Genomic DNA, 70892 nt, shown 5'->3' with positions numbered 1-70892 from the left:
CTATAGTCTAAGTTCTATTCTCGATATAGCGATCCTAGAGGCGTAAGGCCTCTTTAATTGCTAAAAGTTCCTTCTCGTAAACGGGATAATTTAACTTAGCCCCTATTAGCTTTCTTCTATTAAACGTAATAGGGTAAAGTTTTCTGTTAGGGCTAATCTATAGGAGAACTATACTAATTACCTATTTAGAGGCGTCCGTTTCGATAATAAATAGCTTAGTATAGTCGGGTTATAATAGTACTAGAGCGGCCGTTAGTAATTCTTTAATCTTACGAAAAGCGCTCTTGTAAGCTACTATCTAATAAATCGGGTAAAACTTCTACTTCTATAAGTCTATATCCGACTCCTTAAAAAGTTTATAGAGAGAGATACAGATCTTCGAGAAGCCGCGAATAAACCGTCTATAATATATAGCAAGGCTAACGAACTAGTATACCTCGTAGACGTTCTTCGGCCTTAGCTAATTCTTAATAATATCGACCTTAGCTAGTATCAGGCGGATTTACCTGTTTCTAATAATATACCTATAGAAGTCTAATTCCGTCGTCGTAAATATATATTTATTAGGTTGTATAATTAGTTTTTCTCTTTCTAATACTTCGAGTACCTAGCAGAGATAATCGTAATACTCCTCCTTAGTTTTAGAAAAAATTAGAATATCGTCGAGGTAAATAACTACGAATTTACCTAGAAAGGGTCTTAGGGCCTTATTTATAATCGTTTAGAAGATCGCGGGCGTATTATAGAGGCCGAATAGTATAGTAAGCTACTTATACTTATCCTATATTATGTTAAACGCCGTTTTCGGAATCGAGTATTTATTTATATAAACCTACTAGAACCTAGACGCTAGGTCGATTTTCGAAAGGACCCGAGCGTCTCCGATATAATCTAGAAGCTCCTCCTAAATCCTTAGTAAAGACTAACCGTTCTTAGTAGTTAACTAGTTTAACGTACGATAATTAATATATATTTACTACTTCCTACTCGGCTTCTTAACAAAAATAACTAGAAATCCCTATAGGCTAGCTAATAGACGGATTAGGCCTTTCTTAAGGAGAAGATTAACCTAAACTATCTACTCGCGAAGCTTCTCGTCTAAAAGAGGGTAGGAGTTAATATTAATAGGACGAGCGTCTCCGGTATCAATATTATATTCGATATTTCTCTCTAGAGAGAGGCTTTCGGGTAATTCGTCCTTAAAAATATTACTATAACGTTATAAAATCCTACGAATCTTTAGATTATCGTAGTAAGGTAGTACTACTACCGGCTTAGATCTAGGGCTCTTAGGTTCTCTAATAGCTAACAAAAAACCTAAAGCTCCCTTTTTCTTTAGTATACGGCGAATATTCCTTCTACTTAAAAGGTTAACCTAAGCTTCCTCTAGCTCTTTATCTTTTAATAGGCTTAGGGGTTCTACCCGATACAAGTATTTATAGTCTTATAGGCTTAGTACTAATATTACCTAGTTAATATAGGGGTTTTTAGTAGTAAGGAAATCTTTACCTAGAACGAATTCGAACTCTAGAAGGTTAAGGATCTAGACTTACGTATAACCCCTCTAAGTTCTAATACTAATTAGCAGCCGCATAGACGAATTCGTAAAGATTATACGTCCGTCTAGTATTCTAATACGGAGAATAGAAGACCTCTAAGGAGCTAGGAGCTTCGACTCGAATTTCTTTATAGTAGTAGTAGAAATAAAAGTATAGGAGATACTATAATCTAAGAGGGCCCGAATATTTATATTCTTATCTAGATACCTAATAGAGAGCTTATAGAATAATAGTAAGCTTCCTATTATATAAAGAGAAGCCTCGATCACTCTTAGTTCCCCTTATATCGGGTCTAGAGGATTAAGATCGAGTAACCGTAGTACCTCTAATACTATCTTTATATAGTCGACGAGCGTATCTAGTTCGTCCGACTATCTCCGTTTTTTGACTTCTGATTATTTCTATTCTTTCTCGGATCTCCTCGTCTATTACCCTTCTAGTAATAATCCCTATAGATATAACCGAAACGGCTATATCCGAAGTACCTTAGACCTTTTCTATTATTACCTTACTAGCTATCGCACTTTCGGAAGCTAGGTTTCTAGCCCGGTATAGTACTTAAGTCTATATTCGTATCGCTATCTTAGTCTTTCGCTTAGCGTTCGACGTACCTAGCGATTATCGCTCTACGCTTATATTAGATAAAGTATATAATAGTTTCGTTAAGGATAGTAGGTTATCGGGGATCCTTCGCCTATTCCTTCTAAAGTTTAACCTTAGCGCTCTTCCGGAGATATTTTAGGGTGACGCTGTTGGCACCTCCCCTGAAAACTTGCGGCACACCCCGGGGCCTGATTTCGGCCTGATTTCGGCCTGATTTCTGCCGTATCGCCTGATTTCTGCCAAGGCCGTCAGAACGGTTTAATACGAATTCAACCACGTATCTCTTTTTATTCACACACTCCGTAAATCCCCCCCTTCCCTATCTTCTACCTACTAGGCTAGTCACATGACCTATCAAGCCTTAGGTTTCTGGCCAAATCGCCACTTACTAATCGCCCTTGCCCGTCTCTCTAATTCCTTTTCTTCCATCATCAATCTCTTTGCCTTGCGACCGCGAGCCCCACGCCCTTGCCGAAGTTTCTTCTCCCAGTTAGAAGGCATTCGCCTTGTCGATGTGTTAGGCCTCTTTGAAGGCAGTGGTACCACGATTCCTATGGTTTTATCCATGGAAACGTAGGTATTTCTGCTTCTCTTTACCCTAGAGTTCCGACCGGTGATATGCTTTCCCCCCTATCTTTGAAAACGCTTAACAGTCTCTAGCAACTTCGGCCGGCCAATACCCTTGACCCGATTCGGTTCCTTAATACGAAGCCTTCCTCCTGCTCTTCCTCTTACCCTTACGATTGCCTGATTAGTCCTTGTGATTGCCTGATTGGTCCTTGTGATTGCCTGATTGGTCCTTGTGATTGCCTGATTGGTCCTTGTGATTGCCTAATTGGTCCTTGTGATTGCCTGATTGGTCCTTACGATTGCCTGATTATGCCGAAGATTTGGTAGGCGTAGCCAGTGTTGTTGGTCGAAATAAGATTGGAGAAGAGGATTGCCCTTTTCGAAGAGATCTTTGATCATATGATTGCATGGAAGACCAAGTGAGCGCGATTGGTATTGGGTGCAAGGGGGTAGTGGCTTATCTGCTCGAAGATATTCACCCCAGGCGTTATATACCTTTCGAATTGCGCTAGTTGAAACCTGGCCAAGGATATCGTGGAATAATGGGACTTGAAGAGAGACAGGCTTGCGATAGATTTGGGACTGAATTGAGTGAAAAGCCTGCGAATTTGTATGAGAAACGACTCGAGAGACTCCCTCCATTACTACAAGAATGTCGCCGGTTGAGCTCTGAAGTTCCTTCTTAATCTTTGCATGGGCACCTTCCACGCGTGAAGAAGTAAGCTCATCGTAATAGAGAATTCCATCAAGATAACAGCGCATAAAGCGCTTTGCCCTCTCTCCAAACTACTGCTTTTCGATATATTCAATAGCCGATTAGTAGATAGGATCGCTTAGGTCTTCTAGAAAAGAGGCCTTCCTAGCTTCCATCCTATCTTCTGTCCCTTCTAGGACAATCTGCATAAATTTAGCCTTCGCATTTCGCCATGATTGGATAGTTTTCGTCTGAACTTCCTGATTAGGAAGGCCCTGTAGGAGTAATTCCTTTGAAATCAACGGCCGAACTCGAGTCTCAATATTCTTCATAATATGCCAGAGACAAAGTAGGCCCTGACTATCCTTGAAGACTCGCCCACATACATTTAAAAGAGAGTCTGCGTCATCCGAAATAACGACACGTGGGGCTTGAATCTTTGCCTGTATAAGCTATGTTTAAAGAGTCTGAAGTGTCCAAAAGTAGGAGGCTTCTTGCTCATTACTCATAAAGCAAAGGGCCACATAGAAGTTCTTTCTAGTAGAGACTTGTCCGATAATATCGACTAATGGCATATTATACCTAACTAGGAAGTTAGCCTAATTAACTAATTAACTAGTTAATCTCTCTCTTACCGATTAGTCTTATATGTAGCATCTATCCATAGGACGTTCGGGTAAATGCGTAGGAAGTCAAGGCCTTGCCTTAAGATAAAAAGGATTCTAATTAGTCGTCGCTAGTCATCTAATTCGTATTGTATAATCCAATCAGGTAGGCTCTCTATCACAGTTTCAATTGATAAGCGCCCGCGGAGAAAAATCCGTCTTGCCCGGTCGCGGAGGTTTTAGAGATCTTTCAAGTTTAGAAGACTCTTCTCAGCCTTTAAAATCATCGAAATCCCCATAGGTTTCAGGCCCTGACAGAAGTAATCAAGGAGTCGCTCCTCCTTCTCAGCTCTCTCCTTTTGCCTTAGGGTCACAAGGAGATTTTGTAGTGTAGGCCTATAGTTATGTGTAGGGTTAATAATCTTGACTATATGGTAGTCAGGATCAACCTTCTTCCTATCTTTCCGAAGACGGATTTGGATGTGGAATAGGCAATTTGTCCTAATCTTGTTGACCTCTCGCGATTTAGCCTTACTAGCGACCGAGGGACCCCGCACTGTAGGGTCTGGCCAGAGAGAACAAGATAGATCAACCTTCTTGGTATCCGACCTCTTTGTTACTAGGGTATAACCGTGTTTAGCGGCAAATCCTAGTAGATCCTTCTTCGCAATCTCACGCGAGGTATAGGTCTTGCCCTCGGTAGGCGGTGGAAGAGGAGGATTGGTAGGAGGATTGGCAGGAGGATTGGCAGGAGGATTGGCAGGAGGATTAGCAGGAGGATTGGCAGGAGGATTAGCAGGAGGATTGGTAGGTTGAACGGAATCTACTATCAAAGGATAAGTAATCTCGGCCTCCATGATGGGTGATGGGGGGTAGGCAGAGGATTAGTATGTAATGAAATTGCCTTAGTAAGGAGGAGGAAGGGCCTAGGTATTATGTCATGTGATCTCTTATAGGTGAATAGCCGAAGGAACTAGGTCATGTGACTAGCCTAGTAGGTAGAAGATAGGGAAGGGGGGGATTTACGGAGTGTGTGAATAAAAAGAGATACGTGGTTGAATTCGTATTAAACCGTTCTGACGGCCTTGGCAGAAATCAGGCGATACGGCAGAAATCAGGCCGAAATCAGGCCGAAATCAGGCCCCGGGGTGTGCCGCAAGTTTTCAGGGGAGGTGCCAACAGCGTCACCCATATTTTATTAGAATTTCTTTAGAAAGTTTAGTTTCGGTATCGATCGCGGCCTACTAGAGATTCGTAGTATACTCCGTAAAGGTTTAATAGATACCCTATTTAGCTTCGAAAAACTTGTCCTAGCGCTTTTCGCTACCTAAATATTCCGAAAACTTATAGTTAATCTAATTCTAGTACTTCTACTAGGTCTTAATAGGTTCTATATTACTAACTTATACTCTCTATTTATATATAAGCTATTTCCTTTAGGCTTTATTAGTAAGGGCTCTACAAGCTAATAAGACCTTAGTTCGTTTGTCTATAGGCGTAAGCAAGAGATTAGTAATATCTTTAAAAAATCGTTCGTAATTACGTAGATACTCTCGAGCTATATTATCCTTAATTTAGCTAGAGTATTCGCGGATCTCTCGGACTTTCTTTAGAAGGGTTCTTCTAAGATATTTAGCCCCGAAATCCTTCCTTCTCTAGGCCGTCCGGTTACTTTCGGGCGTAGAGAGGAACGAGGTTAATAGGGTCTAGATATTTAGAGGTATCGAGATATTATCCTACTACTACGACTAATAGAGGATTCTAGTCGGCTATAGAACTTCCTAGTACTAGTTTCGCGCGTTCTACTCTATAAGGGAACTTATATATTATTTAACTATCTAGATAAGCGGAATTAGCTCCGTCGTAGACTAGATAGCCGCGCGTATTTTGTTAGCTTAGGGTCCTAGGAAAGTTAGGGCACGTTTAGTCTTAGGCGTAATAGTACGCGGGGGGAGCTTACGTAGGCTAAGGATCCGGATTTAGACCTACTAGTCCTTATAAAGGCTCCGACTACTCGTCTATTAGTTAGTTTTCTATAGTAGAGGTTATTAGAAAGAGATAAGTTATTACGATTAAGGCGTATTTCCGACTTCTTAGTTAAAATAAGTTGCCGAATAGTAGAAGCTCGTTCTTATCGTGAATTTCGACGGCCTTTTAAGCTTCTAATCGCTTCTATTCGCTACTAGATTTTTACTTCCGCCGACTAGAGATAATATATAGTCGTATATACGCGTTTCTCGGCCTTTCTAGCTAGAAGGATACCCTGTAGGTCTAACTACTTTATTAGTAGTCTACGAGAGTCGGCGATCGGTGTCTTCCTATTAGATTCTAAGGAGATAGGATAATCTCTATCTATAGACACGAAGTGTAGATATAATAGAGAAAGGTTCCCCTCTTCCGAGATCGTAGTATAGCTATAGCGGTTTCTTAGGGTTAAACCTGTCTCCTACTTCTTATAGAGGTTTTCCGAGAGCTTTCGCGAGCTCTATATACGAGATCTCTTCGCTTTTCGTAGCGTATATAGATTAAAAGGGCGCTTCTAGGTATCCTTAGATTAGAAGGGGGAAGGCTGGGGATACTACCTTAAAAGGCTGGCGGCACTACCTAGGGCCTGATTCCTGCCTGAATTCTGCTAAGGCTTTCACGCCTGTTAATTACGAATTTAACCACCCCCTTCCTTCTTATATACACGTATCCTTTCTACCTTCTCTTCTATCTTCTACTACTACTAGGCCTATCATATAACCTATACACTAATTTAATTTAATTTAACTTCTCTCTTCTAGTACTAGTCCTACTACCCCTCTACCCCTACTAACTATAGATTCTTCATAGTCTATTTTACTACCTACACTACTACCAGACCTACTACAATTCTATAAAACCCGTGACCTTGCGAAGAAGGGCCTCTAGGAATCTGCTACTAAACAGGGTTTTGCCCTAGTAGTAAAGAGATCTGATAAAAAGAGGGTTGACCTATACTATTCTCTTTAGCCAGATCCTACTAAGAAAGGTCCTTCGGTCTTATCTAAGGCTAAATCTCGCGAGGTTATCAAGATTAGGACTAATTGCCTACACAAGATTTAAATCTGGCTACGGAAGGATAGGAAAAACGTTATTCCAGACTATTATAAGGTTATGGTTAAATATAGTAACCATAATTATAGCCTAATTCTACTAAATCTTCTAGTTAAACTTCGGTAAGAAGAGAGGGGAGAAAAGGAAGAGCGACTCCTCGATTACTTTGAAAAAGGCCTAAAACCTATAGCAATTTCGATGCTTTTAGAGTCTAAGAAGAGTCTGCTTAACTTGAAAGATCTCAAAAACGTCCGCGCCCGGACTAGATCAATTTTCCTTGGTAGGCGTATATCGATTGAAGTAGTGATAGAGAGCCTACCTAGGTAGATTATATAACACGAATTAGACGATACGCAGCGGCTAATTAGAATTATGTTTATCTTAAGGATAGGCCTTTAATTTCTTCGTGTTTATCTAAATCTTCTATAGATAGATACTATATATAAGACTAATCGGTAAGATAAGTAAGATAAGAGAAAGATAAGAGATTACTAATTTACTTAGGTTAGGTATAACATACTAATGGTCAATATCGTCGGATAAACTTCAATAAGGAAAACCTTCTACGTAGCCTATTACTTTATTAGTAATAAGCAAGAATCGTCGTATCTTTAGATATTTCAAGCTCTTCAAACATAGCTTATACAGGCAAAGATTCAAGCTCTAGGTATTATCTTCTCCGACGACGTAGATGCTCTTCTTAATATATACGGGGAGATCTTTAAGGATTCAATTAGCCTACTCTGTCTCTAGTATATTATAAAGAATATTGAGACCTACGTTCGGCTAATTATTTCGAAGCAAATAAAGGACCTTCCTAATCTAGAAGGTTAATAGAAAACTATTAACGAATAGCGATCTATAAAGGCTAAATTTATATAAATTATCCTCGAGCCTACCGAAGATAGGATAGAAGCAAGAAAAGCCTTATTTCTAGAAGCCCTTAGCGATCCGATCTACTAATTAGCAATCGATTATATCGAAAAGTAGTGGTTTAGTGATAGGGCAAAGCGATTTATACGCTGCTATCTCACCGGAATTCTCTATTATGATAAGCTTACTTCCTCTCGCGTGGAAGGTGCGTATTATCAGATCAAGAAGGAACTCCGAAGCTCAACTAGCGATATCCTTGTAACTATACAAGTCGTCTCTCGAGTCGTTTCCTATACAAATTTGCAGGCGTTTAACTTAATTCAAGACGAAATTTATCGTCACCCCGTCGATCTTTAAGTCCTACTTTTCCGCAATATCCTTAATCAGATCTCAAGAAACGTAATCCGAAGGGTTTATAATACTTGGCAGGAATACCTCCGATCAGAGAAGCAGAAGCCACTACCCTCTTGTACACAATACTATATAAAATCTCTTGGTCTCCTATACAATTATGTGATTAAAGACCTTATAGATAGTAGTAAATCCCTTCTCCTATCCTATTTTAACTAATAACACTAGCTTCGCCTGCCGAATCTAATTTAGACTAATCGGCGGCGAATTAGAAGGATAGGAAGGGTAGGAAGGCTTCGAATTAATAAACCGAATCGGGTAAAGGGGGTTAGACGGCCGAAGTTGCTAGAGACTGTGAAGCGTTAGCGAAGATAGGGGGGAGGAATTTCACCGGTCGGGATTATAGGCTTGAGCGAAGGAAAAGTACTTACGTTTCTATAGATAAAACTATAGGAATTGTAGTACTACCGCCTTCAAAGAGAACCAACACATCGACAAGGCGAATACTATCAAACTAGGAGACGAAACTTCGGCAAGGGCGGGGGGTTGGCCGCGGTCGCAAGGCTAAGAAATTAGTGATGGTAGAGAAGGAATTGAAGAGAAGGGCAAGGCAGATGAGTAAGAGGCGAATTGGCCAAGGGCGAATTGGCTAGGCCTAGTAGATAGATTTCAATTTGAATTAGTGTGTGTGGGTTATGTGATGGGCCTAGTAGTAGTAGAAGATAGAAGAGAAGGTAGAAAGGATACGTGTATATAAGAAGGAAGGGGGTGGTTAAATTCGTAATTAACAGGCGTGAAAGCCTTGGCAGAATTCAGGCAGGAATCAGGCCCCAGGTGGTGCCGCCAGCCTTTTGAGGTGGTGCCCCCAGCCTTCCCCATTAGAAGGGATCGTTCGTAGCGTCAGGGGAGGATTAGATTGTATTAATAAATCGACTCCCCTAGTAGGTAGCCGTAAAAGGTCACCTTTTAGAGGGTTTACTACTAGATATAATCCTAAGAGTAGATAGGGTATGCCCTTCTAAGTATAGTAAAGGAGAGACTATATATATATACGCGGCCGGATAGGGCCTTACGTGACCTAGACCGGACGGGGCCTCACGTGACCGAAAGTGGCCGGAAGGAGACAGTGGGTCTGACCCACTAGAAAGGGAGCCTAAGGCAGAAAAAGCTCCCAGGATCTCACTAATATAGGAACCGACCCTACCGCGACTATCGCGATCTATAATAAATACGTTCTAATCGATCAGATTCGGACTTATATTAGGAATTAGCGGCGGAATTCCGTCGAAGGTTAATCTAGGTAGATATAGTAGCTAGCTAACCGGTTATAATAGGGAGGCTAGAATAGAGTAGGTAGTTTATCTATACGGGCTTGCTAAACTAAGCTTAAACGCCGGATTATCTACCCTGATTGTAGATACTAACGATACCACAGTCGTTAATAGGATTTCAAGATTATATCTATAATAGCGGACCCTTAAGACTATATATAACGCCCTGATATCTACCCGTAAGACGTTAACCCCGAGGTATAGCTTTAAAACTAGTAAAGTATACCGACTGTTATCTAACCGCTACTCGAGGACCCCTAAGGCATAGAGCGGACGTTAAATTCCCGACGCTTACCGCTATCGATACGCCCTTCTATAGTACCCGTTCGCTAATCGCGTCGCGACCGTCGTCGGCCTTAACGCCTTAGCTTCCTATAAATTATGAATCTATATTATTTCGCGTGTTTTCCTATATGAATTCTTAGGAAGTATTAAATTTGACTAGCACGTAGAGCCTATAGATATTATAGTCTTGCCTATCGGGTAAAAGTAGCTACTACGTGAATTAATGAAAATAGTTATTAGCTATTGCGTATTTATCTTTAGTTTTCCCTATCTTGTAAGAAGGTCTTAAGATCTATAATAGATTAAATTAGACCATGGGGAGCTTTATTGATTCGAACTTGAACAAAGGAGGTTTCCTTAAGACTAGGTTTAGTACCGGTTGCGCTTTACTACTATCTGTTAGATCTTCTGTTAGGCTATCGCCTACGTAGATTAATAACGATAAATTATAGTCCACGATAATCGTCGAGAATATCGTATAATATCCCGCGTATACTCGATGCCGTAGCTCTGTAATGTTTAGCTAGCTTAGGTAAAATATTACTCCTCTATATAGCCCGTTCGATCTAATCGATAACGGTCAAAAATTGAACTGCTTTAGTAGGAGCCTTAGAGACTGTTAACTAGAATGATATAGGAGGAAGGGAGTAAGGGGCAACGTATAGGAATATAACGTCTAAGACGTTTGTTGTATAGTACGTAGGCACTAAGGGTGCGATCATCTAGGAATTTATATACTATATCTAGTAAGTTTAATCCCTCTGCGTCGTCGGCCCGGCGCCGTATATAATTTAGGTATAATCTATGCCTAAGGGCTTCGACGGTAGGAGGGCTCTATACCTAAGTAGAAGCTTGCTAAAGAGTCGAGGTATTTATTGTTAGGTATTCGGGGGCTAGAACGACGTTAGCTATAGTGTAGAGAGGAGAAGTAGACGCAGAATCCCGAGTGATATAGTACCTGTCGGCATGTATGGCCTATGGGCCAGATATGCATCTTGAATCCTGTCTGCTTATTAAGCATTCCTATCTTGCTTACCGCTAGGAAAACCCAATCTTGTTTACCCCTAGATTCTGATCCTAGATTCTGATCTTCAACGATCGTGTCAACATTGCCCGACTAGGCAAAGGAATGTTCAACACTCCAAAATGACCTCGAATGTTCTTGATTTCCTTATGTGATATTTGCCATGTACCTCATGTTATAAATTGCATCCTGTTTCCTAGTTAGAATGAACAAGTTTGACATCTTTTTTATCTCAGGAAGAATCACCGGACATAGTAGACTATCTGAATCAACCTTCCACTACTTGATTCTTCTGTCTGATCAGTCGATTGTGATCTATCCTGATTCGTCTCTCTTCCATAATCGTGGCACTAAGATTAGTGCGCACGAACGATTTCTACCAAGGTTTTATACACCATACGCAATTCCAACAGTACCTTTATACGGTAGTAGGGGAGGGAGAGGCTCCTAAATTAGATGTGCTGGCTAATATTAACCGACGGCGACGCTTGCTGCCTATGCTTATCCTCTAGCACTAGGGTATTTATTGATACCGATAGAAAAAAGTCGATCTATCGAGGCTATAAGGAGAGCAAAGAAAATTAAACGTAACGGGAGTTCTAGCACGATAGTAGGTCAAGATCGAATAGGAAGATAGAGAAGACTAGGTGGAATATTCGGCGTTATAAGTATAGAAAACGTTGTTCTTCTACTTGCGTTAAGATAAAATGAAATGTCGATTGCGGTAGTAGTTAGTACTAGCCTAGACTTAAATATAGAATTAGGTAATACCCGTATAAGACTATATAAACTATTACCCTAGTATTATAAAAACTAACCGGGCAAGCCTATTATAATCGACTGGTATAATATACTATAATTAGCTATTACTATTAGCCTTCTGAATTTAGTGGTTTATGATTAATAGGATCTTTTTCTAAGGTAGCAGTATCTCCTAGGCCACTACTTAATCCTCGGATAACTTGTACCCGTCTTATAATCCTAGGAGGCCCTTTATTACATCAGAAGTAGAGAACGTGGATCTACCTGCGTAATCTAGTATACCTATAAGCGAGGTAGCTACCGGCTCTTCTTTTCAAATAACGCCCTGTATCTAGGATTGACGAAAAGCATAGTCAGCCTTTCCTAGTTAATCACTGTTTTCAGGCCGGAGGGCCCTCACGGTACTGTACTATATGAACGAGCGCCCCGTATTCTAACCACGATTCTTGGACGGTGCAATGGTAAATCAACTTTTAGATCTTTAATCATGGCAGGAATGTAGGAACAGTTCATAATCCAGAATGTATCAACCACATAGTCTATCTCAAGAATGATGAGATCTAGCAGTCTTCAATACCACCTAAACTTCCTTGATAAATGTTATGAAATCAATAGCTTTGTTTGCTCTTTCCGGTTTCTGAGATACCTAAGCTTTGAATAATGCAGCTGATAGTTTAGGTAGTATGGAGAACATTCGTCTACTCGGCTTACAGTATTTTGTAGTGTGAGACATTCTCAATATTACTGGCTTCTGGAGTTTTTTATTGCTGATCTGCTCTTCTTATTAAAACATCCTTGTCGCCTTACAGTATCACAGAAAGTAAACCTTGCCTACACAATGTAGCCAATCATAGTCGATCTCAATACTAAATTTAGCATATTGGCGGGAGGGCGGCTATAGGGCGCTGTACCGCTGTTCTCTTCTGTTGACATTCTCGTTGAAGACAAAGTTAAAACGGTCGATCGTGTCACTTGGGCCAAGACGTGTAGTGCAACCGAGGGCAGGAAAAAAGACTATGGTTAACTAATTAAGCATCAACTGTCGCAGTAGACCTTTTTTAAACCGCTACGCGCTGGGTCTCAAATTAGGGCGCAAGCAACTCATCAATATGATGGTTGAATAAGCAATGCCTCTGGCACCTCTGGCAAACCCGGAAAATCAAGACCCCCTAGCACGACATCCAGTCACCGTGAAGTGTCCGCAGGACGTCTTGCCACCCCAAGTTGCGGTAGTTGTATCTCGATAGTCACCCAGTTCACCAGCCAATGAACTCTCACAAGCAGCCACACACAACAAGAGGTAAGTCGTCCTGATTCTGGACGTATTTCGCTAACCTTGCTATTGCACACTGCGGAGGAAGAGAAGGCGTGCATCATACTGCTGGCATTTAATTTACGGGTGATACAAAAGCGCATTTCTCAACGTAAAGCGAAAAGAATGAGTTTTGTAGCCAAGACTTGTGTCCCATATTGATCGTCGTCAAAAGACCTGGAGCCCATGTGGTTACTCCGCCATAGTGGCCGCCAGTTGACAGATTGAAGACCCTGGTAGACCTGGAGCTATGGACGTACGTCCAGAGTGGATCTGCGTCCACTGCCACCAGTACTTGGCCTCAAGTCAACTGTTCTTGGTTACAGGGGCCAAAAGCCCCATCACTACAGACTCTCCACCCCATGGCCCGCTTGGACGCAGTTCCACAGATCTATTACATGACTGCCCTTGCGGCTCTCGATATGTGTCTAGTATAGATAGCGAGCCATACGGGCCAGACGACGTTTTTCCTAAATCTACGGAGGCCCCAAGTACCCATACTTGCTGCCCCCTCAGTTTGGAAGGTTAGTGAAAGGTAACACTGTAAATGGCGATACCTGCCAAACTTACACCCCCAGAATATCAAGACCACCTTGCTCGAGTCCGCAGGGCGTGTTGCCACACCAAGTACTACCTAGTAGGCGGCCACTGCCCCTCAGCTGAATTAATTGTCCCGATCTGTACACTCATGAACACTGCACCCTCATGTCTATAAGAATGCTGCCGGAGCATGAACCGGAGACCTCTGGCAAGAAACAGTCTTGAATCAATCGGGCCTTGTGCTTCTTCCTTACCTGACCAACAGGCCTTCTACCCTGCAAGTAGATATATCTTAACACAGACACAATCGAAGCATGCATGGCATAGAACCTTTCCGTTCCTCCCCCTCTCTTCTCTTTTCTTTTCTTTTCTTTTCCTTTCTTTTCTTTTCTTCTATTCATCAAAATATTCGTTATTTTTATAAGTAATGCTAATAAACCCAATTTCTGCATTAACCCCTCTTTACTGCACGCAAAAGCTTAACAATTGCTTCATTACCATTTCCAGCTGCAATACCTCGTGGAGTCCGTCCCTGCCAATCTTTTGCATGTGCATTCACGCCCTCTGTTTTAAGCAACAGCTTGACAATTGCTTCATTCCCATTTCTAGCTGCATGAAATAGCGGTGTCCAACCATATGCATTTTCTGCGTCTGCGTCCACACCCTCTGTTGCAAGCAACAGCTTGACAACTTCTTCATGCCCATTTCCAGCCGCATAAGATAGTGGTGTCCGTCCGTTTCTATCTTTCGCGTCTGCGTCCACACCCTCTGCTGCAAGCAACAGCTTGGCAATTCCTTTATGCCCATGTGCAGCGGCCCAAAATAGTGGTGTCTGTCCGTTGCCATCTTTCGCGTCTGCATATACACCCTCTGCTGCAAGCAACAGCTTGACAACTGCTTCATGGCCATTTCTAGCCGCAAATGATAATGGGGTCTTCTGATCCCTTATATCTTTTGCGTCTGCGTACACGCCCTCTGCAGCAAGCAACAGCTTAACAACTGCTTCATGGCCATTTCCAGCCGCATAAGATAGTGGTGTCCGTCCGTTTCTATCTTTCACATCTGCATGCACGCCCTCTGTTTCAAGCAACAGCTTGACAGCTGCTTCATACCCATTTCCAGAGGCAAATGATAATGGTGTCCGACCCCTATCATCGCTTGAGTTTATATCAACCCCCTCTACTGTAAGCAATAGCTTAACAACTGCTTCATAGCCATTTCCAGCGGCTAAAGATAGCGGTGTCCGACCTTCTTTAGTATTGCTTGCCCTGATGCTGAATCTCTTCGTTTGGATTTTACATCCTTCTTGAAGAAGCATTCGAGCTGTCGCTTCTTGGCCTGTTGATGCAGCCCAAAGCAGTGCTGAGCTTCCAGAATATCGTATGTTGTATTGATAGAGCAATGGATTTATGAGATGGTATAGGAGACGGCTTGTTTGAGCAAAAGCGTTGATATCTCTCTCAAATCCCAGGTGCTCCGCCACAAGTCGTAGCAATTCGTTGGCCAAATTAAGCAACGTCATGATTGTAACATCTGGGCATTGGGTGAAGATATGTCGGAGCAAGCTGAGACAGTATAGGCTAGTAATCCTAGTAGGCGAATGAGATAGAGGATAGGACCAAGCGGAACCAATCTTGGATGCAAAGGTTGATTAATTGAAGAAAGAACGAATGTCATGGGGCAGATTGAAATACCCCCGAGATAGCTCGGATGCACGGTGTGACGACAATCGTAATGCCAAGGATACAAAATTACTATACAAAACGCAAAGGAAAGCAGGTCACTCAGTATAACCCCTGTCTAGGAGGTAAGTTACCTCTCTGTCTCGACAAGATATAATTGCAGAATTGTGACTTGTTTGATACAGAGACTGGAAAAGACAGAGATCTAGATGCCCGTATGTCTTCAACCTTTAAAACTAGGGCGTATTGGAGAAGAACTGGACACGTATGCTGTATTGGAAGGTTGTTGGATAACGACCTATATAAATCAGATATCCCCTTGCCCGGCAGCGCTAGTCGTGATTAGCGGTAATTTTTAATTAAGTAGTTTTATTGGTCAGATGGCTTCGATCTTCCTATCCAGCAAGATCAACCAGCAAGAGGGCTCCACCAAGGTGTAGTTAATACAGGGAGATTGGCCACAGGATTAATTCATGTAAAAATCGCTATATTTAAATTAATTGATGCGTCTTGGTTGAGATATCCTGCTTCAATATTTTGTAATGGGGGTGGGTGACGGACTCACCCGTGGACTTCGTTAAGCAGTAACTAAGTGATCACTGAGCGATCACTGATTAACAAATCGTCAAGCGATCGCTGAGCATCTATGATTGGTCACTGAGAAATCACATGACTGCACTGACCAGATCACTAAGCGTGAGCCCGAGCCTAATCGCCCTTATAAAAGCGGGGGCACCCAGCTCAGCGTGGTCCAAAAAAGTTCAACGTGGCCCAAAAGATTCTGACTAATTTTGGGCCACGCCGAGGTGCCGGATCTCACCGGGGCCCAAACCCCTATATTATATAATTTTTTTTAATGCAAAAAAATTTTTAAACACCTTTATTTACCCTTTTTCAAGGTTATTACAAGGTTTCGAAATCTATAAGATGTTAGCGTCTTGGTTCTCACCACCACTATTCGAGGATACTAATCCCGAGGTTATCTCTATGCAATCTACTGCTAGTGCTGCATTAGAGATTAATCGAATTCTTTATGATCTTCCCTCTGTAAGTAGTCCTTTTACATATACTATATGCGAGACTTATGTTTCAAATCAGCGACAAAGATCAGACTCTGAAACTTCAGTGTACCAAGATTGCATCAATACATATGAATCATCTGATTTCGATCCTTATAAGAATAATAAGGAAAATATTAGCTCCTTAGGTTCTAACGCTCTAACGCAACTAAGCTAAACAGGTATAGAAACAGACGGGACTAAAGTGAGCGGTAGCTCTAGAGATACTATAGTTGCCTACGAAGTCTAGGAGCACCTTATTCTTCTAGAGTATCCTAACACGGCTGATAATAGTATTTTATATATCATTCACGCCTCGAAAAATCCATTTGAAAACAGAGAAGACACTGCTTCAAACATTAACTAAGTTACTTTATAACTTATGCTATCGGTAAGTTTAAAATATTTCTAGTATATCTCTAACATATCCCTAGTATATATAACATAACTAATAATCCCAGGTTTAATTCTCCACTAAACACACGGGATCGGCAAAGAAGATCTATACAAAACTTCTCTAAAAAGACTCTAAAGACAAAGAATCAAGATTATAGCATCGATCCTTTAAATATATAGGGATTTAACATTAGCACTAAGCCTATCCTGGTATTATCAACCCTTTAGAAAGATATAACCGTATTAAACTAACACTTTTCCGTGAACTTTAGTCTCTTGCTACAAAGCCTGTATATTATACTATTGCCTAGGAAATCCAGGAGCGAACTAGAGAGTAAGATATATCCTCCCTAGCTTTAACCTCTATTAAGCTTACGCTAAACGTAGATTTTACTTCAGGTTTCTCTATATATATCTAGCTATCTTATAGTAGTATATATATATATCGATCCTATCTACTCTATACTAATCTCTATACTCTACTGCTATCTGCACTATAGTATAAGATTACGGGGGAGTATAAGATATAGGGCAAGATGCCTAAGCCGTTAGGCTATATATCAAGCTGGATTCATAAGGCCTATACTAAGGCCAGAACGATGTTCTGAATCTCTATAAGCTTTATGCTATTATATCATCATTATCTAATCGGATAATCAGGCATAAACAGACGCATCATAGTCATACGATCTATATCATCATTAAGATTGAATTTCATCGTACAATCAAGCAACTGTAAGTCAAACGGCTACTGCATGAGATCACTATGCATCTAGATCTATCTGTATGATATTATTATATGCATCTAGATCTATCTGTATGAGATCACTATATATCTAGAATATATCTAGATCTATCTAGATTGATCATATGCAGAAAATAAGTTTGATAAGTTTGCATAAAATATTGATTATATATATGCCCTGTTTTCTCTACAAAAATTAAGTAAATTATCAATCACACACATAAGCAAGATTCAATACAATCAACCAAGCTTCAGTCCTACCTCACTTTTTTCTTACCTTTATAATCCTAAGCCGAATTGAACTTATCCTTCCTATTCAATCAAGAGGAAGAAAGATCAATCGATCTTATTTAATCATCTTTAATTATCTTCCTCTTTACCAACCTGCGTAGCATCGCTTGCTCACAGTAAAAAGGAAGAAGTTTGAATAAGATAGATCGATCTTTCTTCCTTGGATTGAATAGGAAGGATAAAATCAATTCGGCTTAGAATCATGAGATAAGAGAAAAGTAAGGTAGGACTGAAGCTTGGTTGATTGTATTGAATCTTCGTTCTGTGTGTGTTATGAACATAATTTTGGTAGAGAAAGCAGGATATATTTATAATCAATCTTTTATGCAAACTTATCAAACTTGTTTCTTGCATGTGATCGATCTAGATAGATCCTAGACAGATCTAGATGTATAGTGATCTTATGCTACTTTATGCAGTAGCCGTTTGATTGGTGGTTGCTTAATTGTACGATGTAATTGATCGTAGTGATGATGTAGATCGTATAACTATTGTATGCGTCTTCTTATGCCTGATTATCCGATTGGATAGTAATAACCATGGTATAGCATAAAGCTTATAGAGATTCAACCATGATATGGCCATAGAATAGTTCTTGTATAGGCCTTATGAATCTGGCTTGATATAGTGCCTAACGGCTTAGGCATCTTGCCCTAACTATATCTCACATTAAGACAGGATAAGGATTATGTATACAATTAGCAGAAACACAGAATCGGATCAGCTTGTTTAGTATAAATCGGTGTAAATTCTTAAACGCTTATAAAAGTCAAAATAAAACCTTTATATAGTAATAGGTGTTATGATATTTTGCACCATGAGGCTATTCCTATGTTGAGGCCTGAGGCTTCAGGCCTCCAAGGATCACCAACCATGATATATTGGTTCGGTGATCTATCATCACCCTTTCCCCGCTGTTCCCACGGAGGATAGTCATCCGCTTCCCTGCATGTCTACCCCTCCTTCGAAAGAGGGGCTTACTGTATATAAGGCCCAGCAGTAAACGGGGCAAAGGGGCCCCCTAAGAAACAGTCTCTGTTACAATTTGACTTAGTGCTTTGCTCTCCTACCTAGTTGACAGGCTTTCTACCCTGCAAGTAGACCATATCTTTACAATAGGGCTATAGGCATAGACCATGATTCTAACAATAGGGTACAAGGCTGAAAGCAAAATACTCAAAAATACAGGCGCATTCTGCATAAAATATGAATATCATGGGACTTAACACGTTTGTTATGTTTGTGAAACAGCCCCGCGGGTCTAAACTTCGTGACCAAGAACCGCCCCTCAGCGGGGCGGGGCGGGGCGGTACGCGGGTCTTGCGGTTCCATCTCGAGGCCTACTTACGAATATAACAAAACATGCTCCATAACACTCCCGTGATCACAATAAGGTTAGGGCGACTAACCTTAGAGACTCGACGGATTACTATATAATTATATCGTACTTATAGGCTATCTACTACGTAGCCGAATTTATATTATAAATAGAACTCCTAGGATAGTTCCGATACGTCGAAATCAAACTAGAACTAACAGACAACGAAAATAACAAGCTAGGAAGTCTAGCAGGTATAGGTAGTAAGACGATAGGTAGAAGGAACGCTAAACCTACGGCTAACCGAGAGATCGTAGACGAATATATCTACTACGCTAACACGTCGGTTAGCGACGAACGATACTAATCGAGAACGAAGTAGGAGGATATAGATACCGAAAAAGAGGGAAGGCAGAGATAGAGATACAGAGGAGGCAGCAGGCCACTCTAAGGGTGAATCGAGGGATATATCGTGGGATTAAGGGCATTGCGGGCGTTTTGATACTGTTTTCGGGCTGATTTTATATAGCAAGACGCCGTTTTCCTATGTATTTTATTTCATGCGCGGGTCTAGCGTTCGGAATACTCTTGCTTCCGCCGGAGGAAGCGCCTGCATAGCCATTACGCCACTAGTTAGGCTGCATCAGGTTAATAGAGTGTTGATTGATTGATTGATTGATTGATTGGACGCTCTGCCCGGTCCGGAACGTCATCACCTCCAGCTAATGAACGCTACGGGGATTTCAGTAATTCCAACGCTGCCTCAGCAGCCGAGCATGGGGGATTGAATGCACCCATTGACGGGCTGGAGAGTCTTGTTCCGAAGGGAGAAGCAAGCAAAGTGGGGCTTGATCCGGAGGGAAATGGTCTGCAGGAGCTTGTAAGCGATTCCATCCCAACTTCCATCTGACATTGCTCTCTATAGCAAATTATCGTTGGGAAAACGATGCTAAAGGAAATATTAAACCCCAGGTTTCACTAGTAAGCAACGAAATACAATTGGCCACAACTTCGACGACGAACGATGTCGGAACCATCGTGAGGGATCTATCGCATCATATCCGGAGGCTCGAGAGCCTCTTGCAAGAGTCAGGGGCCGACAAAGCCAAGAACAATGAGACGAGCAGGAATGCAGACGCCCAAGGAAGTCTGCAAACCGGAAACCCCGGTGGCGATACGATAGTAAAGCGCCCAAATGGCAGGGTTACAATAAGAAGAGAAAGAATTGTCGGCTACTAGGACTGCGAGGTATTGCAGATAGTCTAAACGACTCTAGGCTTAGGGACGTAACCGCCTCCCGCCCTTCTAACCCTAAGTTCTGCTAGACGAAGCCCGGAGATATCTAGTAATGATATCTAGACTAAGCTTACGGGTTATAAGGTAAGGGCACCTAGTACACGTACTCAATATTGCAGTTCAGAAGTATTATTCAACTTTCGTTAGATGTATAACCCGCCGAAAACAAATGGCTTGGAGCTGTACCCCTTCACGGTGTCTTGTACTCTCGCCCCGACAAAGTAGCTTTCAAATCGATCGACCTGGGCATTTGAATCCACATGAGAGAATCGACCTCTTGCAGTCGACGGCGGGATCCTTTTCCGAATATAACGTAATTCATCACTCCAGAAGTGTAGGCTGTCGGATTCGACTTCGTCTTGGACGGATAGTGATCTCTTGCCAGATCGTGTGAGATGGATTAAATGACGAAAACAGTCTAAGGTCACTGGGTTTTTCTCGGGCGGAAATTGCAGAAACCGGAAAAAGAGCTATTCAATAATGGCCGGTAAGTTGTATCTTCGGGCAACGGGTTTAATTTTGCTGGACGATGATGCAAAAACTGAAAACACTGCAGCCGGACCTGCCTCGGGCCCGATCCAGGGCTGTCTCCTATTGGACAACGCATCGCTTGGCGGGCAATCCGGGCCCGAAGCAAAATCCGGCTTCGCGATTGGCTGGTGTACATCACTCATAGGGCTGTTCAACAAGTATATAACTAAACCAGCTTGTTCCGAAGGGTCAAGTCTTGCTTCTTCAAGCTCTCCCAGTCACATGATTTTCAACACAAAGATCAGTGAGATGAGCAAAATGAGCGAAAAACATTCAACGGCATCCGAGCCGTTCACGACCGTTCTGGAGGACAAGAGTGACCTTGAAGCGGGCCCCAAAACGATCGTCACCCCCGAGCCTCCCATCGACGCCCAAAACGACAAAGATCCAAATCTCGTCACCTGGAACGGATCCGATGACCCAGAAAACCCCAAGAATTGGCCGAGAGGTCTTAAGTGGAAGAATACCTGGACGGTTTCTCTTTTTGTCTTCATCTCGCCCGTGTCGTCATCGATGATTGCCCCTGCCATGGATGATCTCGCCAAGTCGCTGGGGATGCACAAAGAAATTGAGACATACCTGCCCTTGAGTATCTTCATTCTCGCCTACACCATCGGCCCCATTTTCTTCGGTCCCGCGTCTGAGCTGTACGGTCGAGTACGTTTACTTCAGTTCAGCAACGTGTGGTATCTGGCCTGGAATCTGGGGTGCGGTTTCGCGAGGACGAAAGCTCAGCTTTTTGCTTTTCGTTTCCTTGCAGGTATTGGTGGTAGTGCGCCACTAGCTATTGGAGGAGGAGCCATCAGGTAAGAGAATGATAAGCCAGCATTTACACTCCGCAGAAGCTGACCTCACTGGCAGCGATATGTGGTCTGCGGAAGAACGTGGTAAAGCCATGGGTGTTTATACTCTTGGGCCACTCCTGGGACCCGTCATCGGACCGATCGCTGGCGGGTTTATTGCCGAGTATTCAACCTGGCGCTGGGTATTCTGGTCCGCCTCCGCTGCTGCTGTCGCAGTGCAGATAGTTGGGTTCTTCTGGTTGAAAGAATGCCACCCGGGCACGCTTCTACGAAGGCGACGCGACGTCCTTGCCAAAGAAACAGGCAATGGGAACCTTCACACCGCGAAGAAAGTTGAGACCCTGGCTTACAAGCTTCTTCATGCATTTGAGCGGCCGGTGCGGATGTTCACGACACAGCCTATTGTCTTCTGTATGGCTATCTATATGGCCTACCTCTTCGGCGTCACGTATCTGGTGTTTGCGACCTTCCCAGAAATCTGGACCGTGGTCTACCACGAGAGCCCCGGAATTGGGGGTCTCAACTATCTCTCAATCGCTATTGGATCCTTCATCGGGCTCTTCTTTAACCTCAAGCTCGTGGACCGTATCTACAGAATTCTTAAAGCCCGGAACAATGATGTCGGCAAGCCCGAGTTCCGAATGCCGTCCTTGGCTGTGGGGTCGGTGATCAGCACCATCGGGCTCTTCTGGTACGGCTGGAGCATTGGGAACACCCACTGGATCATGCCAAACATCGGTGCGCTGATCTACACCATGGGCACGATCTCCTGCCTGCAGGGCATGCAAACGTACATTGTCGACAGCTACCAAACCTACGCGGCCAGCGCCATAGCTGCCTGTGCTGTGCTTCGGAGTTTGTGCGGCTTCGGATTCCCGCTCTTTGCCCCCTATATGTACAACACCCTGGGTTATGGGTGGGGCACCAGCGTGCTGGCCTTCATCACCATAATTTTCGGATGGGGGTCGCCATTTATTTTCTGGCAATTCGGTCCCCGGCTGCGTGCCATGTCTGAATATGCCTCTGGCTAAATGGGCAGGATTTGGCACGCGAGGAGGGCTGAGTGAGAGACCGCAGCGGTCGCGAGGTGGGATTGATTTCCGCCTGGATTGAATTCGCCAGACGGAAGTTGTCATTGGGCGGATGGAAGGACGGGCGGACGATGGTACGGGTATTTGTATTATTATCCAGTTGCCATAGAGAAATTGCCCCTATCGGATACGAGACTGTCATGATTTAATTTGTTGATGACCCGTCCTATGAATTATTCTCTCTCATTCAGATAGGAACAGCCCATAGAACCGAACATTCGTAGAACTCCGGTTCCATGCGAGCACGCACATGTATTTCTTGTGGTATACCTATCTATACCTCTGACTTTGACCCTAGCTACATTGGGCTTCTGCGCGGCAGGGCACGATGGATATTGCACAAGCGAGTAAGTCCCGAGTCCTAAAGTGGATGGAAGTTTGCTACAGTATCCAGATGGGATGGATGCTCTTTTTGGATTATTTAACATACGTCTAGCCCGAAAATTTTCTGTGCGGTTGCTCACCTAAATCATAATCAAGCTAGAGCTGGCCAGGATAGATGTGACAACGAATCCAACCATGGAAGGAATTGGTGTATCCACACGCCCCTGCCTCAATTTACATCAAAGTCAGGAATTAACTAAGGTAAATGATCAAGATACTATTAGCAGGTCAGCACATAATAAAATTCTTCTGGAGCCGTCACTTTGAGAGCCTATAACACCCCTTGCCAGCTTCACCATTACCACCATATCGCGCATGGGGAAGAATATATTCCAGTTTATGACATCTCTTGCAATGACACAATTCATCGGTGTAGTCGACTTTGGGGCAAATTACGTGGAATAGTACAATGAGCAATAGAATGAGCAGTAGAGTAACCTTAGTAGTGGAATGACTGTAGATGGCTGTGCTAGCAGAATTGATGGCAGAAAGGAAGCTAGCACCCCGATGCGTGGTTGACCGAAAAAATCAGGCAGACTTCGGCAGGTAGAAGGGGGCCCCGTCTGAGGGAGGTTTGCTCTCTCAATTCGCTCAAACTAATTCGAATCAAGGACATTCACCACAAGACCAACTGCCTGTCAGGTTGAGGCCCCTGCACGATGTGAACGGCTCTGTGACCAGTCGCTACCAAAGCTGAAAAACCGGTGGACCGCATTTTATGACCCGGATTCTGTTGGCGCGTTAAAACCCGTAGTCCAGAGCCGTTCCACATCCAGGTTCCGATCCAACGCGGGCAGGAATCCTCGATCAGGGCAGGTCATCGCCGTGCTAACGGAGGGTATGAAACTCCCCGGAAAACGGGGCGGCATGACCGTCCCCGAAATAGGACGGGCCATATATGGTGAGGTACCTGGGGAAATCATCGAGAATGCAATCGTGCCGTTCCTGTCGCAGGTCTTATGGAAACTGGCCGAGGACCGCAAAGTCGGCTTTGAGCCAGGCGAGACGAATAAACGGCGGTGGTTTGAATTGGTAGCACAGTAATAGAGATTGATCGGTGTAAATAATGGTTTCACAATGCACGTTTTTTTCCCATGACGAAGCCCATGGTGAGTAAAAAGGATTGTACGATTGAATGAACATGGCACTATTACCGTCTCGAAATTTTGCTACCTCTAGCCTCTATAATTCAGGACTATCTCATTCCATCTGCTGCTTGAGCGCCGCCTTGACCCGCCGCTTCTCTGCAATCTCCCGCCACTCTGCCATGGGTCGGTGCAGCACGTAAAATCGTGATCGCGACCGGCGTACGGCTTCCGGACACCGTCGCGCAGCCCCTTGGTAGTACACAGCAACTGCGCGATCCACGGCAGCCTCTTTGACCATCGCTGCCGCCAGCTCGGTGCTATCCACCAGTGTATGGTTGCTGCCCTCGCCACCGAAGATCGGCATCGCATGCCACGAGTCCCCGATGAACACCACGCCTGCCTGCGCAGCTTGCAATGCATCCGCCGTCGGCATGAACACGCATCGACTGATCCAGTGGAACACTGAGTGCTGTCGGATGGTCTCCGGGTTGATGTACCGTGCCCATGGCTCCGCGAGCTGCCGCGACGACAATTCGTCCAGGAGCGCCTGGGGTGGCTCTCGCGTCTGGTCTTCCAGCTTTTTATCATTGAACAATCGGTCATTTTCGCCGCACGCTGGTCGGGAATACGACCAGTCGAGGTGCACCCGCGTCTTCGTGATATTGCAGACCGTAATCAGCGTATTGAACCCGTCGCCCACGCCGGCAAGAATATTAGCATTGCCGATGACAGGACGCATGTACCGGTCGTACTCGTCGCGCGACACCTCGAACTCGCCATGGTAGACCACCACGGGCACCACTTCCGGGACGATATGTGGCAGAACTTGCGAACGCACTGCGTTGGGCAGATGGTCAGTTAATACGTGTCAGTCGATATGCGACCGAACATGCAGACGGTTTCAGCCTTGCGTACCCGTTGAATGCACACCGTCAGCAGCAACCACCGCCGAGCCTTCATATGCAGCTCCATTCTCGAAGACTGCCCGCACGTTGCCCATTGACCCCGAGATGCTCTTGAGTCGATGTCCATAACGCACATCCAGCTGGTCGTCCCCGCAGTCGGCAATCCAGGCCCGCAATGCATTGCGATTCGCTCATGCATGGAAATGGCAAAACCCTGGCTGCGTTCCGGCGGAGAGGCCTCGAAGACGATGTTTGCAATATCATTATTTGTCAATAGTCGCCCAAGGGCAAGGCCCGACAGACCCGCACCGATGATGAGGACAGGGCGTGAATCGTCCGTCTTGTGCATAGGGTCGGGGAGGGAAGGTAGCGGCACGGTGAGATGCTGAGTGATAATAGGGCTCAAAGATCGTGATCTTTTTTCCATTAGTTACAGACGCGTAATCTTAAAGTTTGCGCTCGCTGTTGTCGCATGCTGCCTAAGTCCCGGCCGAACCGTCCAAACCCCCGCAAAATCCGAGGGCCGCGAGGGCCGCCCGCTGAGAGCAAAGCCCGTGAAGGACTCCTTGCTCTCAGCCCAGACTGGTTCCTCCACACATTTGGTCCCAGAATAGCCAATCGGAAGACGAGTCAAGATTGAAGGCGCTGTTCATATTCGGGTCGGTCCTGTTCATGTCGTCGAAAAGCTCGTTGAAAGAAAAGGCCCCATCCGTAGCTTGGTCGGCAGAAAACACGCTGTCATCCCGCTGGTCGATACCTTTGGGTTCGCGTTGAGCGCGCAGCGCGGTAATGAAAGCTGGCTCGGGAGATGAATTACGAGGCGAATTTACTAGCCAGGCCTTCAAAGTGACCTTAGCAATCGTAACGTACAGGGTTCTTCGGCCCTGGACCAGTGCTTCGTGATTCGCGTAGACCTCTGCAACCCTTTTCCAGGCAGCATCGAGCCCTGATGGCGAGTAAAATCCAACCTTCGCAATGCTTCTCAGAATACAGAGGAGGGAATCCCACAAGAAAAACGCTTGCATCTGCCACCGAAACTTTTGCGTGGCGGGATTGCTAAAGATGGCACTGCTGGTGTCGAGTACCTTTTCGGCAAGGGTGCAGACGTGTCTCCGCTGTGCGTCGGTGATGGTTTCTTGCATGAGCAGCGGCATCCGCGCACGTAACCGGACGGCACTGATGGCCGATCGCATAATGCCGGTGGTCAGAAAGTGTAAGGGGTTCATGATGTCACAGTACCGCAAAAACTTCGTCTCGATGAGGTCTTCCACCTCGTCGATCAGCCGCTCAATATCCTCGGGATCCCGGAACTGGATTGTACCCCCGTTTTCCTTCAGCTTGACCCCTGTTCGAGTGTAGAAATTTGACAGCTCCATCCGGGACAAGCAAAAGATCATCTCCGATGCGCCTCGTTGGTCATGAGGCGGCTCGGTCATGCCAGGGAAGATCTGGTCATCGTTAATGTTTAACGGTTGCTTAGTATCCCAGCTGTCGGGTGAGACGGATATACCCGTGCCGGATGTCTGACCCGCGTAGCCGTCCAGGGGTAGCAGTTGCCAAAAGAGCCGCCGGCGCATCTGGACCTCAAATGGGGGCAATCCGAGGCTTTCGTCGTTCCGGTGTAGTCCTATGCGTTGGGCCAGGCGAATTGCAATCCCAGTCAAAATCCAGAAGGTATGAGAATCGATCTGAGTGCGCAAGGCGATAAGAAAGAGTGTGTAAGCCTGTAAAACCGGCATCGCGGTCGTCTTGAGCCAAGACACATTTACTAATGCCTGGGTGACTGCGGTCCGGTATTTGGACATCAAGTGGGTCCTCGAATTATCGAGTTCGCGTGAACACTCGTCGCCGGACATTGAGAATACGGCGAAATAATAGATGACAAACAGCACGCATTCATCGTTCTTCGAGGCGGTCGCTGGGTGCTTGGAGACGGTGTCGACCATCTTGGCGACCGTCGGAACATGAAGAACCTTGCAAAGAGGCTCGACGTTCTCCACGTAGGTATGCCAGAGCTTGGCCGCATGCTCATAGCTAGGGTGAAGGTCGGTGAGGCTTATCGTGCTTCTGAGAATTGCGTCCGAGATCGAATGCGCGGCGAGGGCACCGAGAAGACCGGTCGGAGTGGCTTTGTCGGGTCCAGGCTCGTCTTCGTGATAGTTTTCTTGCTCGGACTCGGACAACTCACATAGGTCACCTTCGCCAGCGTCGAGGAGCAGAACATTGTCAATGTAGCGAGAATTGCCAGTGATGGAAAGAAGTTTACCCGCCGTGGCGTCAGCCTGCGAATTCGCTGACCCTGGAGTCGGAGCCTGTATGCTGTTTGCTGAGGCCTCCAAGTCTCTGCCGCTGGTGATCGAGGCAGCGGCTGTCGGAAGGAGATTGTGGTCGTGCAAGATGCGCTCGTAACGTGCCAGCCGTTCATGTACGTCTTCCTCGCCCCGGCTACGTTTCCTCTTGCGCCGTGGCGGCCGTGGCTGATAGACACACTCGAGCTTGGTCTTGATGCAGCTGGCACACTTGGGCACCGCGCGGTTGCACTTGATCTTCTTGTGCACACAGGCTTGGCAGTTGAAGCGGACTGGGGTCAACGGGTCGGTTTCGGAGGAGCCATTGTGTGCGTCAAGGCGGAGGGTCCTTGCGGGGGCGGAAGCAAGTGGGACAAGATGGGGGACAGCCTTGGTGTCCCTTGTATCCTCCATTTATGGGGAACCGATGTTTCCGCTCTCTCATGTGTTTATCACTGTCGTTTCCTTTCGTAGTCTGTGTTTGTGTCGCACGACTTGGGGAGGCACTTCCCTGCCATTCCTTCGCATTAACTGATGTTCCGCCCACGAGACTACCCCGCGAGTCATTGAAAAAGAACCCTGGTCAGTTGGGCAGTGGCCCAGTTTCCGCCGAGACACAACTCGACCAAATTTCATGTACTTGAGATTGTCTTCGTAGCTGATTGCCCTAAACCGAAGGTATTTTATCCTCCTGGATAGGTACGTATTAAAATAATGTCAAATTCTTCTGTCAGAACCAGCTAAAAGCGTATGAACTAGTATGCATGGTGGTGAATGAGAACTCTTTATCGTCACGACTGCGCCATCCTTTCAAATACTCTGGATCAATCGTCACCCAGCGTTTTAATTGCTCTTAGTGCTCCATTTTATACTAAAAGTAAGATGCTATCGATCTCCTATTAGCTTGACCGGTCACTAGGGTGGGAAGAAGGGGAGATTTGAGATGAAACCAACCCATAATATAGACATTCGTTCGAATCACGATAAGCGCTTGACTCCACCACAGCACCTGCCCGAGCACCCGAGCCAGCAAATAGTGCAAGAGCACTCCTCGTTTGCACACGTGCTCTCTCGTGCTTGTAATCGTGCCAATCGTCCCCGAAAAGGCCGCGCAGAAGGTAATCGATGTCCTTTACTACGATCATAAAGCGCTCTCGTGGCTTCGTGGGTAGTTAATATTTGTCTGTCAGATCCTGCCTAATGTACTTCAACTTGTTAGAAAAAATAATGCCGAGGAGACCTAGGTAGACTTAAGTTTAGAACACCATCCTTAACGTGCTTTGGCAGAGATCGATAAGTCTCTCGCTCCCATCTCGAAGTAAAGTTAATGAGATTCTAACACGCAGACTTCTACGATGGTAGGTTTTGTGACGAATCTAGACTCTGGTAAGCCTGAGAGATCAGGCCATGAAGATGCGAGGAAGAGAGGTGATATAAAAACCCCTAGCTAGTGTAGTGGGGGAACTGATGACGGGTGCTTGGTAGCCCGGTTTCTTCAGCGGAACTTGCTTTGTTGATTTGATCGCGTCGTTCTCTTGTTTGATTTGTTTACATCGTTTGATTGGTTTGACTTCTGCGAATAGCTTCATATAAGATGGGAAGAAGAACCCTTAGGAGGATACGCTTTTGACATAGAGATTGCTTCGGAATCCTCCACCATATGTTTCTTTGCGTTCTCCGGTTGATTTAGTCATACTGTGTTGATGATAATACTTCATGAAAATTAGTGATAGAATATTTCTATTGCGCTGGGAATTTCCGTTCTAGGTGGCGCACCCACTAGCCGGAGGAGGTAACTTGGAAGGTACTAATATCCCGAAATGTAATTCTCATTCAACTCGCGATGGCAGGGTATCAAAAATATGACTAGGCACAAAAGAAGTGCTCCAAAAGTCTCTTTTGTCCAACAAGGGCACATGCAACTGGATATTAAATTTTTTAGGTAAGAACATTATGTTGGAAGGGCTTTTGAGCTTTGAGTAACTCAAGTTTTCTCACTTCGTTCGAAACTGTGAAATGATCTGAATTCTTGTCAAAATTGTCACAATTCTGACCGACTCACTGCCTATGCAGGGCTTCCAATTGGGCAGCCCGAAACATCTCTCCCAAGGCACCATCTGTCCGCAGGTAAGTGCGATTCCCTTTGGTGAACCAAAAGCTAATTGCAAAAACTAGCATCGCCCCAAAGACGACAATAGCCCAGTTCATTGTGACAATTGTAGGGGACGGGGAGCCAGGGAACAAGAAAAATACCGTAGTAACGCAACAGTATATGAGTCCAACCCAGTTGATAATTGGGCGGAAGCGTCCAAGAGAAAATGAATGAAGGGGAATATCAGACATTCCAAAAATGACAATGGCGAATATCGGCAGCGCGTATGATATAGTCAAAGCGATTGTGGAGACGCTGACCACTGCTTCCACGGCCGCATCTGTGAAGAAGTACAGCAGGCCCACCAAAGAAATGATAGCACCTTGAGCCCAGAGAGCCCGTGCCGGAACCTTCCAGTAAGAATCGACATGCGTCAGGTAGTTACTGAATGGGAGGCCACCATCGCGTGCAAAACCCCACGTCAATCGAGACGCAGTTGTCATAATGCTAATACCTTGACCCAGCATGTTGCATATGTTGATCAGATCTGGACTGGAAGTAAGTAAACCCCAACACCTCTATTCCGCTTCAAAAATCCATGCTGATATGGCCGTTTGTTAGTTATGGGCTATTCGGCAGATTCCCTGCCCCATATCGGACAAGTCCCCGGGAAGCCAGGGCAATTCTTCATTGCGGGGTTCACCGGCCACGGAATGCCGCAGGCATGGCTTTCCGGTAAGGGTATAGCGGCTATGGTTGCGGAGGGGATCCCATTTGCTAAATCTGGGATCCCAAGGATCTTTGAGACTACTCAGGCTCGTCTTGAAAAAAACAGGAATGACATACTAGAGATGATGGGAGAGGTTACTAAGCCGAGTGCACGCTTGTAACGGCACACCGTGGAATTGGCATTTGTCGCATTCTTCTCGTGGCAGCGAATGAACTGTCATAGTTTCCGTTATGTGCAATAAAATGAATTACCAAAACATCAAAGACTTTAAATTATGCTGTCCAAAGTCAATATTCGTGATTGTTACAGTAGTTTGGGGAAATGTGCATCCCTATCTATTCCCTTTGCGAAGGCTGTCCCAAGGTGATATTTCCCACCATGGATATTTACCACGTGTGGAGATCTAATTGAATTCCAATCCCACTGTGCCTAATCCTAGGAGATGTTGATTCTCGGAGGAGCAGGGGATAGCTCGTTGATGGTGTAAATAGTTCGTTGGTAGAGAGATTGCCATACCCATGCGCCGCGGACGTACACGAATACCGCACGCCATAAAAGTTCAATTCCATTTTTTCCACTTTGTATGTGTTATATTAGTAGTTCAGCAAAATTCCTATTATCTATTAATTAATTTAGGCATGGTTGTGGCGGTTGGTGGTAATAGAAAGTTGATAGACTAGGCAGATTTTGACGTTGGAAAGTTTTTGACGTTGGAACTTGGACCACCCTCACCCGCAAGCAGGGTGGTCAAAGTCACCGATACAGGGGATTTCGAAAACAGATTACCCCAGAGACACACACGCTTTCTTTCTCAGCGCGCCCCTTCCTCTCACTTCGTTCGTTTTAGGGCATGATGTTCCCGCTTTGGGTGGGCGGTAGGCACGGATAATATGTTGTCACATGAAATCACATAATGATATACCCCTAAAATTACTGGAAATACGGTTACTGTACATTCTCGTCAACATCGATGCCTGTGATCACCCACATGCTCCGCCCCGCTTTGGGGCTGTTACACCGCTCTGTGAGACTAAAGACCAGCTATTAGCTAGCAGCCACTTAATATAATTAATCGACGGTTGAATCGCTTATATTCCCTGCCCTAACGTGTTGGTGCCGGAGGCTTGTATTGAAACTATTCTAACGCTTCCCCAGTCCAAGGCATTGCCGTTGTAGGCTTCAACATCCAGCTTTCCGAGTCTGTTTACTCCACCCCTCTCTTTTGCTCCGTTTTTGACCACCTCGATGACATTTCCTCCCCAGGGACCTCTACTGAGACGGGGACCTTGGACTTCTCTGGTCTTGTTGCCCACCTCAACGAGTATGCCATTTACCAGTATTCGGGTTCTCTCACAACTCCACCCTGTACTGAGGGCGTGGCCTGGTATGTCAGTGCTGAACCCTTGGCTCTTGACGTCCGGAGCTACAACAGGATCAAGAGGGTGCTCAAGTTCAACTCCCGCTATACCCAGAATGCCCTGGGTCGGGATAACTTGCTTGAGATTGCAGCCGCGATGTTGAATTAGGGGGTTGCAGTGGAGAGATGGTATCAAACACTCTTGATAAAGAGCGATAATACCACATGTTCTGTATTGGGCGGTATTTATAAGACTTTAGGATGGTACATAATCAGAACGTAAACAGATCTTGCCGTGAACATATTGAAGGATACGCATATAAGGGGAAATAGATGAATAAAAATGAGTGGGGGGAGTATTATAAAGCACTGAATGATACATTCCCTGGACATGAATCACGCATTACCTCAATGGCTTATTCCGTCCTTATCCAATTATCTCGGTAATTGGACTGTCTGTATTCCCACTTCTGGATGACGGGTTGATAGACCAACTACCGGATGATTCCCTCATTCGCGGTTAGCCATGGAGTCAACTATACTACGCAGATGGCTTCTTCAAGGATGCTTCTCCGAAATATGACAGGCGAATTATTGAAAACCTATCGGCTGATACCTTGAGAAGGTATCTGTGCTTCTGGTTAGGTGTGCGCATCGCAACTGCAAGTAAGAGGATGTTTCAAGTTTGTTTACCTCCCACGAACAGCAGCGCTGATTTTTCCGAAAATGCAACTTCGTCATTGGATAGAATATCGAGGTCGACAATTTTCCTCCGCTCAGCTAGCACAACAACTGGAAATGGGGTGGAGAGCAGTCTCAAGGACAAAGATGCATGCACAGCTATTCTCTAGATCTCTGCTCCTAAATGTCAACAAAACCACGGCCTGGAGGTTGCTCTCGACCACCAACACCCAAGTGACAAGTACCGTTCCCTATCAAAACGAGTTTTCGCGGGTTTTCTGCTCCTTTGACTCATCCCCGTTTCCTGACCTCCCTTTTTCTAGATTCTTCCGACTCCTCGTCTTCTTCTCCTTTCCTTCATTCTTTTCTAACTTCATCTACCTTCTGCACCTCTATCCTATTCCTTATCATCAGCCATTCAAGTTTTCCATCTTCTCACTCAGCGTATCATCCTTGCCTCGCTTTTCCAGCCCCTCGTTGTTAACACCTTGTGAATTTTATGTTCCTTGAAGGCCACATTGCATGCAACCCGTAATGGATACAGCAGGCCATCACAAGAACCCAAAGCTTCGCTGGGATACCTACCAGCTATAAGTTTTGTGCTGTCTCTACCACTTTTTTGAGTGCAGCAATGACCGACTCTCGATCCTATTTTTGACAATCTTCTGCAGCCACCTGATGAACTGCGGCTCGGGTAGCGACAATGTCTCGTACTCCACGCTGGATGCACCGTTGGCTTGGTTGAAACGGCAGAATCGACCTGTCTGGCACCATGTTCAATTCCGTAAATGGCCGGTCTGCTTGGTGATGTTCTGACTTTTCCTGGTGATTCCGAACATGGCATTCCATATTACACGCGCGGTGCCTTCGACCCCCTGAGCGTCGTCGGTAGGGGGTTTGAATATATGCCCGTAACCGCTTGGGTGTCTGTTCCTGTAAATTCCGCGCTCATCTACCTGGGTTAATATCGTCTCTACCCTGGGTATCGGGCACCTACCCTGTTCGGTCTAACCATGGGTTGGTCTCATCGATATTCCCGGGCTGAATCACTGATGTCTCCTGCGGTGCCGTGCAAATACGGCTTCCATGTCATCGATTACCTGCCTTACCATGAAAGCGAGTCAGCAACAGCGAGATCTAATCTAAGGAGCACCCAATGAAATGGAAATGAAATCCTTATGTCATGAGATTGGCGCTTTGACTGCAGAAAATCTCGTCTCTGGAACGGTAAATTGTGCAGACACGCTTTACGGATACTGAGAGTTTGAGGAATTTGATTGATTGAAGAAAGGCTACGGGGTCGGCCGAAATACTGTAAGGGCGGTAGCAGTGGGCCCATTCAGCTTGAAAAGCATTTGGAATATCACTGAGACCAGAAGGTCTCGGCCCTCACTCGCGCCCTTGATTGGGTGTCTATATTTGAGCCATGCAAGGCCTTGTGCAAAGCCTGATAAATATTTGGAATGTGATCTACTCGCCTCCCCGCCTTCACAATTTTCTCTACTGGGAGACGATTCTAGCTGCCGTGGGATAGAAATTCAGTAGGACACCGAGCAGATGCATTGCGACAAATGAGGATATTTATCCTACTCCTCTCTACGAAGAGCCACTGTCTCTCATAGCAGTTCATGCCGATTATTTTGAGTTGATAACTCTGCCCTCTGAGAACCGGCTGGTAGCTCCTTTAACTCAGCATTCTGTGCCCGAGGCCCCGACTTCCCTGGAATTTTGTTCGTTGGCTCCCAGCCTAACGGTTTGGTATTCATCTTGTGCCTGCGACCAACACACCAAATTGCCGTGCCCGCAACTAAAGCCAACCCAGCCAAGACCCCGATTACCAGGCCCGCAATCCAGGCCTTTGAGGATGAGTGACCTGCCGAGGATGTTTCGACGGCTGGCGTTGTCGTTGGCGTGGGTGTTGAAGTCACAGTCTGGCTAGGTGACGCAATGATTGCAGCGGTTGTGGCGGTTTGAAGATTCTCCAACCCCGATGACACTGTCAACGTATTGTACTTTAAGTTGAAAGAAGATATCGTGACACTTGTGGACCAAACCGACGAGCTTGCGTTGGTACCACGGGAAGCCCATGTGCTCGTCGAGGCGAAGCAAGAGGCGCCTAAGGTGGACGAGGTCATGTTGCAATCCAGTCTCCCAGTGATAACAAAGATAGTGCTGTTGAACAAGCTGGTGACATCGTAATAATAGTCCTGAAATGACGGGCCCTTCGTGAGGGTCTGGGGTAGGACATACCCAGAGGAGATACATTGGGCGGTTACGCTGGAACGGCAATCAATCTGAATAGTGGTGGATGAGGCATCGGCGCTCATAATACTTCCTTCCAGGTTGTTCATGTCCATTTCATTCAGGGCTGGGAAGAGAATGTCGATCTCAGTTGATTGTGCCGTGGTTGTGCCCGCCACAGTTGGCACTAGTAAGGCCACCGCGGCCACCATAAAGAGAGTCATCAGACCAGGACATGGAAGGAACGATAGAGAATGTTTTAGACTTCTATACCCGCGCTGGGGACAACCAATTTTATAAGCTTGGGCTCTTAATCCGACGACCAGCATACACAAGCTAGCGGCTTACTAGTCTTTACTTAGTTCGAGAAGAGGTGATAAACGAAGGCGGTGATAGGACTGTAATACGTATGGCAGAAGATCGATTTTTCGTTGGTCATAGGTTGCACCCAACGGGTCTACAGATAATATGTTAGATAGGAACGGATAGCCCCGAAATGCGGCATTTCCTTTTCTAGCTCACAGATCGACAGCTGCGAGATTTGGGCTACCACAAGGCTTGGTGTAGAAAAAGAATTTTCAATCCAAAGGAGGGCGATATTATCGAGTGAAATTGGGGGCCGCCGTAAGTTGAAAAAAATTATTAACTTTAAGTTTGAGGTATTTGGAATGTTCTCCGGTCTAGTTCACTTTAAGATTGACTACTATAGGAAGACCTCACAACAGATCTCAAAGATCAACCGATTTACAGTGGTGTTCCAAGAGTTTTTGCACCCCGAGACATGATTTTCTTTATGGTTATGCCAGCTTTAACCATTCTACACCGCTTACCACGTTATATACTGGGACACGCTTGGATCAAGTTGGTTAGAAGACCTATACCCCCTGAACTCTCTATCCTTTACTCATACGGTAATATTTACTACGAGGGGTAATCTCAATGTGAATATATTGGAAATGGAAATGATTTTGTCACTGGCAGAAGTAATAGGGCGCGGATCTCCGAAGTATAGTAAAGGGGTGCAAATACTCTTGAAATGTGACTGTACCATCTTCTACTGGCCATTCTCGGTACTAGTCCGTACATCAAACTGCCGATTTTACACTTAATATGTGCCTTGACAGCGCACCCACCCCTCCAGCGTGCCATTCACAACTTCAAGCACTGCGAAGATTTCTGGACTGGCAGTACGCAAAGTATTATTTGCAATAGGTTCAGACGGTTTCCTTTGTGCTTAGCTCCAAGATCCCGAGCCGATATTATTAGCTTATAGTTAGCTGAACAGTTTCGGTCATTCCGGAGGTTGCAACTGTCGATCAGGTCTCCATCTAGATATCCGGGTCCACACTTAGACTTTGTCTCAGCGCCACGCAGTGGAGCTAATCAATTTTGAGCGAGGACTTATCAGTGCCTTACTGCGCACCCAAACCGCTTAAGCGGGAAGCGGTTTGGGTGCGCGAAGGCACTGATATGTTTTCCTGTCAAATTATTGGTAGCGAGGCGACCAGGCTGCCTGTGGCAGCCTTGGGCAAAAACTGTGACCCGTTCGGTCACGTTCATTTATTACGGCGCGGTTTCATTACCAGAGGAAGTGGACGCCATTGTGGTATACTCCACAACGCAGGAAATAGTTGAGTCCGACAACAAGTTGACCCACCCTCGACAACAGTATCCACACTAGGCCTAATCGGGAAATTTGGAAGGAACCTCCCGGCAAGTTTGGGACCCACCTTGTATACCTTGGCATACAGCCCCACTTGTAACTTACCTTCTTCTACATCTCCTCCTATCCCTGGCTATCCCCCCCACGGTAAGTTTCATCCCCCAACCCCTGGATTCATCGATTTCCATCGATTATCCATCAAATATCCATCAGATAACTAACAGGCTTCTAGATTCAGCAGTTTTCAAGACATTTCCATCGATTTCTGGCGCAAGGTAAGTACTTGGTTTATGGTGAGATTGGTGGTTGCAGGGGGTTGAGAGTAGCCTGGTGTCTGGTAGATATCTGACGGGTATCTAGATGCCTGGCGTTGAGGTCAACAAGCTAAAGTTCCTTGTAAACTGCGGCGCGTTTACCCGTTACCTGACTAATGCCCAATCTGGTGTCCTGGCACTGCCGGTATATGACCGAGTAAGTTGATTAAAATCCCTAGGTTATCTGCTAGATATCTAACTGCTTATAGAATGAAAATAACGAGGTTATTGTGTATGTTGGTGAGGTGTTTTGCCGTGTTGTGGACTGCGAGTATAGCCGAGTAAGTCTAAGTCCTATAGAGTCTATCAGATGATTAGGAGATAACTGACAGATATCTAGAAGCTATTCTAGAAGACAGTTGGCCTTCGTGAGTACCTGAAACTGGCCTATACGGAGTAGTAAGGACGGTTTTACTCCCGTTAAGCTAAAGGCTAGTAATCTAGATACAGCAACGAAGGACGCCGTAAAGGCCTTCTTTAATTATCTTTATACCTGTGCCCCTATATCCCCTGCTGCCCCTGCCGCCCCTGCTAAGATAGCCCTCCCCCTTAAGAAGGGTAGAGAGGTAAGTGGATAGGTATCCGCTAGATATCTAATAGATAACTAATAGGTTCGATAGGTTAACAAGGGCGAAGTCGTGCGTGTAACGGGCCCATGCCCGTATATGACCACGTGACCGTGGCCTTCCGCCCCAATTCAGCAATACGTAAACACGGCAGCTCCCTTTTCCTTCCTTTCTCCTCAAGATTGTTGTAAACAGTTCGTGGCCTAGTTAGATTGAATCAAATCGGCTTCAGCCCTTCACATACAACAATCTTCCGATACCCTATCGTAAAACGGCCACGGAAGCCTCCGAAAGACTCGGAGCACACGACGACGAACAGACTGCGCAGTCTGCACGGCCACGATCGCCGATAATAGGCGACTTAAATAATAATAGAACGCCCGATTGGGCACGAGCGATCATAGAGCAGAATGCCTCCCTCCTAAACCAGAACGCTGCTCTAGTTGACCAGCTCAACGAATATAAAAGACGAATAGACGCGCGTATTCGGGCAATTGAGAACAGACTATTATATACGCCTACCCCTACGCCCGCTTCCGCGCCCGCCTAGGCGTCTAAGACGATGACCTAGGAGACGGCAGCGCGAACGCCCCTCCCTGATTCACCACGATCGGAACTAGTCCGACGCCCTCGCCCACGACTACTAGACCCCCCGCCCTTTAAAGGGGATCGCTCGAATTAGCCTATATTCCGGATAGCTATTAAGAACAAATTACTCGTGGATTCGGAAGCCCTTAGGGACGATCGTGCTTGTTTGCTTTACGTCTACTCCCGGTTAGAGGGAAACGCTAGTAAGAACACTGTTGCTTTTATGTAGTATCGACGACAGGATAGAAAAGCCCAAGATCTAATCCTATACCTCGAGAATATATACGGCGACCTAAACCTAAAAAAGAGGGCCACCTAGCGCTTAAGAGAAATAAAACAAGGACTAAAATAATCCTTTGCTAAGTTTTTACCCGCTTTCGAGAAGGAATTTGCAGATTCGGGAGCTATAATATAGCCGGAAGATATAAAGATATCAATTCTGACTGGTTCCCTAAACCTATCTATACGATTAGCCCTATCGTATAGGGAAAGCCCCGGAAACCTCGTAGACTTTATCCTATTACTACGACGGATCGACACCGATCTCGACCTCCTGTTAATAGAATTAATATAACAGGAGAACGGATACGAAAGGCAGCTAAATCGTTCGCGATTACTAGTCGCGGATTAGATAGATTAGACCTCTACGACTAAGGTAAACCGAGTACGACCGGGCGATACCCTAGTAAAGCGAGCTAGATAGGTCGACGAGGACGAGATAGACCGACGACGCGAAGAAGGTCTCTACTTCTGTTGTAGACGCAAGGGCTGCTAGGTTGCTACTTGCCCCTTCCTCCCGCCTATTAGATCAGGCTCTAAGAGCCGCGCGGCCAAGATAGTTATTACGGGGAAGGGCCGGAAGGGTACGAAACCGTCTACTAGAGCGAAGAAGTTATATTCTGCTATACCTAGCGAGAGCGAATCTGGACCGTCCGAAGGCGATACTGACCTTAAGGGTAATTCGGAAAAAGACTAGCTCCTGTTCTTAGCCGCGAATAGGAGCAAAAGGGTATTAAGGATCTAGTAAGGAAGGAATCGCTACCGTTTTATGTAGACGCTAGAGTGAATAGAATCAAATTTACGTAAGTACTAGTTAATAATAGTTATACTAGCTATACTACGGTAAACGGCCTCCTCGCGAGATCTCTCGATCTCCCGCGTATCCGCCTTAACGTACCTAGGCGGCTAGACGGCGTGATTTGCGACCTTGGAACGATCACGTATACGACCTATTTCGACCTAGACGTACATAGACACAAGTAATCGCGCGTGTTCGCGTATATTATAGAGTAGCAAGATAACGAGATAATACTAGGTAATGCCTAGATAAAGTATATAGATAGACGCTACTCTGCGCGGAAGGGGTACCTAGATATTTATAGCCTAGACTGTGAACGTATACGCTGCTGGAATAGGGCTAACCGTACGATCGGTCCAATTAGTATCAAGACGCTACGCGCGCAGAAGTCCTCGGCTATAAAGATCAAGAGTGTTCTAGATAGCGCCGAGCACCCGGAACGCCTATAAATTAGAAAGGTCTCACTAGCCGATATTGAAGTAGTATTGCGTATAAAGAAGTATATAGACCTAAAGGAGAAGCTACTAAAGCACTACTAGAAGTAGGCTAAAGCCTTTAGCCGGTAACTTGCGAACGTACTACTACTAAATCGGCCCGGGACTAACTATCGGATACCCCTGAAATATAATAAGGACGGGCGTGAAGAATCACCCCTATATAGACCCCTCTATAGTATAAACAAGGAAGAACTGCTATATCTCCGGAAGACCCTAACGGACCTATTAGATAAGAACTTTATACGAGTTAGCTAATCGCCTACGGCCGCCCTAGTCCTACTAGTACGGAAACCGGGAGGAGGCGTACGATTTTGTGTAGACTATCGCGGCCTAAACGAGCTAAGCGTGAAGGACCGCTACCTCCTCCTACTAATCCGTGAGACCCTTCGTAATATAGGAAACGCCCGTTAGTTCACGAAGCTAGATATTATCGCTGCCTTCTACAAGATCCGAATTAACCCGGGAGAAGAATAGAAAACTACCTTTCGCACACGATATAGTCTTTTCGAATAGAATATAACACCTTTTGGACTTACGGGAGCGCCTGCTACTTTTTAGCGGTTTATTAATCGTATACTTTAAGAGTTCTTAGATAATTTCGTCTCTGCTTATATCGACGATATTATTATCTACTTAGACGGCTTACGCAAGGATCACCGCCGGAAGGTCGCGAAAGTGCTACAGAAACTTCAAGACGCGGGTCTCTAATATGATATTAATAAGTCAGAATTCGAGCAAGATTCGGTTAAGTATCTCGGGTTTATCGTCCGTGCGGGTAAGGGCGTATACGTCGACCCGAAGAAGGTAGAGGCTATCCGTATATAGGAGACGCCGAAAACGATTAGGGACGTACGGGGATTTATAGGATTTACTAATTTCTACCGGACGTTTATCCCTAGGTTCGCGGACCTAGTAGCCCCCTAACTAAACTAACGCGAAAGGACGCGGAATTTGAATAGGACGGCGAGTACGAGCGAGCGTTTAACGATCTTAAGGAATACTTTATAAACGCGCCTATCCTCGTATATTTCGAAGAGGATCTAGAGACGGTCGTTAAGACAGACGCTTTAGGATAGGCTATAGGTACTATACTCTTATAGCAGTAGCCGAACGGAGAACTAGCCCCTTGTGCCTACCTCTCGTAGAAGTTCTCGCCTATAGAGGTAAACTACGAGATTCACGATAAGGAACTACTTGCGATCGTATAGGCCCTAAAGGAATAGAGACCGGAGCTAAAAATAGTGCCGAAGTTCACGATTATTACCGACTACAAGAACCTTTAGTACTTCCGAAAGGCATAGTACTTGACCGAACGGTAGATACGATAGTCTACGCTCTTATTAGAGTTCGATTATAACCTTTAGTATCGCCCTAGTAAGCTAGCTATAAGGCCCGACGTACTCTCTAGAAGGGGACAGGATATCCTAAAAGATATAACGGACGAGAGACTCACGAATCGGTTCCGAACGCTCCTAAAGCATATAAGGATTAAACCTAGTCGTACGGAGACGGAAGTAAGCGATAAGGATATACTATTAGACTTCGAAATAGAGGTCCCCCTATTTAACTAGGCGGATATATAGCAAGAATAGACACGATCGCGAATATAAGACCCTGCTTATCACGCGATCTTAACTGCCCTTTATAACAGTAACCGACGAATTGTAACCGAAGTCGGTATTAAGATAAGCCTCTCTGAATGCTACCTAGACGAACAGGGCCTTCTCTACTATCGCTAACGGGTGTAGATCCTAGAGGGTAAGAACCTACGTACACGGATTATCTAGTAAGTCCACGATTTATACGTTATAGGCTATCCTAGCCGAGACGCAACGTATACGATCTTATCTAGACGGTTCTTTTAGCCTAGCGTAGTAAAGGATATACGACGATTTTTACGTAATTGTATAGTCTACGGACGAAGCACGATCTAGCGCGATACGAAGTATAGGTTATTAAAACCGCTACCGATCCCTTAACGAATCTAGGCCGATATCTCGATGGACTTTATAACCGATCTCCCTCCGTCGGGCCCGATAGGAGCAACGAACTGTCTTGTTATTACAGACCGGCTCACGAAAGGGATTATCCTTATTAGAATAAGCGAGACTACCTCAGAAACGGTGGCGAACGCGTTCCTAACGTACTTCTATATGCATTATAGTCTCCTACTAGTAATTACGAGCGATTGTGGGCTGTAGTTTGTAAGCGTATTTTAGAAGATAGTCTGCGATAGACTGTTAATCGAACGGCGACTGTCAACGGCCTTCTATCTATAAACGGACGGTTTAACAGAACGGGCGAATCAGGAAATTGAGCGAATCTTGCGCGTCTTCGTAGCGTACGCCTAAGATAACTAGGCCCCTTTGCTCCTAATTATAGCCGGGGCTATTAATAACCGAGACGCTATATCTACAGGATTATCACCGTTCTTCTTCACGCATAGTTACCATATTAACCCTATCGTATTAGACGAGGGGTCTAGCGAGATAATACTTACACGCCCGGAGGCAGCCGGACAAGCCTTTGTGGACCGGCTAAAGGAGGCGATAGATTAGGCATAATCGGCAATCGCTATAGCCCAGGATCGCTAGCAAGAGTAAGCCAATCGGAGCCGATAGCTAGCTCTAGTCTATAAAGTGCATAATCGGGTATAGTTGAATCTCCGCAACGTACGTACGCAGCGCCCCTCGAAGAAGCTTGACTAGTTGTATGCGAAGTATAAGGTCTTAGAGGTACTAACGCCTCATACCGTCCGATTGAATGTCCCAACCGGTATTCACTCGGTCTTCTATGTAGAACTCGTCCGGCCGGCGGCCACCGACCCGCTTCCCTCGCAGGTTATGGATGATTCTGAGCTACCACCAGTAGTGGTAGATAGCGAGCGGGAGTTTGAGATCGAAGCAATCTTAAACATACGGAGACGCCGCCGTGGGCGTCGTTCACGAATAGAAGCGCTTGTGAAGTAGACGGGATATCCAGAGCCTTCATAGGAACCCTTAAGCGAGCTTCAGGATGTCTCGGCCCTCGACGATTACGAGCGAAAGCATGGCCCCGTCCGCGAAGACGACACGAGAGACGGCGAATCGACAGTTCGAACGAGCTTCCTACACCCCTAATAGAGGGAGGAGGGGAGTAATATAACAGGCCTATGCCCGTATATGACCACGTGACCGTGGCCTTCCGCCCCAATTCAGTAATACGTAAACACAGCAGCTCCCTTTTCCTTCCTTTCTCCTCAAGATTGTTGTAAACAGTTCGTGGCCTAGTTAGATTGAATCAAATCGGCTTCAGCCCTTCACAGTGCGTATTCTAGGCTTAAATGCTAGGAAGGATATTCCCTGCGCTACCTGTAAGGCGGCAGGTCTTCCGAAGAGTAAGTAGTTATCCTATAGTTATCTAATAGACGTCTAGCTAATCTCTTTAGGATATATTTATAATAAGGAGATCTGCTGTTATGATATTTTGCACCATAAGGCTATTCCTATGTTAAGGCCTTAGGCTTCAGGCCTCTAAGGATCACCAACCATGATATATTGGTTCGGTGATCTATCATCACCCTTTCCCCGCTGTTCCCACGGAGGATAGTCATCCGCTTCCCTGCATATCTAGCCCTCCTTCGAAAGAGGGGCTTACTGTATATAAGGCCTAGCAGTGGACAGGGCAAAGGGGCCCTCTAGGAAACAGTCTCTGTTACAATCTGACTTAGTGCTTTGCTCTCCTACCTAGTTGACAGGCCTTCTACCCTGCAAGTAGACCATATTCTTACATCTGCGATTATCTAGCTACCTTTACTATCCTAGAGGAAGACTATAAAATTCTAGATAGATACCCTTATTAGTCTTAGTTCCTAAATTAAAAGACCTTTTTTTGAGAAATTAACTATTATTCTTAGTTTTAATAGACTTGTAAAAATTTGTTAGTAGGTAACTCGAAAATATATCTCTATAGTAAAGATAGAATAACTAGATATCTAACAGACGACTAGTAGGTATCCGGTAACCCTGAATTATTTTTCTAATTTATCTAACTCTTTCTATACCTTATACCGGCGAATCTTTGCTTCGAGAAGCTTAGCCTGTATCCTCTCCTCTATTTTATGTATGCCAAGACTACCGTATAGCAGTATTTTATGCAAAATTGGGACAAAACTGGGACAAAACTGGGAAATCTGCGTTCCCAGTCACTGGTTCCGGTCTGGATTTGGTTCCGCCGTACTAGCACTTCATCCCGGACCAGAGCCTGGTCCGGGTCCGGTTCCTAAAGTCCATCCCGGAACCAGTATCTGCGGAAGCCTAGTCACAAGGGCGTTCCCCTATTTGCAGGATGGGTTGTCATAGCAGTAAACTGCTGAAGGTAGTCTCCAAGTCACAATATACAATTGATCGCGAATAACTACCGTAAGTAAATATGTGCTAAATGAGTGTCCTTATATATTCAGTTTTTCTTGATGGTATGAATGGTAGAGTGGTTCCGCCACCCAGTACAGCTTTGGTTGCTGCCATGTACAGTGGCTCTACTAAAGTCTGTGACCCCCCGCTTGACCGCCAGCGGTACCGCCTTCCTATCATAGCCTAACCAACCACCGAAACGCGTATTTATGTATCGCATTGTGCTTAATATCTTGATCAATAACTATATTAAACCTCGCACAAGAGCTTTGCCAGTGTCTAGTCCTTCAGTTTAGCTATTGAATATGATTTTTGGAGGTTTTAGTATGGCAGAATTCATGGCAGAAAAGGGCGGTCAGCGCGTGGGGGTCACAGACTTTAGTAGCGCCACTGTACCCGAGCTCGACTGTATAATGTATCGGGGTTCGGCCGTGATTGTCCTAACACCCCACCCGTTTCGTGCATGTACCCCCCCCCCCCCCCTCCCTCTCTTCTATTGGGCGAACCTATCTTTAGGACAACGCAGTTCACCTCAAGCCCCGTGATTCTCATCAACCACCACCACCTTCTCAACATGCCCCACCTCAAGTGCACTGTCACTCCCCTCCACGGCACCCCCAGCCTTGGCCTTAAGGATCATGCCGTCCTCGTCAAACGTAGTCAGGGCCTCGCCGTGCGCGAGATCGCGCTCGAACAGGGCGCCAATCATGGTGGCCTCGCGATCGAGGAACGTCCACGGCGAGCGGCCCTTGGTGAAGAGGAAGTCCATCTCCTCGAGGGTCTTGCCGGCGGACTCGGGGTAAAAGAGGAAGACGACGACGGACATGAGGAAGCAGAGGCCCATGAAGATCATGTAGAGCATCCAGCTGAAGGGCAGAGTCAGTGGACCACTCGAGAAACTATAAACCGTCGGGCCCAAGGTCTTACCTGATTTCTTTCATAGCAGTAGGGATGTATAGACCGAACCAGAAGTTCTAGATCTTGTCAGAGCATAATTATCACCTAGATCTAGTCATGAGTGAACTCACAACAAACCAGTTCGTGGCCGTAGTCATAGATGTAGCCCTGCCACGCATGCTCATACTAAAGATCTCGGGGGGTACACCCAAGCGACACATGCCCAAGTGATGGCAAATACGGCGACATAGATGTACACAAACGCGATGACGGTGTGCGAAGCGGCCGGGCTTGTGAAATTGAAGTTAGTTTTCTGCGTCAGTGGGTCATATACCGGATTCCCTACGAAAAGTTCGTTAGCCTCGGCATTTCCAACAGCGATGAATCTATAGACTAAAATTGGGTAATATACCGGTTGTCTTCATGAGGACGCCAATAATCATCATCGAGATTCCCATGCCAACCCCGCCAATGATCATCGGCCACCGTCGGCCCCATGTATCCATATAATACATGTTCGGATAAGTGAAGAGGTTAAGAACAACGCCCTGAAGACCGTTGGCAAGGAGGGACGACGAGGTCGCGCTAAGGCCAGCCTGCTGGAATAAGAAGACAGCGTAGTACATGATTCTGGTCATATATTAGATTGCCAACGTACAAGGGAGGTCAGGCACGGGCTATACGTACACATTGATGCCAGTCATTGATTGCCAGAATTGCTGCCCTATATCAGCTCACTGATGCACGATTCTCACACAAAATAAGACTCACCACTCCAATGCCGATCCACATTCGCCGCTTTTGTGACCCGAGCAGCAGATCAAAGTAGCTAGGCGGCGGATGGGTCTTCTCGAAAGATATTTTGGCCACAATCTCAACCATCTCGGCCTGGACGTACGGGTCGTTGATGTCACCCCCAGAGTGGACTCGGGCCAGCACCTGCAGGGCCTCTTCCTGTCTATCTTTCTGGACGAGCCACCGGGGGGACTCCGGCATGAACCACATGGTGACGTGTAGGGCGACGGTTGCCTATAATGGATCAGCCTGTCCATGGTCCTGATTTTATTTGGTGGTTTGACGTACAACCATTTGAAGACCCATGGGAATTCTCCAGCTTGCTTCGGACTGGATGTGGCTGGTGCCGTATTGGATCCAGAAGGCAATGAGAATACCGAAATTAACGCAGCACTGGAAGACGCTGATGATACGACCTCGGATCCTGTAAACTATGAGCACGCGGGCCTTGTATGAGATCTACACAGCCACATACTCTCGGGGAGCAATTTCGCTTTGGTACATAGTGACCTAGCACGTCAGCTCCGACAGGTCCGATTACACAATCCACCATCCGTGTCAACTTACCATCATGGTCAAACAGCCGTTGCCCAGCCCATTAATAACCCGCCCGGCCACAAGAGCCTCCACGTTATTCGCAGCCGTCGCAATCGCAATACCAATGGTGAAGATGGCAGAGCCCAAGAGGATCGTCTTCCGGCGACCGAGCTGATCGGCCAGGAACGCACCGGTGAGGAGCGAGCCGGCAAATGCACCCGCAAGGATGGACGCAGTGATGCCACCCTGTTGGAAGTTGCTCGGTTTGTTGAAGTATGTGAGGAACTGTGGCATGGCGAGAATGCCGCCTGCATGTCCCGGGAGTGTTATCACCTGTCCCTAGGATGTATTTGGGTGACCACGCACTCATTGAACCTGTGTCCTATTCACGGAAGGGTTAGAATTCTGGCAATACGCAATCTTGGCCAATGTTGACTTACATATCCAAAAGCTAAGCCGGCCGTGCACGGTGCAATGCCGTAGAGGTAAACTTCCTATACAATGCTCAGCATTGAAGCAAGCATTGAAGCAGCAACTTACCTTTTTGGTCATCTTGACTGTTGTTCGGTGTACTCCACCAAGACCTTTTCAGTCACAGTGAATGACCAGCAGGCGGATACGTTCATACATATATCCACCAGGGCGAAAAGCTACCAAAGTACAAGAGAGAGGAAGAGCCGAAGAGCCGGGGTTCTTCCCCTGATTGGGCCGAGCTAACCCCGGAGGAGGGGGCCCTGTGGAGCCCTGCAGACCCCCAGGATTTCTCCGCTCGGGTTGCAGACCGAGCGCTGGTTGACGGCCATTACCACCATCGAGCCGAATCACCGGGCTATTGGCTGCGATTGGATGGGTTCAGGAGAGGTCTGATCCGAGGGGAAGAGGTGTAGAAAGGTGAGGTTTCCGTGATTGCAATATAAGAACTCACTGGTTCGGTTATAATCCAGGGCCTGATAGTCACCAAGAACAACTCTCCTCACGATGGCGCCATCAGTTACACAGGCCGATGCCAATGGCTCGCAAGACGGCAATGGCACCTTTGTAGGCTCATCGGAACCCGCCTCAGATATCACCATCACAGGCTTCGAGGCCCATGGTTAGTAGTAACATGGCACTTTCCCGCTCAAGTCAATCAAGCTAACCCACAATCCAGACCTCAGATTCCCAACCAGCCTAGATCACTCCGGGTCCGACGCCATGAACCCAGGCCCCAACTACAGCGCGGCCTACCTCATTCTCAAGACCAACACCAGCCTCTCCGGCCACGGTTTCGCCTTCACCATCGGCCGCGGCAACAACCTGTGCACAACCGCCGCCGAGATGGTCGCCGAGCGTCTCGTCGGCCGCTCTCTCGCCTCTCTCACCTCCAGCATGGGCGCCACCTGGAAGTACCTGGTCTCAGACTCGCAGCTGCGCTGGGTCGGCCCCGAGAAGGGCGTCATCCACCTGGGCCTCAGCGCCGTGGTCAATGCCCTGTGGGATCTGTGGGGCAGACACGCCGGCAAGCCAGTGTGGCGCCTGGTCGCGGACATGACGCCAGAGCAGTTTGTTGACTGTATCGACTTCCGGTATATTTTGGATGCGATTACGCCCGAGGAGGCTCTGGCGCTGTTGAAGGAGCAGGAAGGGATGAAGGCGGCAAGGCTGGAGGACGCGAGGGCGAGTAGGGCGGTGCCGGCGTATACAACGCAGGCGGGCTGGCTGGGCTTCTCGGACGAGAAGATGGTACAGCTGATAAGGTCGAACCTAGCGGTGGGGATGGACAAGTTCAAGTTCAAGGTTGGGGGCAGCCTTGCGGACGACAAGCGAAGGCTGAAGCTGGCGCGCGACACCATGGGCTATGAGCGGATGCTCATGGTGGACGCCAATCAGGTTTGGAGTGTGCCCGAAGCGATCGACTACGTGCTTGAGCTGGTCGAGTACAAGCCGGTGTAAGTGCCTAACTCTGTTTAGAACGAAGCATCTGACTGGTGCCAGATTCATCGAGGAGCCTACCTCGCCGGACGACATACTGGGCCACGCCGCGATCAGGAAGGCCCTGAAGCCCCACGGCATCGGCGTCGCCACCGGCGAGCACTGCCAGAATAGAGTCATGTTCAAGCAGCTCCTCCAGGCCGGTTCAATCGACTATTGCCAAATCGACGCCTGCAGGCTAGGCGGCGTGAATGAGGTCATGGCTGTCCTGCTGCTGGCAAAGAAGTGCGTCCCAAGAGCTTCCTCCTGCCAATATGCTTGGCTAACACCCCAACCAGGTTCAATGTCCCCATCGTGCCCCATAGCGGTGGCATCGGCCTCAATGAGTACACGCAGCACCTCGCGCTGATCAACTACCTGTGCGTGTCGGGAGAGAAGAGCCTCCTCGAACACATCAACTCGTTCCGAGAGGTCCTGACGCACCCCGTGCAGACAAAGGACGGGCACTTTGTCACGCCGCATGAAGCGGGCTACAGTGTGGAATACACGCCCGAGGCTATCGAACAGTACGAATACCCCTCTGGCACGTTCTGGACAAGTGAACAGGGACAGGCAATCATCAACGGGCCCAGGTTGTAAAGCGGGTTGTGGTTTTGCACAAAAGGTGTGGATCTTTACAAGGTAGATGCGGCGTGTTGCAGCACCAGAGTGTGTATATAATTAGTGGTAAGCCGGCTAGGCAAACGGGAATATGTTGTGGAAATATCCAAGATCATCTGACCAGTCCTCAAACGGCTGGGCACCAGAATCCAGGAATGTGGCGTCACCAGTATCCAGTCTCTCCGATTCAGGCATTTGGGCCGTGACGGTCTGGGTTGCTGGGCCAGATAGCACAGGCAGTCTTGCCTCATTCGAGGCCAGCATGTCGCCCTGACCATTCTCCTTGTCACCAGGCCGTTCTGTCAGTCTAGCCTGTGCATAGTCCTCCTCGTCATCTACCGACGTCCGCCTTCGACTTGTGCTCTGGCCTTGTGGTTCCAACGCTTTACCAAACTGCTGCCTTGCTGGCATGCGGTCATTCAGGAACGCAATCAGGGGATCCCGCTCGCCGTTGGCCGTCGCTGCCGCGTTCTGGGAGCAGGAAGCAGCGCTCTCAAAAAACTTATTGTAGAAACTTGCGTGCCAGTATATCTCACTTAGCTGCTTCAGGAAGACTATGCACTTGTCAAAGTTCTCTGCGGCTGGATACTTGCCGAGATCATCGCGAGAGGCGCGCATCATGAGGAGATGGACAATCAGTGGTGGTAGTATGGCGGTAACACTGCTCTGTGTCAGATCAAGCATGATGTAGGAGGTGGGTGAAGGGGACAACCATATTGTCGGGCAGAATTTGACAAGATCAAGCTCGACAAGCTCGACAGCCAGTCGAGTAGAGTCTTCAGCAGCAGCTTGGACTTTTGGCGATGGTAACTGTGCACCGCCGGAACGGCTATAATGCAGGACATGGTGAGACTGGTGAAGGGCAATGATAACAATGCTTCCTAATCTCAGCTGCTAGCTCGAATGACGGTACATGAGGAAGCTCACTTGTAGATCAAATGCAGGACGTCCCTGTACAATGTGCACAAACCTCGTCTGCTCAACCCCCCAGTAGCATCCTCAACCCCCCTGGCCGCCGGCACCAGATTATCCTTCCAATGTCTCAACATCGTCTCACACAGCTCACTCTGCTCTGGTAACAACTCCTTCGTCGCCACTACGCTATGCGGGAGCGACAGTACACTTTCCATGTACTGACACAGGCGCACGAACTCCACGAACACGGCCTTGACCGCGCGGTCATCTTCACTGTCGCCCTCCTCCTCCAGGTCTGCCGGTGTCAGCATCGGCACGTTGCAGTCCAGGCTGTTTATTTGCATTGGGCGGCCGGTGCCCAGCGTGATGAGGCGGTCGCGCACGACGCACGCCCACCAGATGCGAGCCCAGAGCTTACGCTGGGGGACTTGGCTGGCATCACGGTGGAGGCCGACACCTTGGGCGAGGGATATGGCTTGATGGACCCAGAACCAGGTGTGTTTCTGTTCGACCATGGATGGGTAGTAGTGGCTCATCAACAAGAGGGCTTGGATGGTTGTGACATCGTCAGACTCGAAGTCAAAGTCATGTAAATACTGCGAAGTTAGCAACCATTATTTAGATCGTGGCTATCAAGGCGTACCCGAGTTCTTTGATGAAGCACGCTTCTCGCCTGTCTCCGAGACGAGAACCCATTATCCCGCAAAGTGCTCACTGGTACGGTCTGCAAGCCATCAGCACTTATCTCTCATCGCCTCCTGACACCCAGCTACACCCACCGCACTCGCAGTAAAGAGAACCGCCTGCAGCAGCAGCAAACTCGGCCCCCTCCGATTCAAAATCCCCTCATAATCTGTCGCGTAATATCTCTCCAAAAACCCATACTTATCCACCACTGGGAAGAACGGGTGGAACACCTGAAAGTAGTTGGCGACAAACTCGTCCATTGTCCTCTTCGGTGGCAGCTCAAACACGCCCTTGTGCCTCAAATACTGCACGTCAGCGCCCGTCAGTCTCCCCCCCTGCGATATCTGCTCCTCCTCCTCCTCCTCCTCCTCCTTCTCCTCCTCCTTCTCCTCCTCCTTCCACGCCGGCGGCAGCGGCTGCTGGCCGTGGGACGTGAAGTCGCGGAAGAAGGGGTAGTGCGGCACCTTATGTAGCATCGCGTGCTGGGGGAGCGACCGCGCAGACGAGCCTGTATCTATCCGAGCCGGCTCACCGACTACTTCCAAGGGATCACTCTGCAAGGCGTGAGCCGCGCATTTGCGCCACTTCTTGCGCCGCTTTTTGCGCTGCAGCAGGACGCACTCGAAGCCGTCGAGGCGGCACTTGGTGCAGGGGCGGCCGGTCTGCAGGACGTCGCAGCGGACCTTGCGGGTGCGGCAGCAGGAGCACGCTTTGGATGCGCGGCGCTTCTTAACACTTACTGAATTGGCTGAGGGGGCAGAAGGAGATAGAGACTGCTCTGAAGGGTTGGACATGCCGGTGGGGTTTGTTGCAGACGATGTGCCTGGCAACGACATCAGTATACGTTCCGAGGTGTCTTTAAGCCTCGAGATTGGGCGGGGTGGTTCTGAATTTTTGAACCACAAACCGCCCCTCTCATAGACCCGCAACCTATCACTCCTCCGAACCGCGCCGCCCCGCAGGTCTATGCGGTTCGGAAGCGGGTTGACCCTCATAGACCAGCGAATGCATAACTTTGCCCAGAGTTTCCCCTATCCCATGGGTAGGCCTCTGCATGACCCTCACTTTGGTCCAAGATCTGGAACCTAGACCTGACCTTGGAGGGTCGCTGAAGCCCGTTGGCGGTCACCCGCAGGCTGCAGCGACACTCAACGACCTCAACGATCATCAAATGCATAATGCTTGGCGACTTTTCCTAAAAGGGACGCACAAAATGGATGATTCATCTCTCTAGGTTACTGTTATTTACGGCTGTTCATGAAAGAAATTGTCCTATGTAGTCTTAACATAACCTATGAAATGAAATTCTTTGAAATTGAATTGTATTCAATAATCTTGGCCTAAGTAATGACTAATTATCCTAGATTTAGGTGCTTAATAGTGTTACAGCCAGGAAGAGATCAAGGGATCAACTTGTGCCATTTGACGAAAGTATCAAGACTAGAGAGAGAAGAAAGAGAAAGCTATCTCGTGAGGTGGTGTTTGATATATCCCACGAAAAAGAGGGAGCGCCTTTTCTTATCACCTCGATTAGGCCATGTAACATGTTTGCTCCCTTTTTCGTCTAGGTCATCACAAATAGTAAGATTTAAGGCTGTCCAGCGGTTACGCTTCGGATATGTTGTATTTACCAGTAAAATATATATTTATGTAATTGAGTTATCTACTTGCAGGGTAGAAGGCCTGTCAACTAGGTAGAAGAGAAGCACCAAGAAAAATTGCTTCAGAGACTGTTTCTTGAGGAGTTCGAAACCTACTCCTCACAGCTTACATTTATATACAGTCTCTTATCCAAAACAGGAAGGAGGGGTAAACACTAGAAGTAGAGAGATCATCGAAGAATACGAGGCCATGTAACCAGCTACGCAGACCCCTCATACAGAGTTACCCTTCAGCTAGGCCACCGAAAAATCGACGGCTTCCCGCCGAAAGGCTGCCGTTCCGGCAGGATCCCCATGGCTTCGAAGCCTGAGGCATCAAGAAGTGGGAATAGCCTCATGGCAGAACTGTCATCACAATTTAACATAATATAGTAGGTGTGCTCTTTTATAAACTAATCGTTTTAACCTATTATTAGTATAATGGATTTTAGGTATTCGATAATTCTGTGGCTTATGTTATGAGCCAAGCGAGGAGGCAAAAGTCCACTTTCGGTACATTAATTCAAGGTATCAAGTCTAAAGAAGGAAAGGAAGGAGAGGGACGAAGACGGCAGGGAGAGAGCCTTTATAGGCAGTGCCGGCCTCAGGCATACGCTCGCCAGCAAAATTCTCAAAACGGCAGTGCGGCTATAGGGCGCCGTACTGGTGAGCCTAGGGAAGTAAAAGGTTGCAAGAACTGCGCCATCGTTTAGGACATATGCATAGGCTCAATTGATGTAACGTTTTTCTCTTGTGCAGACTGCACTCCGGTTGTATTCAGGCGACCAATCGCAGTATTTAGGGGACTAATGTAGCATGATTAGCCAAGTCTGATCTTCATCATCGCTTGGTCTGAAAATTCACGGTCTCTCACATTTCCAATAAGTTTAGAATGTATTAGCTTATACCAGATTAATTGTTTTTGACCTTTCCTAATTTAGGTATTTACCGAAACTGTTCCGATGTATGGATGAATTGCATACTGAAAGCACACTAGCGCGCAAGGATGCCGTAGTATTACCTATTTACCCTCGGATAATATCTATCTGATAAATTTTCCGATTGGTCGCAATCCTGTAGGCGTGAACGCCGAAGAAGAAAGCGATGAGAAAAACCCCGCTTGGTCGGTACGAATGTCGGTGTAATGTGGATTATCCATATCTGGATAAGGGATGGATAAAATGCGGGGTCATAGGTCAGGGGTTTGAAAAATGTGGGGAAGGCTGGGGAGAGGGTATTGCAGAAGAACACTAGATTGATTGCAGTGCAATGTATTGTATAGAGTAATCTCTGGAGTAATACTTATGTTAAAACGGGCGTAACCCGTTCGGTATGTAGAGATCTAGCATTCAGAGAGAAAGGCGTGTACATTCCGGCGGCTGAAGGGGGAATATGCACACAATCTGTGCCTTATGTTGAGGTTTCAGCCGTCTTCTGACGGAACAGCAGCATTGGTGGATACCCGGAAGAAGGAAATACTATAGATCCGCCACTTAGTAATGATTACGCCCACATAAATTGCCAGCTAGGGGCATTATAGCAATTCAGACTTGTTGATATCCTATTAGTGCGCAGTATGATCCACTAGGCAGTATTCGCGACTGTTATGAGCCCGATTCGCCAGTAAAAAGGCTATATTTCGTCAATTCAAGCTATACGCAAGGTGTATCCACGGTAGCTACCCGGCTAGACGATCTGCCTCTTACCCCTGACCTTCCTATCGAAGCAACTGCTAAAGAAGAACGCGATTAATATAGATTCAACCGTGGTCTCCGCTATAAAGGGCGAGAAACTGAAGGACCCACAGCAATAGAGGAATGAGTTATTGTGAGCAAGCGATGCTGCGCAGGTAGAGAGAGAGGAAGAAGATTGAATAAGATAGATCGATCTTTCTTCCTTAGATTGAATAGGAAGGATAAAATCAATTCGGCTTAGAATCATGAGATAAGAGAAGAGTAAAGTAGGACTGAAGCTTGGTTGATTGTATTGAATCTGCTTGTATGTTCTGATTTTTTTTTTGGTAGAGAAAGCAGGGCTTATTTATAATTAATCTTTCATGCAAGCTCATCAAACTTCTTTTGCATATGATCGTTCTAGATCTAGGATCTAGATGCATGATGATCTCATGCAGACAGATCTAGATGCATAGTGATCTCATGCAGTAGCTGTTTGATCGGTGGTTGCTTGATTGTACGATGTCATTGATCGTAGTGATGATGTAGATCGTATACAATAGTATACGTCTTCTACGATATCATTGACCGTAGTGATGATAGTATAGCGATATCATTAACCGTAGTAATAATAGTATAGCATAAAGCTTATAGAGATTCAGCCATCTTGTATAGGCCTTATGAATCTAGCTTGATATACTATATACTGCATGACTACTACATAACGGTTTAGGCATCTTGCCCTATATCTCACACCCCCCCGTAATCTTTATACTATAGTGCAGATAGCAGTAGAGTATAGAGATTAGTATAGAGTAGATAGGATCGATATATATATATACTACTATAAGATAGCTAGATATATATCTTCCTAAATCTCATAGAGGTTTACTAGATTCTTTAGGTCTTCAAATATTTCTCTTCTAACGTTTTTTATCAGGAAATCTGCTAATTACAGTTTAGTGGGGACCTATTGAACATCGACCCTTTCTTGTTTGACCTAATCTCTAATATAGTGATATTGTATATCAATATGCTTTGTCCTTTTATAAAATTCAGGGTTTTCGGCTAGCTTAATAGCTGCCTTATTATCCACTAATATAGTAGGCTTACTAGGCGTATAGCCTAGGCCTAATCTATCGTTTAGATAGTTGAACAGGTTAGCTAGATAGATAGCTTCCCGTATAGCTTCTTTTATAGCCATATATTCGGCCTCGTAGGTAGATAGAGCTACTGATTTTTGTAGCATCGAATTCCAGCTCACTATATTATTAGTAGCTAGATCTCCAGATAGACTAAATATATAGCTAGTAGTGGATTTTCTACCATCGATATCGCCTAACCAATTAGCATTAGAGTAGCCTTTTATATATAGGTCATTCCCTATACAATCGTAGTGTAGGCCTAGATTTAGCCGATATTATAGATATTGCCATATCTTCTTTAGTTCAGAGATATATGATTGATCAGGATTGCTCATATAGCGTGAGCAGTAGGCAACTAGATAGGCTATATCCTAGTTTTTAGGCTAGTATATAGTAGTAAGCCAATCTCCTTTTAATAGAGATTAATAGTTTGCTCTAAAGCTTTTGATTAATTTTTTCTTAGGTAGATCCCTACTTTACCCGGCGTTTTCTTTCGCCGTTTGCTACTAGTAGTAGCAAAATTTGATAAGATCTTTAATATATAATCGTTTTGATCGATAGTTATCGATTAATCTTAATAGTTTAGGCTGATATTATTACCTAGGAAGGTAGCTAGTTCGCCTATCTCTTCCAATTAAATATACTGCCTAGCCGCAGTAGCTAGCTTATTTATATAAGCTAGATCTTTGTGTATAATGATTATATCATCAACATATATAATGATAATAGCCTAGGTTTTACTATTTATATATATTCCCTCGTCGATAGGAACTCTATCGAATCCGAGGTTCGCGATAGCCTTTGTAAAGAATTCAGACCAAAGCCTAGGTACTTGCTTTAGGCTATATAGGGCCTTCTTTAGGTAGCAGCACTTATTTTGATAGACAGGGTCTCCTAGCCTATATAGGCTAGTTAGCAATATAGTATATATATCACTATCGATATCGGCGTATACGAATACGTTTTTAACGTCGTATTGCCTGATATACCATTTTTTGTTCATCGCGATTATTAGCAATATATACCAGGTTTCTATTCTAGCAGTAGTAGAGAAGGTTTCTAGGAAATCAACACCTAATCGTTGATTAAATCCTTATATAACCCATCTAGCCTTATAGCGAATCGTTTTATTCGCATTTGTAATATAATTAGCCTAGATACTAGAGGCATTCTTTATAGGCTTCTTTTTGAATACCTATCTGCCCCTAATAGGTATTACACTAGGGGGTATATCAACGATTTTATAGGTTACCTAATCTATTAGGCTTTGATTTTCGTCCTGACAGGCCCTATACCACTTATTCCTTTCAGCTAATTGTATAGCTTGATTAAAGGTAGAGGGTTCTTGATTAGTTCCTACCGATAATATATAATCGGTAGGCTGATCGTTGATAATAGTCTTTATAAAATCTCCTAGTAGCGTATCTGATATAGTATATATATCTTCGCTATCTTTGGTAGATTTTAATGATAGGATTTAGATCTCTATCTTATAAGATAGATCCGCTGCTATAGCAGCTTCCTTACTAGCTTTTCGCTTAGTAGGCTTACTAGCTAATTTACTAGTTTCTTTACTAGCTAATTTGCTAGTAGATAGGCTAGTAGATTTGCTAGTATATCTAGTAATCTTCTTTTTAATAGGGTTTACTACTTGTTTAGCAGATCTTTTCTTGATTCCTAGTTCCTAATTAGCTAGATTAGATTAATTCAGGAATCTACCTTCTAAGATAGTAGGGTCTCTTGACTAGACTATCTTCTTCTACTTTAGATTATATAGCTTATAGTGCTTCTGCTTACTATAGCTAATAACAATAGCTATAGATTTTCTTAGCGATAGCTTACTAGGCAGGTTTTTGTTTATATAATAGTAGGCAATAGATCCCTAGATCTTTATATACCTAATAGCAGGTAAGCGCTTATGATATATCTTATAGGGTGATTTAAACCCTAGAGTACTGTGTAGGGTTATATTATATAGATAGGTAGTAGCTAATAAGGCTTCTCCCTATATATCATCTTTTAATCCTAATTAGATTAATAAACATCTGACCTTATTCATAAGTGTTAGGTTTATACGCTTAATTAGGCTATTTAGCTCTTTTATATAGATAGGCGTAGTTCGGTGTATAATACCGTATCTTCCTAATAATATATAGAAGTTATCATTCACGTATTTAGTACTATTATCGGTAAATATCTCTTTAATCTTCTTATTAAGCTAGTTTTCAACTAATTACTTATATAAGGTAAATTTCTTAATAGCTTCGTCTTTCGATCGAAGTAGAGATAGATATAGATATCTTAATACTTTGTCAAGAAACGTGATATAGTAGCGATAGCTATTATAGGTCTTAGGGCTAATAGGCCCTCTAATATCGCTATGTATTCTTTCGCCTATACCGTATTCAGCAGCAGAAGTAGAAGATTTATTGATCTTCCTATTATATTTTGACTATATATATATTTCGTATATATTTTGTATATAATCTCTTATCTCTATATTAGATAGAGATATATTAGCCTAGCTTAATAGCCTTTATAGTAGTATTAGGCCTATATAACCTAATCTATTATGCCAAAGTTTTAATATTCTAGTAGTGCTACTAGTACTTTAGATAGATTAATCTTTTGATTTTGATTAGCTAGAGTCTTCCTTATATAGCTTTGTATATATTATATATAGGGTAGTTTGATATAGATTATCTTGCTTATACCCAATTAGTATAATATTTCGATATTGATCGAAAATAGTGGCCTTTTCTCTATTAAATAGAGATACTGAATTTTTTAGTATATATATACTTAATATATTGATTCCTAATTATAGGACATAGAGCATATTAGTCAATTTATAGACTAGATTAGTATTTATCTAGAAGATAATATCTCTAGCAAGATTAATAGATAATCTTTGTGTATTACCCTATATAACAGTTTTATTAGTTTTATATACACTATCGAACAAATCTAATTTAGATACTACACAAATAGTAGCAGCTGTATTAATAGTAAAGATCACTTTTATAGTAGAAAGATCTGAATTTATCAGATTATATGCACTTTCTGATCGGTTTTATACGAGAAGTCATCGCAGAATGAGAGACTTCTTGGTATATTCACTATAGATTCATTACTCAAAATTGAGTGATCTCTCATCAGGTTTTGATTATCAAAGATTGGTAGGCCATGCCTGATTAGCTATGCCTCGTTAAGATCAATTAGATCATTAGCCGATAGGCTAGTAGGCAGTAGGTTGCTAGCCAAGGTTTCTTGATTTTTAGCTTCTGCAGGGTAATCAGTCACATAACTAGTAACGTGGATTTCTTCCTCGTCAGATTGCTCATTAAGCATTGCAGTGATCATCTTCTTTTGTTTATCAATCTTTTAATGATCGATTTGATTGGATCTAGGCCTATTTAACCTAGGTATCTAATTAGCTAGTCTGAAGGATATAGATACCAGCAATCTGCCACTATATAGCTTCGCATATAACAATGCGTATAGTATTTGCCTGAATTTGATAGTTTTTTCCAGGGTTTTTTACTAATTCGACGATTTTGATTAGCCTAACGATTTAATTAGTGCTTTACCTAATATTTAGGCTTACGATTAGCCTGATATTTAAGTTAATGATTACTATAGCTATCAGCCATAAAGATTTGCTCGCTTGTTTGCATATAACCGCGCGATTCGTTAATTAGATTAGCGAATAGCGATTAAATTAAATAGGAATCAGAATCTCTACGAAGAGATTAAATAATGTTTTATACAATTGGTGCATAGGTTTGATCGAGATTATTCAAGACCTATACGAAAACGATTTGCTTAGGGAAATCAATCCCTAGGCTTACTAATTCGATTAGCAGGCGTCTTATCTTAGTAAGATAGTTATATATACTATCGAAATCGCCTAATTAGCTATTGAATAGGCTTTTTAACACAAGGAATTCGGTAGTAAAGCCTTTCGGTCGATATTAAGTAGCTAAGATAACCTATACTTAGTAGGCCGATATAGTATCTCCTAGCTAAAAGAGTAGGCTATCTTTGTATAATAGCTTAATTAATAATAGAGTATCTCGATTAATCTGATTAATAGTTTTGAATTTATTAGATAGAATAACTAGCTTATTTTAGCCTATCTCAGAGATAGCAGGGCTAGTAGATCTTCCGGGTCTACTAGATCTTCTTCTTTCTAACTAAATCGTAGTATTTCTGTAATCAGGCGATCTTTAATTAGGTAGTAGAGCAATTGCTTTTTTATAAGACTAGTATTAATTAGGAATCTGGCCTTGTTAAATAGCAGGAAGCTTTATATAATCGTGTTAGATTATATCAATTAGTCTCTCTTAATCAAGAATTGCTTTAATTCGAATTAACTAGGCAATATAATTTCCTTCTCCTTTAAGAGGATCGATATTATGTTTGTTAATCATCTTAAGTTCAAAAGACTTAATTAAATTATTGAAAAATTTGTTTTTGTTAAGAAAGTCGAGATTTCTTAATATTTCGTATAGAAAAGTAGACGCGACCGGTAAAAATCGAGTATAAATTTTTGAAAACAAGAAGTCGGAGGAGCTTTTTGTTTCTCTTTAAGAGAGAGAAGTTTCTCTTAAAAGTAAGGGATTCTTCGTTAAAGATAGAAGATTGAAAAAGTGATATCAATTAATCAAAATTCATTAGCCCGATTTAGCTTCCTTTACATACAGGTGCTATACGGGGGTTTGTTATCTTGCTTTTCCAGCAGTAGACACAGAGAGAAAGCGGTAGCAGAACCTGCTAGCCAAGCCGCCGGCGAGAGGTGGCAGTGCCTAGGGCCTAGTTCTGCGTTAGGCCTAGCTAATAGCCAGGCTCGCTACTAGCCAATCAGCCCAGCCACAGCGCGGGCCATAGCTATAGCCGTAGCCACAGCGCGGGCTACAGAACTAGGCCGCCCAGGCCACCGCCTATACGTACAAGAAGGGAAGTAGTACAAACGCAGTAAACAAACAAAGCCAAACAAGCCAAACACCAACAAAGGAAACAGACTAAACGAAAGGAAGGGGAATCGCTGCAATCCCCGCAGTCTCCTAGTCCCCTCAATCTCTCAACGCCGCTAACCCCCAGCGGTCGCCACAAGCTATATAGCCCTCGCAGACAGTCAACCCTAACCGTCGAATCCTTCAATCTCCACCGAATCCCCTGCCTTCCTGCTTCCGAACGTCCCTATCTCCGAGTACCCTCATTTCTTCCTCCTATAGTCGGCATCCACGATTCACCGAGATCCCGCATTACTAGAGTACCTCTGCCGCGCAACACCACTCCCCCGTTACCACGTTCTCGGTCGGCCCAATCTCGCATCGACGGAATGCTCCGAGGCGTCACACACTATACCAAAACACTGCGTCGGCTATAGCCGCTATTATGCGCACGATAGAAGTCAAGGAGGACGGGTAGACCTAGCACCCGCCCTCTAGTATTAAGCGTTATCGGGATCCTACTCCTACTGTCTCTAGATAAGAGATCATTTATCTCGATCTGAAGGGGAACTGAGAGATTCCTAAGCGTCTCCTAGCCCTCCTAGTTCTTCTAGCGCAGCTAGTTCTTCTAGTTCTTCTACGCCTGTGGCTATCGGGTCCACATCGAGGAATTAGCCTAGAAGCCCTGCATTCAGTATAAGTTTAGCTACAAAAGGCCTTGCTTCCTTCCTGCTAAGTAGTTTATCTGTTCTAATAGCCATCGAAACGCCTATACTAGCTAGTTGTTAGCGTATACGATCGCGCAGGTTAACTAGCTAGGGGTAGGCTAATAAGATATATAAGACGGTCTAACGCCCTTAATCGTATATACACCGGTTAGTCTCTGTACGGTTAATCTTAGCTAGATACCCTCGTAGGGCAATCCGGCCTGTGCGTAGCTAGATAAGAACTAATAAGGTTGCCTTTCGTAGTCCCTCCTAGTACTCTAGGACCTTCTTGATTAGCTATTCAATAAGACGTTTAGTCGGTCGCGTAATAGTATAAGGGCTAGTGGTTTGTTTCTGCTAGGATTGCTCCTAGGCAAGCTTAGCTTGCTAGCGTATACGGCGTTTAACGGCTGCCGCAAGGACGATAAAGGTATCGTCTACCTCTCTCGTAGTACGCAGGGCAGCCCTTTTAGCTACTTTGTTAGTAGCCTTATTGCTACGGATCCCTTTATATGCAGGGATCTATCTAAACTCTGTATCAATCCCTTAACCTTCGAGCTAACTAGCTAGGTTGCTAGTCCCCTAAAGGTAGACCTAGCTAGAGGGCATACGTAGGTAGTAGAGGGCTCGTAGTACCGGTTAACTGTTAGAGAAAATCACTAACCTAGGGGCTAACCTCTCTTCCTAGTATCCTTCTAGTATACGATTCCTAACTAGCGTAAGAGATATTTCGATTACGCGAATCTCTGCCGAGTATATAGTAGAAATTTCCTTAGTACCTATCTGCCCCTGAAGCTTCTATACTCCGTCAGAGCCGACTACTACACTAGCTCCCACACGCCCTTAGTACCTACTACCGTCGGTATAAATCACTAGGGGCTACGGGTGTCTCGCGATAATTTTGTTATGCTCGCTAGTCGCAGTCTCTCTCTCCTAGATCACTACCTTTAGAGGTACACGCTAGGGGGGTCGAATATATATAATACGGCTCTCCTAGTAAAACTCCCGGCTAGGAACCCCTAGGGGAGCTGTAAGGTATCCGCCGGCCCTCCAAGCGATAGCCTCTATCGGTAAAAATCTACTAAGCTAACGCTGCGCCCTAGTACGCTTATTAATAACCGTCGGTAGGATAGCGAAGGGTGGTCCTGTTCGTAAGCGAATTACCGTCTCGCTAACTATCCTTTCTATTAGAATTTGCATAGGCATAAGATAGAGCTCCGCGTATAGAGCGGCTGCCGTAGTGGTTTTAAATACACTACTGATTAGGCAGGCTACTTTATGTTGAATACTCTCAAAAGGTCGAGAGATAGCTGCGCGGCGCCCCTTAGTATCGTTGTTAGGCATAAACTATACTAATATACTATATAGTATCTATAGGATAATAACTGCTTAGTAGATCCTATGTATAGTAGTTACGGAACTACCCTATATAGAAGCACCTAGGGATCTGATAGCGTTTAAACTAATAGACCCCTTCTATGAGAGCTTCTAGCGGTGGTCGTTAAAGGAAAGATCCTTATCTAGCTAGAAACCAAGGTATTTAGCCGATAAGGAAGGTTAGATAGTTATTTCTAGTAGGCGAAGAGGTATATAGGCCTTTAAGAGATTCGTGAGAGGATTAATAAAATGTACTAGTGAGTATTTTTTCCTATCGAAAACAGACGCATAGGTTTCTGCCTACCGGTCAGCCTTCTAGTAGGCTACTTCTAACTATTAGATGTTAGCTTGTTTAGACTAGCCGGTGGCTATAAGGGCGGTATCGTCTACCTAGCTATTAGCAAAGACCTCCGGCTCTTCTAGTTAGTTAGATTAGTTAGCGCACTTTTCAATTAGCTCCGCGTTATAGAGCAGGTAGAGGATTAGTGATAGTGGTAAGCCCTAGGGGATACTAGTAGGCGTAGGTATACGTTAGGAAAGGCCCTTAGGTATACGAATCCTCGTTAACCTACCGGTTAGGAAGGCTCTTACCTAAGGCACTAAGTAGCTAAGCCGGCGTTTTATTAAGTCGTGTAGTAGTCGTTTATAAGATATATTATCGTATATACTAGAGATATCTAGTAGTAGTAGAGAAACTACTAGTTTTCTATTACCCTATATAGTTTTAATACGATCTAGTAGGATTTAAATAGCGTAGTCAGTTGAGATCCCCTTTCGGCTACTAAGATAGCCCGTTAGAAGAAGATCTTCCGTCTCTACTATGTAGGAAATCCTCTTGGCAACTACTGCTTCAAGAAATTTGGCTAGCGTGTTAATAAGCGCTATAGGGCGGTAGGACTTAGCTATCTAGTAGTCCCGGTTACTACCTGCCTTACGTAAGACCATAGTAAGAGATTGTTGGAAGTAAGACGGATTGTAGCTAATACGAATATATACGTCGAAGAGAGCAGTAAGGGTCTCGAGGACTACTAGAAGCTTAATAAGCTTATACTAGAGGCTATTAGGTAAGGTATTATCGCTAGGTGATTTGCTAGCGCTAGTAGAGAGAACGGTATCTTCTACTTTATAAAGGGTAACTAGTTGAAAGGAGATCTGATTAGCTAGGTAATCGTATTTAGTAATATTAGAGAGATTAGCTAGCGGAGGTATAGGAAAGAAGGCCTAGCGAAAGGCCTAGGCCTTCTTATTAACACTCTCTACTAGGGTCCTATCAGCTATCTTGAGAGACGGTATAATCCTACGCTTATAGGACCCCTGCCTATCGCGGGCCTACTTAGCTAACTGCTATATACCCCGAGGGCCTTTCTTAATCGATTGTTATATACGTTAGCGGTAGCCCTTAGACAACCTCTTCTTGACGATACGGGCTTTTTGGTTGCGCTCTAATAAGTAGAGCTGCTAGTATAGAGGATCTTAGGTGCGGCTGAATAGCCTGCGAAGCTTCCTACATCGTTTAACGGCTTCTCTACACTCCTGGTTAAATAGGGGATTCGAGAAGGTTAACGGTGTCGCCTAGGGCGTAGAAGCGTCAACCGCCGTATTAACCACACGCAAGAGGGTCCGATATACTATCTCAACTATAAATTTAGTATTGATAGCGGTAGGCGGTAGTGGCAGATAGGTTGTTATATAGCTAAGAAGGATTTTATCATCGGTTACTTGCCAATTTCGGCGTAGAGGTGGTTCTGATTATAGCGTATCGATATCTATAGTAGTTTTAATAGGGAAGTAGTCGCTCTAGTAGTCTATATTATATAGAGTACGGTAGGAAATTAGGCGGTCGTAGAGAGATTAACTTATAAAGGTCAAATCTAATACCGACCGCTAGTCCTAGCGCTCCTAGGTCTTCACACTAATCTCTATAGCTAAATCAAGACGCATCTCCTCCATCAGATTAGCTAGTTCTCTTCCTTTCTTATCCTATTTAGGTCGAATTATATTACCGTCTCGATCGCATAGTTATAAGCCATCGCCACGCTAGCTCGCGTGGTGAGCGTTAAAATCACCAAGAACTAGGTGCTCACTAAAAGGGCGCTTAGCAATCTCCTCAGGAATTAATCTAACGGTCTCGTTATTTCTCAGTTGGTTGTTGTATATATTGTAGATAAACAAATCGCCCTAGTTACCCTCTGCATCTCTTATGCGCCGTAGCTTAAGGATTTGGTAATCTAAGGAAACGACGGTGTGCGCCTACGTTGATAGATTAACCTCTCGGGACACGAACAACGCTATACGCTGCCGTTCATCCTTGATATAGGGAAATAGGAGCTGATAGGTAGCCGGAACCGGATTATGTGTTGTGTCTTAGAGGGTGTTCTTCTATAGTTCTTAGAGAGCAATGACCTTCGCTTCCCTCACTTCTCGCTCTCTTAGGAACGTAGCGATAGTGTCCTACGCCCGCGTAGCGTTATATTAGATGATTTCGAACGATTTCATCGGCGGCGTAACGGGTTTTAGGCCTTATTAGGTGAGTTTTCTTAGTAGTACTCGTTATCCTCGTCCCTATCGAACGTGGTTAGCAGAGATATAGAGGTCTTAGAGGACTTACCGCTAATCTCCGAAGTGGTAACGCTCTTCGTTCGATCTGGCTATATAAGAGAGAAGCGCTAGATGATAGCTAGTCGTGAGGAAGGAGATAGCTACGGCAGTGGCTGCGGCTATGTAGCCGGTAGCTCGACTTCCTAGAGAGAAATAAAGAGATCCCTATCTAATTGCGGTAGCTATAAGAATTCGTCAAAGAGGTTCTGGCCCTGGTTAACTAGTGGCGTGTTCGGCCCTGTATCGGCTATAGCTGCCTCGCCCTGCTCCTGTCTCTGACCCTAGTCCTCTAGGCGTTGCTTCTTCTAGCCGTTGAAAGGGTTAATAGTGGTAGTTGTACGTAGTAGTGATAGTATCGAATACGATCGGGGCCGAGTAGTAATTACTACTTCTAGCTACGTGGCAGGCTAGTTAGCGTTACTAGATCCTGTAGGCCTACTAACGACCTTACTATTCGCTATTACCGTTACCGTCCTTCTATCCCTGACCTCTTTCCTGTACCTTGGTTTTGGCGTTATTAGGAGGGGAGGTAGTACGTGATCTAAGGCCTCGAGGCTATCTCTCTATCGGTAGAGGGCCGTGGTTCTCTGGTAAGAAGAGACAGCCGACTATCGGGTCGGCTGTTGCCGTAGCTGCGCGGAGCTTATTTACTTGCGAGATATAAGTACTCGCTAAGGGCGTAGCTGCTAAACAGGCTGCTAAACAGGTAGCTAAACAGGCTACTAAATAGGCTGTTAAACAGGCTGTTGAACTAGCTAGCAATAGTACGTAGGCTCTCGGTAGTAAGGCGGAGCCGCTAAAAGGGCCTCTCTCGCTAGTTTAGCCTCCTTCTAGTAGATTAGGTAATCTTTAGATAGTGCGCGGTAGCTACTGCTGCAGTTTACGTACTTAGCTTGTTAACGGTCACTGCTGATAGGGCACTCCTAGGTCGGGTGCTTTCTAGCGCAGAAACCGCACGAGTACTACTGTTCGAGATAGTGGGAATAGACGTGCCTAGGCTTCTAGCACTTTCGACAGAATTTCGATCGTCCTTCACGAATATACCGTACGGTTTCGAGAGACTAATGCGCCTACAGGATCCCAGCCCGAATCGCACGATTAGCAGCTATAGGACTAGTGAATTCTAATACTACCGATCTATTCCTCTTCGCCCCGGTAGGTTTAACTAGCCAGGAAATATAGTGAATCTTAGCCGGCGGCAGGCTATCTCCTAACTATAAGGGATTTAGAGAAACTAGCTCATCAGAAAGCGTAGCAATCTCCGCCGGGGTCAGCGGGGTAGTCTTTATACTAACCACGCTAGTAGAGACCCCACAAACGACTACCCCCTAGGTAGGCACCTGTACGGTTATACCAGGACTAAAGACCTCTATCTATCTAGTTGCATATATATAGAGCACCTCGGCCGAAGCCGCCGTATCTGCAAAGAGAGCTATATTACTAGACGGCAGTTTCCTAGCTACTACCGCGCGCGTAGCAGCTAGCGCCGATAATAGGGTCTTAAGAGCTACGGCCACTATTCTCTTATCGACCTGTTAAACGATGTCCTTTTCGCTTATATCCCTACGGCGAAATCGTTCGCGAGATCCCTAATCGGCAATCTTCACGATCACCTGTCGGTCCTCCTATAGTTCGACCTCGCTGACCCCTAGCGAGGAAGCTCTGTTAGAGCGGTCAATTAGCGCGGGCGCACTAGTGGTCCCCTTCTGCTATACGGTTATACGCAGAGAACGCTAGAAAGCGATAGAATCGGTTGATTAGATAGTCGTTGATAACGAGACAGTCTTCTCAAGACCGTTAAGTTGCTTCGTGAGTGTTTCGAGGGCCCCGAGTACCTTACTTATGCCCTCGGTATCGCCCTTCTAGGCTTTCTGTGCGAATCTCTTAACATTCTTGATAAATCCGCGCACAGTTCTATCGACCTCGTAGTTATTAGACTCAATATATTCTAGGATTGACTAAGCAGCCTTTGCGATATCGTCTATGCTCTTTAACTAGCCTGTTCTTCCGATCGGGTAGTCTTTGTTATAGTCGCGCGTCTATTCGCGTTCCCCTAAATTAAGAGGTCTTAGCGCTAAATCTGCACTGTAGAAACCTCGATTCTGGGGTAGTGGAATGCTATTCGGGCCCGCCACCAACGCTATTACGGTCGCTCCCGGTTAAAACCGGTGTAGATCGATAGCGCGTGAGGTTCGATGTAATTTGAACGTATCTACAAGGCTGTACAAGCCCTAGATCTCGAGATAGACCAAGAAATCGATTTCGCCAAGAGATAGTTGTCTTTTTTGTTGAAAAAGTGATATAAGCCGAATTAAAGTAGGATCAATTCGGGCTCATAACCTATAAGCAAGCGATGCTGCGTAGGTAGAGAGAGAGGAAGAAGATTGAATAAGATAGATCGATCTTTCTTCCTTAGATTGAATAGGAAGGATAAAATTAATTCGGCTTAGAATCGTAAGATAAGAGAAGAGTAAAGTAGGACTAAAGCTTAGTTAATTGTATTGAATCTACTTGTATATTCTGATTTTCTTTTTTAGAGAAAGCAGGGCTTATTTATAATTAATCTTTTATACAAGCTTATTAAACTTCTTTTGTATATAATCGTTCTAGATCTAGGATCTAGATACATAATAATCTGTGAGATATAGGGCAAGATGCCTAAACCGTTATACAGTATATCAAGCCAGATTCATAAGGCCTATATAAGATAGCTGAATCTCTATAAGCTTTATGCTATACCATCATCACTACGGTTAATGACATTAAGTAAGACGTATACAATAGTATACGATCTACATCATCACTACGGTCAATAACACGATCTACATCATTACTATAGTCAATAACATCGTATAATCAAGCAACCACCGATCAAACAGCTACTATATAAGATCACTATGTATCTAGATCTATCTGCATAAGATCATTATGTATTATCTAGAATGATCACATACAAGAGACAAGTTGATTATAAATATGCCCTGCTTTCTCTACCAAGATAAAAATTATGTTTAAGATATATAAGCAAGATTTAATACAATCAACCAAGCTTTAGTCCTACTTTACTTTTCTCTTATCTTTATGATTCTAAGCCGAATTGATTTTATCCTTCCTATTCAATTAAGAGGAAGAAAGATTAATCAATCTTATTTAATCATCTTTAATTTATCTTCCTCTTTACCTAACCTGCGTAGTATCGCTTGCTTATAGGTTATGAGCCCGAATTGATCTTACTTTAATTCGGCTTATACCACTTCTTCAATCTTCTATCTTCAACGAAGAATCCTTTACTTTTAAGAGAAACTTCTCTCTCTTAAAGAGAAATAAAAAGCTCCTCCGACTTCTTATTTTCAAAAATTTATACTCGATTTTTACCGGTCGCGTCTACTTCTCTATACGAAACACTAAGAAATCTCGACTTTCTTAACAAAAATAATTATTTTTTAAATATTTAATTAAGTTTTTAAAACTTAAGATAATCAATAAACATAATATCGATCCTCTTAAAGGAGAAGGAAATTATGTTGCCTGGTCTATCCGAATTAAGGCGATTCTTGATTAAGAGAGACTAATTGATGCAATCCAACACGATTATATAAAGCTTCCTGCTATTTAGTAAGGCTAGATTCCTAATTAATACTAGTCTTATGAAAAAGCAATTACTCTACTACCTGATTAACGATCACCTGATTGTAGAAATACTGCGATTTGGTTAGGAAGAAGATCTAGTAGACCTACAAGATCTACTAGCCCTGCTAAGATAGGCTAAAATAAGCTAGTTATTCTATCTAATAAATTCAAAACTATTAATTAGATAAATCGAGACGCTCTATCATTAATTAAGCTATTATACAAAGATAGCCTACTCTTTTAGCTAGGAGATACTATATCAGCCTACTAAGTATAGGTTACCTTAGCTACCTAATATCGACCTAAAGGCTTCACTACCGAATTCCTTGTGTTGAAAAGCCTATTTAATAGTTAATTAGGCGATTTCGATAGTATATATGATTATCTTACTGAGATAAGACGCCTACTAATCGAACTAGCAAGCCTAGGAATCGATTTCCTAAAGCAAATCGTATTCGTATAGGTTCTCAACAATCTCGACTAATCGTACATACCGATTGTTTAAAATATTATCTAATCTCTTCGTAGAGATTCTGATTCTTATTTAATTAAATCGCTATTCGCTAATCTAATTAACGAATCGCGCGGTTATATTTAATCGAGCGAGTAAATCTTTATAGCTACTAGCTAAAGTAATCGTTAAAGCAATTGTTAAAACAATCGTTAAAACAATCGTTAAAGCAATTACTAGGCTAATCATAAGCCTAACTATTAGGTAAATCACCAATTAAATCGTCAGGCTAATCAAAATCGTCGAATTAGCAAAAAACCGTGGAAAAAACTGTCAAATTCTAGTAAATACTATACGTATTATAATATACGAAGCTATATAGTAGTAGATTGCTAGTATCTATATCCTTCTAGTAGACTAGCTAATTAGATACCTAGGGTAAATTAGCCTAGATCTAATTAAATCGATTATTAAAAGATTAATAAATAGAAGAAGATAATCACTATAATACTTAATAAGTAATCTGACAAGGAAGAAATCTACGTTACTAGTTATATAACAGATTACTCCGTAGAAGCTGAATATCAAGAAATTTCGGCTAGCAACCTACTACCTACTAGCCTATTAGCTAATGATCTAATTGATCTTAACGGTGATATCTGTTATATACCGATTAGTCGAATTGACTATAATATACCTATAATAGAGGTATAGCTAATTAGGTATAGCCTACTAATCTTTAATGATCAAAACCTAATAAGAGACTACTTAAATCTAAGTAATAAATCTATAGTAAATACACTAAGAAGTCTCTCACTCTGCGATGACTTCTCGCATAAAACCGATTAGGTAATTTATCTACCTATTAAAACAAACTAAGAAACTAATTCTGATATCACTATAGAAAGTATATATAATCTAATAAATTTAGATCTTTCTACTACAAAAGTGATTTTTATTATTAATATAGCTACTACTATATATATAGTATCTAAATTGGATTTGTTTGATAGTGTATATAAAACTAATAAAACTATTATATAGGGAAACGTACAAAGATTATCTATCGATCTTGCTAGAGATATTATCTTCTAGACGAATACTAATCTAGTCTATAAATTAACTAATATACTCTATGTCCCACAATTAGGAATTATTATATTAAGCATATATATACTAAAAAATTCAGTATCTCTATTTAATAGAGAAAAGGCCACTATTTTCGATTAATATCGAAATATTATGCTAATTAGGTATAAGTAAGATAATCTATATCGAACTACCCTATATGTGAAAAAACTATATAAGGTAGATTCTAAATCTATCTAAAGTACTAGTAATATTACTAGTTTAAAACTTTAGTATAATAGATTAGGCTATATAGGCCTAATACCACTATAAAGGCTATTAAGCTAGGCTAATATATCTCTATCTGATACTAAGATAAGAGATTATATGCAAAATATATACAAAATATGTATACAGTCAAAATATAACAGGAAGATTAATAAATCTTCTACTTCTACTGCCGAATACGGTATAGGCGAAAGAATATATAGCGATATTAGAGGGCCTATTAGCCCTAAGACCTATAATAGCTATCGCTACTATATCACGTTTCTTAACAAAGTATCAAGATATCTATATATATCTCTACTTCGATTAAAAGACGAAGCTATTAAGAAATTTACCTTATATAAGCAATTAGTTGAAAACTAGCTTAATAAGAAGATCAAAGAGATATTTACCGATAATAGTACTAAATACGTGAATAATAACTTCTATATATTATTAGGAAGATACGGTATTATACACCGAACTACGCCTATCTATATAAAAGAGCTAAATAGCCTAATTAAGCGTATAAACCTAACACTTATGAATAAGGTCAGATGTTTATTAATCTAATTAGGATTAAAAGATGATATATAGGGAGAAGCCTTATCAGCTACTACCTATCTATATAATATAACCCTACACAGTACTCTAGGGTTTAAATCACCCTACGAGATATATCATAAGCGCCTACCTGCTATTAGGTATATAAAGACCTAGGGATCTATTGCCTACTATTATACAAACAAAAACCTGCCTAGCAAGCTATCGCTAAGAAAATCTATAGCTATTACTATTAGCTATAGTGAACAGAAGCACTATAAGCTATATAACCTAAAGCAGAAGAAGATAGTTTGGTCAAGAGACCCTACTATCTTAGAAGGTAGATTCCTGATGAATCAATCTAATCTAGCTAATTAGGAACTAGGAACTAAGAAAAGATCTGCTAAATAAGTAGCAAACCCTATCAAAAAGAAGATTACTAGTAAATCTACTAGTAAATCTACTAGCCTATCTACTAGCAAATCAGCTAGTAAAGATACTAGCGAATTAGCTAGTAAAGAAACTAGCAAATTAGCTAGTAAGCCTACTAAGCGAAAAGCTAGTAAGGAAGCTGCTATTATAGCGGATCCGTCTTATAAGATAGAGATCTAAATCCTATTATTAAAATCTACTAAAGATAGCGAAGATATATATACTATATCAGATACGCTATTAAGAGATTTTATAAGGACTATTATTAACGATTAGCCTACTGATTATATATTATCGGTAGTAACTGATAAAGAACCCTCTACCTTTAACTAAGCTATATAAT

At 44.4% G+C, this 70892-nt stretch overlaps 12 protein-coding genes across 12 annotated transcripts; 5 read left to right on the top strand and 7 right to left on the bottom strand.

Moving 5' to 3' along the window:
* Positions 1–14038: 14038 nt before the first annotated feature.
* On the bottom strand, positions 14039–14905 carry N7458_003684 (ankyrin repeat domain-containing protein; the record flags this gene model as incomplete). The annotated part of the gene is made up of 1 exon (XM_056907067.1): positions 14039–14905. The coding sequence occupies one exon, from the start codon at positions 14903–14905 to the stop codon at positions 14039–14041; it is 867 nt and encodes a 288-aa protein (XP_056768474.1).
* Positions 14906–21126: 6221 nt separating this feature from the next.
* Positions 21127–22738, top strand: N7458_003683 (MFS transporter; the record flags this gene model as incomplete). Its single annotated transcript, XM_056907066.1, has 2 exons — positions 21127–21710; positions 21766–22738. 2 exons carry the CDS (start codon positions 21127–21129, stop codon positions 22736–22738), a joined length of 1557 nt encoding a protein of 518 aa, XP_056768473.1.
* A 759-nt stretch (positions 22739–23497) lies between these two features.
* On the top strand, positions 23498–24226 carry N7458_003682 (Metallo-hydrolase/oxidoreductase; the record flags this gene model as incomplete). Its single annotated transcript, XM_056907065.1, has 2 exons — positions 23498–23586; positions 23794–24226. Exon 2 carries the CDS (start codon positions 24023–24025, stop codon positions 24224–24226), a length of 204 nt encoding a protein of 67 aa, XP_056768472.1. The 5' UTR covers positions 23498–23586; positions 23794–24022.
* Positions 24227–24382: 156 nt separating this feature from the next.
* On the bottom strand, positions 24383–25524 carry nscC (FAD-dependent monooxygenase nscC; the record flags this gene model as incomplete). Its single annotated transcript, XM_056907064.1, has 2 exons — positions 24383–25107; positions 25275–25524. 2 exons carry the CDS (start codon positions 25522–25524, stop codon positions 24383–24385), a joined length of 975 nt encoding a protein of 324 aa, XP_056768471.1.
* A 223-nt stretch (positions 25525–25747) lies between these two features.
* N7458_003680 (putative C6 transcription factor) lies at positions 25748–27877 on the bottom strand (the record flags this gene model as incomplete). The annotated part of the gene is made up of 1 exon (XM_056907063.1): positions 25748–27877. One exon carries the CDS (start codon positions 27875–27877, stop codon positions 25748–25750), a length of 2130 nt encoding a protein of 709 aa, XP_056768470.1.
* A 1644-nt stretch (positions 27878–29521) lies between these two features.
* Positions 29522–30082, bottom strand: N7458_003679 (uncharacterized protein; the record flags this gene model as incomplete). The annotated part of the gene is made up of 1 exon (XM_056907062.1): positions 29522–30082. One exon carries the CDS (start codon positions 30080–30082, stop codon positions 29522–29524), a length of 561 nt encoding a protein of 186 aa, XP_056768469.1.
* Positions 30083–31185: 1103 nt separating this feature from the next.
* On the top strand, positions 31186–31811 carry N7458_003678 (uncharacterized protein; the record flags this gene model as incomplete). Its single annotated transcript, XM_056907061.1, has 2 exons — positions 31186–31309; positions 31441–31811. 2 exons carry the CDS (start codon positions 31186–31188, stop codon positions 31809–31811), a joined length of 495 nt encoding a protein of 164 aa, XP_056768468.1.
* A 2128-nt stretch (positions 31812–33939) lies between these two features.
* Positions 33940–34776, bottom strand: N7458_003677 (uncharacterized protein; the record flags this gene model as incomplete). The annotated part of the gene is made up of 1 exon (XM_056907060.1): positions 33940–34776. One exon carries the CDS (start codon positions 34774–34776, stop codon positions 33940–33942), a length of 837 nt encoding a protein of 278 aa, XP_056768467.1.
* A 1811-nt stretch (positions 34777–36587) lies between these two features.
* Positions 36588–36941, top strand: N7458_003676 (uncharacterized protein; the record flags this gene model as incomplete). The annotated part of the gene is made up of 3 exons (XM_056907059.1): positions 36588–36698; positions 36751–36822; positions 36894–36941. The coding sequence occupies 3 exons, from the start codon at positions 36588–36590 to the stop codon at positions 36939–36941; spliced, it is 231 nt and encodes a 76-aa protein (XP_056768466.1).
* Positions 36942–44193: 7252 nt separating this feature from the next.
* On the bottom strand, positions 44194–46442 carry N7458_003675 (uncharacterized protein; the record flags this gene model as incomplete). The annotated part of the gene is made up of 13 exons (XM_056907058.1): positions 44194–44527; positions 44589–44635; positions 44697–44744; positions 44800–44900; positions 44971–45188; positions 45246–45277; positions 45330–45587; positions 45642–45777; positions 45829–45863; positions 45921–46198; positions 46257–46272; positions 46331–46384; positions 46431–46442. 13 exons carry the CDS (start codon positions 46440–46442, stop codon positions 44194–44196), a joined length of 1569 nt encoding a protein of 522 aa, XP_056768465.1.
* A 426-nt stretch (positions 46443–46868) lies between these two features.
* On the top strand, positions 46869–48440 carry N7458_003674 (uncharacterized protein; the record flags this gene model as incomplete). Its single annotated transcript, XM_056907057.1, has 4 exons — positions 46869–46983; positions 47041–47818; positions 47865–48086; positions 48140–48440. 4 exons carry the CDS (start codon positions 46869–46871, stop codon positions 48438–48440), a joined length of 1416 nt encoding a protein of 471 aa, XP_056768464.1.
* A 96-nt stretch (positions 48441–48536) lies between these two features.
* N7458_003673 (Zn(II)2Cys6 transcription factor) lies at positions 48537–50857 on the bottom strand (the record flags this gene model as incomplete). The annotated part of the gene is made up of 4 exons (XM_056907056.1): positions 48537–49290; positions 49389–49972; positions 50020–50100; positions 50156–50857. 4 exons carry the CDS (start codon positions 50855–50857, stop codon positions 48537–48539), a joined length of 2121 nt encoding a protein of 706 aa, XP_056768463.1.
* Between the last annotated feature and the right edge of the window lie 20035 nt (positions 50858–70892).

This window comes from Penicillium daleae, assembly GCF_028827525.1.
Source record: "Penicillium daleae strain IBT 16125 chromosome Unknown utg000003l_segment0_segment0, whole genome shotgun sequence".
Taxonomy (NCBI): domain Eukaryota; kingdom Fungi; phylum Ascomycota; class Eurotiomycetes; order Eurotiales; family Aspergillaceae; genus Penicillium; species Penicillium daleae.
The sequence above is the reverse complement of the archived record's forward strand: the minus strand, read 5'-3'. Positions and strand labels throughout refer to the sequence as shown.